The sequence below is a fragment of the Panthera pardus genome, unplaced genomic scaffold, assembly GCF_024362965.1.
Source record: "Panthera pardus isolate Hobbes unplaced genomic scaffold, ASM2436296v1 HiC_scaffold_20, whole genome shotgun sequence".
Classification (NCBI taxonomy): Eukaryota; Metazoa; Chordata; class Mammalia; order Carnivora; family Felidae; genus Panthera; species Panthera pardus.
The window spans coordinates 45,439,111-45,510,403 of record NW_026526766.1 but is presented as its reverse complement, the minus strand read 5'-3'; the positions used below and the strand labels follow the sequence as shown (position 1 = coordinate 45,510,403).

Sequence of the window (71,293 nt, the reverse complement as noted above, 5' to 3'; positions counted from 1 at the left end):
GGAAGGCAATACCAAGGAGGCGCTAGGTCCCGGGCCAAATCTTTTATAACCTTGGGTGCCAGTCTGAGAGTGTATTCAGCTAGGGAAATCCTTTGTGCTGAAGATGATTATAATTTCTGTGTATTATGCTAATAAAAGTGTTTCTGGGAATTCGTAAAAACTGTTGGGAGATTTCCAGACCTGCAAAAGTTAAGGATGTGGTGAGGTCCAAGCCTATCTCTCTAAAGAGGAAAAGGAAACTCATCTAAGATCTGGGGTAAAACCGGAGTAAAGAGAGACTGAACGAGGTGATATGTCCCTCCCACTTTGATGGTCTTTCCTACTTTCCACCTACAATCATTTGTGACCATTCCATAACTAAATATATGCCTGGAATTTGATGTTGGAGTATGCTTTCTCTGGCTCAGTTGCCTTGGGCAGCAGAGTGCTTTAGATGGATAACTTTTGCCTAGTTTACTCTGAATTTTATTAAATCCTGGGGCTTTGGTCCCACTTCCTCCCCTTTTTATTTGTATACAGTTGGGATCCTCTTTGTTGTGTTATTACATTCAGTGCTGTCCAGGTAGACTGATGTTTAAACACACACACACACACACACACACACACACACACACACACACAAATTATGTAAGGAAACCTGACATCCAGCCCACAAAAGAGATTGATTCTTGTTTTTCTGTATTCCCACCATTCTAAACCAATTATTAGAATGAAGAGACTTCAGGGGGCACCTGAGTGGCTTAGTTGGTTAAGCGTCCGACTTCGGCTCAGGTCATGATCTCTCAGTTCACGAGTTTGAGCTCCACATCGGGCCTGTGCTGAGAGCCTGGAGGCTGCTTCAGATTCTATGTTTCCCTCTCTCTCTCTCTCTGGCCCTGCTTGCATTCTGTCTCTCAAAAATAAATAAACGTTTTTAAAAAATTAGAATGGAGAGACATCAGGGACGGGAACTCTCAGGAAATATTAGCTCAACAATCTATGAGAACTGGCAGGTCAGAGAGTGAAGTAGAGTGGAGATTTGGGATTTTATCCAAAAGTCACAGACCATACACTTAGGTGTTGTAGAAGATCCAGGGTAAAATCCCAAAGACTTTGACTCAGGGCCATGGAAGAGCTCACTAAGAGAGTTCAGGCCACCCAAAAGGCATAGTCTCTCAACACTGTTCCTCAGCTACCTTCCCATCCCAAGGGTCTCTGGACAAGCTCTCCCTTGGGTTAGATGCATAGAGAATAATGCTGAGCCTCAGATACACTAATCAGATACTGGATTTGTCCTCAGGAAGTGACACACTATAAGACAGAGCAGATGTGTCTGAACATCTGAGAATCTGTGCCCCTTTTCAGGAGAGGTCACTGTCTGAAATATCAGTAAAGGACCACATGCACGAACACTTCTTTATTTGAATATGACAAATATCAGTAGAAAGTATTTGTATCTACCTTAAAAATGAATAATATGGAAGCAGCAGAGATCTCAATCAAACCAATGTAGAAAGTCACACATTTCATTAATAATGTTTGTTGCCTCTTTAGAATGAAAAGGGCAATAGGGCGCCTGGGTGGCCAGTTGGTTAAGCGTCGGACTCTTGATTTCGGCTCAAGTCATGATTTCATGGCTGTGAGACTGAGCCCTGCATCAGGCCCCACGTCAGCCCTGTGTGGAGCCTACTTGGGATTCTCTCTCTTTCCGTCTCTCTCTGCCCCTCCCCTGCTTGTGCTCTCTCTCTCTCTCTCTCTCTCTCTCCCTTAAAATAAAAACATTTAAAAAAACAAGAAGGGAAAACAATAGGTTCTGACCTCATGTTTTTTGGTCCTCTAGCAGCAAAGCAGAGGCAGGAAGCAAAGAGCAGAGGCTTTAAAGCACACAGCTCTGCCCCTGGAACCTAGGCTCTCCCCAGTTTAATCTTACTTCTCTTTTGCATAAAGTCCCTGGTCCATAAGTGCTAACAATGTCGCCACCCACAGCTGGTCCTTTTTGAAAAGCAGGAATGCTCAGAGGAGAGACTTACAGCAAGACATCAGAACTTGGGGCACTTGGAATCCAGAGGTGCCTCCGCGGGCAAGCTGGGCCCTGCGTCTTACCCACTGGTAGAGTGTGTGAGATGGAGAAGGAGAGCTATTGTTTTGACAGCAAAATTTTGGGGTGACAACTTTGGACAAATGAACTTCCCTAAGCTTCAGACTCCGTTATGTAAGAGAGTCCCCGGTCCATAAACCTCACAGGGGTTTTTATGACCTCCTGGGACAATGTGTGTGAAAGCACTTTAAAATGACAAAGCCCTATACGCGTGTGGACCTTGTTATTATTGTCATTGAATCTTTGACCCTGAATCCTCATTCCTGGGTATTAATCTCGAGTCTGTTCTCAATGGAACATCCTGCTTAGCCACCTACCTACTCTTTGCTCCTACTTTCACTTGAGGCACCCAGGTTCCTACCTTCTCAGTTCAGAGAACTCACCCAAAAGGCACGAATGTGGCGCTAGACCTACTTTTTCTTCAGAAAAGATGATTCATCTCTTCCATTGTTATGCGCATCCCTCTTGCTAGCTTCTCTGTAGAATTCCAGAGTCCCAGGGCAGCATGGAGTTGGCATGAGATAGAACCATAGGGAACAGAATCTGAGAGGCAGCCTTGGGGTAAGGGATAAAAAGAGTATCATAAAGTCAGGGATGTGAAGGAATGTGACCTCCCAAGGCCTGCCTGGCAGGCTGTCCCCATTCTCCTCCCGGTGTACCTTTCTACCTCTTAGGTTTTATGACACCACCATAAGCTCCCTTACGAGGACTGCCTTCTATGCCATGGCTCTGAGAAACAGACAAAGTGCGACTTGGCGAATCACTCACAGAATGAAATATCAAGAGGCCCAGGGGAGAAGCTAGACTAGAAGGATCCCGGATGTCTTCCCAGGACACAATGTGGGCCAAAAGATGAGGCAAGTCAACAAGACTGTGAGGACCCACAGTATTGTGAGAGCCCCATCCTGGGAAGCCCCATATCCATACACAAGGAGACAAGTGGCTCCCTTACTGTCACTAGTGTTACCAGAATGCCTCACGGAGGCTTTCTTTCCTTCATCCAGGCCATTGACAGAGCCAAGAAGCCCCTGTTGGGCAGTTATGTGGGCATCAGAGGTGGGGCCCACTCCTCAAAGTTCTTGAGTAAAAACCAACCACTTTAATGTGGCGAAGACCCAACCCTGACTTTTTCTTCCCCATCTACCCATGTTTCAAGAGCTTACTCTACAGCCATGCCTGCAATGCCCTCTGGAGAACACCCTCAAGCAGGTCAGGGAGAAGAGGCAACCACAAAAGATTCAGCCCCTGGCCTGCAGAGCTCTGTTGCCCCTCCCTCACCTGTGGACAAGGGAAGGCCAGATGGCCATGAGGGGCCCCTTCTATTATGCTCACAGGCTTGCAGGGCTCCCTCAGACCAAGGAGCATAGCAAACAGGACAAAAACATCATTAACAGCCAAAGAGAGGACTCTAGGAGACCCTCACCGGGAGAAGATGAAACAGAGGATGCAGGAATGGAGACCACCCACCTCCAGAAGAGGAGACGGGAGATTAGTGGAGGCTCTTAGGCACAAGAAGCCCAAGTTCATGCACAGGCTCCACTAAAGAATAACAGCAAAAAGAGAAGGAGGGATTTCTTTGCACTTTCAGATACTTCCAAGAGGGAAGGAACAAAAACATCTCACTTTCATGCTCCCTAGGGAGCCTATGTCCCCGTTTTGATGAGAGCAACAGCATTCTGGGCCAAGGATGGCAGGTCCATCCTGCAGGCGACCTTGACACCTGCCTTAGGCTCTATCTCCGTGTGGGCATGTGGGTGTGTGCAGGGGGTATTTCCTCTCATCAGCTAGGAAGTCCTCCCCCTTCTACTCCCAAGAAAATGTCTCTCAAAGAAATGTTTCCAGGGGCACCTGGGTGGCTCAGCTGGTTAAGCATCTGACTTCGGCTCAGGTCATGATCTCTCGATTTGGGAGTTCGAGCCCTGGGTTGGGCTCTGTGCTGACAGTTCAGAGCCTGGAGCCTGCTTTGGATTCTGTGTCTTCCCTCCCCCCACCCCCCTCTGCCCCTCCCGTGCTCATGCTCTGTCTCTCTCTGTCTCTCGATAATAAATAAAATTAACAAATTTTTAGAAAGGTTTCCATAAAATTAGAAAAATTTCATTGTTTCTCACACTACCCAGGTGCCTCTGAAACAAAATTTTAATTCAACAATGAGTTCTCCCCACTGAGTGGGGACCGTAAGAAGGAGAAGTCATCCCTGTGGAGAATCTACATGGTGCCTGGGTTGATGACATTGGCATAGGGCCAAGGGATCATACAGCCTTCAATGATGAGATAGTTCATGGTACAGTCACATAGCATCGGCAAAAACATGAGGCAGATGGTGAGGAAAAATTTGGAGGGTGAGTGTGTGTGAAAGATGAAAAGTGAGTGAAGATGGGAAAAAATCTAGCTAGTGGGAAGGAATGAGAATATTTCCATCATTACTTATTGAGACAACTCTCACTCCTCAGCCAAACGCACCCACACACAACTTGACCCAGGTTCCTCCCACGGACACTGCAGAACACATTAGTGCCCTCTCATCACTGGTTTACAGGCGGGGCATGTCTCTGAACACAAAGACCACATCTGACAAATCCCTTTTTGGGTAAGTGTCATCCTTACCGTCATTGTGTATGACATTGTGCGGGATCTTGTCCTTGGTGCAGAGTTGGCCTCTCAGTGTTGGGCCATCATCCTCTGTGATCTTTGTGTGCTTGGTGGAGTCATGGGATAGCTCCCTCAGGTATCTCTCAGGCAACATAAGTAAGTCCTGCGGTTCGTGGCAAGAGCAGTTTTTCTGGCCTCACCTTGGATCACTGCTCAGCCCATTGATGTCAACATGGTCAAGTGATCGAAATCATTCTCTGTATTCCTCTACATCCATGTGGTTAGGGTCAACACCGTTAAAGGTCTGAGTGGAGTCACTGCTGAAAAAGAAGAACCGTAAAATAGTCACCAAGGAGGAGAGTCATCATAAAATTAAGTAGAAAAAAGAGCCACTGGAGCCACCTGTTGTGCCGTTGCCACCTGGAGGAGACAAGAGGATGGGGTCAATGTAGCTCATCCTGACTACTCCAGTCTCTTGGCTCCCATATCCAGGCCTCGAGAAGCAGCCCTTATCTCCTCCAGGCAGGTGCGCACTTACACAGCAATGAAAGCCTGGGAAGATTAACGTCTGTTTTTTTGTTACATAATTAATAATACTGAATTTAATTTTAAAAATTTGATTCTCCTAACGTGGATTTCAGACAGGATGAGTAACCACATAGGTAGAAAACCCAGGGCTAGAGAACTCCGGGAGGAGGTGACCCTCAGGAATGACCCTTCTTATGCTCCCAAGGGCAAACACTAATCCAAGGAGAGGTAGTGGCTTCACGTGCTGAAGGACTGGCTGTGGGTCCCATAACAAGTCATATCTGGCTCCCAGATCTGTACTTTTCTCCAGAAACACACATGGGGTTGGGTAATCAGACAAGCTGTGCGCTCAAAAAGGGCTACTAATAGATCTTCCAAAATTGGGTGGGGGTGGAGTGGGGGAGGGGACGGATCCCTTGAACTAGCTCTGCTTCTGTGTTCCCCCTTCTCTTTCCCAAACTCTTGCCCACATTGTCTGTGTGGCAATTTCTCAGTTGCTTTTAAGTTTAAACAGTGTGTCGATGTGAGTGTCATGTAAATGTCTTATACCTGAGAGTCTTTCTCTAACAAAGAGGCCATGAAGTAAAACTTATTGGTTGCAATACATACACTTTGCAAATAAATACTGCTAACTGTCCACCAAAAAAGGACTATATTAGTTTATATTCAAGACCGCATCGGGCTGCCTAGGTGGCTCAGTCAGTTGAGTGTCTGACTCAGGTCACGGTCCCCGGGTTGTGGAATCAAGCCCCACTTCAGAGTCTGCTTCAGATTCTTTCTCTCTCTCCCTCTGCCCCTCTCCCTCACTTGTACTCTCTCTCACTCAAAAATAATAAATAAATAAGTAAATAAGTAAATAAATAAATAAAATAAGCAGTTTTTTTAAGAGTGTATAAATTATTAGGTTCCCACACGTTGACAAACACAGGATCTTATATTTTTCTTTCTTTTTTGTTTTTCAGTTTTTGCCAATCTGACAGGTGACAAATAGCGTCTGCTAGCAACCATGAGTTGTCCTTTTCCGCACGGTTAGTAGTTACTAGCAGTCACAGTGCAGTCAGGAAAACAAAGTTTACTCCAACTTTCCAGTCCATGTTCTGTGATTGGTATGGAGTAACTTCAAAAGAAAAATCTGCTGGCAAAGCAGAAATATAGCCGAAGGAACTGGAGCCCCAGCATCACAAAGCAGAGCTGAGAAGAACAGATTTGGAGCTGACTTCGGCTTTAAGAGCCCCGTATTTCCATATTCATTGGCAACCCAGGCAGGGTTTCCTACGCACAGACAATGCATCCATTGCTTTTGTGTTGTCTTTTTCTTCATTATTTAAAGAAATTCATTATTCATTTTTCATAAAAACTCTTTAGACACACACACTGTGTAGCAGACATATACACAGACACACACACACACACACACAGTCTGTAAGGTCTTCAGTTAGATCCCGGATGTGTGGCTCCACCTTTCTGGCTGCGCATTCCTAGGTTCATTGGTGACATCTAAAGGTGTGGTTTTCCTGTGTTCAGTACCTTGAATTCTTTTCAGTTTAAACTTATGAACTACAGGGGCGCCTGGGTGGCTCAGTCGGTTGAGCGTCCGACTTCAGCTCAGGTCACCATCTCGCGGTCCGTGAGTTCGAGCCCCGCGTCGGGCTCTGGGCTGATGGCTCGAAGCCTGGAGCCTGCTTCTGATTCTGTGCCTCCCTCTCTCTCTCTGCCCCTCCCCCGTTCATGCTCTGTCTCTCTCTCTGTCTCAAAAATAAATAAACGTTAAAAAAAAAATTAAAAAAAAAAAAAACAACTTATGAACTAGGTCCTGACCCAATCTAGCTTTCAGGACTTTACACCTTTTTGAGGATGTATTCTAAAGTTTCCAATCACATATCCAATAGACTATTTGATAGGTGGTATCTAATGAGAGCTTCAAATTTATGTTATTCCAAATTGAAATCTCCTTTTAAAAACCTGGAAAACAGGGCACCTGGGTGGCTCAGTCGGTTAAGCGTCAGACTTTGCTCAGGTCATGATCTCACAGTTTGTGAGTTTGAGCTCCGCATCGGGCTCTGTGATGACAGCTCAGAGCCTGGAGCCTGCTTGGGATTCTGTGTCCCCCTCTCTCTCTGCTCCCGCCCTGCTCATTCACTGTCTCTCTCTCTCTCTCTCTCCTTTATAATTAAATAAACAATAAAAAAAAACAATAGCTGGAAACCAAACGAAAGCAAACACATGTAACCTTTTCTTATTTCTTCCCCTTCAATTAATGGCAATTCCGTATTTCCAGGTCCTCAGGTTAAAATACAAGAAATCATTCTCAACTCCTCTTTCTTGCACATCATGTATTGAATTTGATTGTAATTGAGGTTTTATACAATTGAAGTTTTTCATCCACGAACTTGTTAAAGCTCTGCATTTTGAGCACAAGACTTCTAAAATCTACTGAAATAGCTATGGTGTGAACCTCCTTGAATTATTAGATAAACTCTACTGGATTATGATTTATTATTAACATGGCTTTTGATTTATTTTACTAATATTTTACTTGGTTTGCATCCATAGTTTTTATTTATTTATTTATTTATTTATTATCAAGAGTTGGATGCTCAACTGACTGAGCCACCCAGGCACCCCTTAAATCTCAGTTTCTTATTTAATCCTTTAAAAAGTACTTGAATCACAGGGCATCTGGGTGACTCAGTTGGTTAAGCATCCAACTTCAGCTCAGATCATGGTCTCATGGTTTGTGGGTTCGAGCCCTGCATAGGGTTCTGTGCTGATAGCCCAGAGCCTGGAGCCTGCTTCAGATTCTGTGTCTTCCTCTCTCTGCCCCTCCTCTGCTCCATGCTCTGTCTCTGTTCAAAAATAAATAAACATTTAAAAAAAAAAAGTACTTGAATTAGGATTTTATTTTTCTCAAAAAAGAAAGTGGATGAGTCTTTGCTTTTTCCCATGATCTGTTAAAAATAATTTTAATATATTCACTGGAGTTTTCTGATAAATTTCCTACTTTACCACTTCTTTATGATAATTCTCTGAACACTTTGTTCATCCTGAATTAGATGCTGAAAGTGACCATCCATAGGAAAGAGCAGGAAGGCCCAAAATTCTTGTGAAAAGTTTTCTCTAAACACGTTTTCAGGTTACTTATGTAAATTTTACCTTTATATCCACCTATATTCCTCTGTCTCCCTCACTTATCAAGACACTTATAGGGATGCCACTCAAATATTTTGCAAATAAAACAGAATAAATGACATGTCAATATGTAATTCTAAGCCAAACCTTGATACTTGACTACTTGAAATATGTCAAAAGATCTCATCTATAGCAAGCACGTTTATTCACCACCATGGATTGAGGTTTGGTTGAGATTTGAGCATGTAGTTTCCAGTTAAACACACTGGAAATAAGGTGTGTTCCCTGTCCTAAAAAAGTATGATACTCTAAAAAAAATTTTTTTTAATCAGTATGTCGAAGCACTGTGCAAAAACTATTGTTATTGAGCTATATCCTGCAGTCATGAGCCAGGGTGTATTTATGAAAACTGACCCCCCAAATCCTACCAAGTGTTTATACATTTCATTTAATTTATTTCAACTTTTATCATTCTAATGATTTCCGGTGGTCCTGCACTTTTCAAGATCAAAGTCTTGCCCTTTACTCTTATCTCCCCCTTAGCCCACACTGGTCGTTATAATTGAGGGTCACTGACATGCTTGTGGTTAATTGACGCCTTGGGGCAAAAGCGCTTCTACAGTTCCTACTCCCACCCAGTATTCTGCACAGTGTTAGACATTTTGTAGGTCCTCAGGGTTGTTAGTAAAAGTGACGACTGTAAAAAACTTAAAATAGTTGTGCCAGTAAGAAAGTTCAAAAACTTCTGTCCTATATTCCATTTTTTCCCCATGGGTTACTCTGGTCTTCTCAGGTGACTTATAAATTTGATAACAAGGCATTTTCTTAATCTTTCCCTCAATTTGCAGCATGATTGGGCAATTATTTTCATTGTCCTGTTGTATAGTTTTTGCAGCTTCAAAACAGGAATAATGAGAATACCATATTCCATTCAAAGTACCGTTCCGTGAAAAGACAACAACTCACAAAGTTACCAAAATTGAATAAATGGCAGAAAGCATCAGGGACATGTTTTTGTTGTTGTTGTCATTTTAAATTTACATTCAAGTTAGTTAGCATATGGTGCAAGAGTGATTTCAGGAGTAGACTCCAATGATTCATCTCCTATGTATAACACCCAGTGCTCATCCCAAAAACTGTCCATCCCCCCACCAACACCACTCCAGCAGCCCTGTTTGTTCTCTGTACTTAAGAGTCTCTTACGTTTTGTCCCCCTCCCTGTTTTTATATCATTTTTGCTTCCCTTCCCTTATGTTCATCTGTTTTGTCTCTTAAAGTGCTCATATGAGTAAAGTCATGTGATATTTGTCTTTCACTTAGCATAATACCCTCCAGTTCCATCCACGAAGTTGCAAATGGTCAGATTTCATTCTTTTTGATTGCTGAGTAATATTGCATTCTATATATATACATATATATATGTATACATATATATACACATATATACATATATATATGTGTGTGTGTATATATATACCACATCTTCTTTATCCATTCATCAGTCAATAGACATTTGGGCTCTTTCCATACTTTGGCTACTGTCAATAGCACTGCTATAAACATTGGGGTGCATGTGCAACTTTGAAAAAGCACCCCTGGGGCACCTGGGTGGCTCAGTCGGTTAAGCGTCTGACTTCGGCTCAGGTCATGATCTCACGGTTCAGTTCGTGAGCTCGAGCCCTGCATCAGGCTCTGTACTGATAGCTCAGAGCCTGGGGCCTGCTTCCGATTCTGTGTCTCCCTCTCTCTCTGCCCCTCCCTGCTCATGCTCTGTCTCTCTCTCAAAAATAAACATTAAAAAAATGTTTTATTAAAAAAATAAAAAATAAAAAAAAAAAAAAGAAAAACCACCCCTTTGGATAAATACCTAGTAGTGCAATTGCTGGGTTGTAAGGTAGTTCTATTTTCAATTTTTTGAGGAACCTCCATACTGTTTTCCAGAGTGACTGCACCAGCTTGCATTCCCACCAGCAGGGCAAAAGCGTTCCTCTTTCTTCGCATCTTTACCAATATCTGTTGTTGCCTGAGTTGTTAATGTTGGCCATTCTGACAGGTGTGAGGTGGTATCTCATTGTGGTTTTGACTTGTGTTTCCCTGATGATGAGTGATGTGGAGCAGTTTTTCATGTGTCTGTTGGCTCTCTTGATGTCTTCTTTGGAGAAGTGTCTATTCATGTCTTTTGCCCCTTTCTTCACCGGATTATTTCTGTTTGGGGTATTAAGTTTGATAAGTTCTTTATAGATTTTGGATACTAACCCTTTATCTGTCATTTGCAAATATCTTCTCCCATTCTGTTGCTTGCCTTTTAGTTTTACTGATTATTTCCTTCACTGTGCAAAAGCTTTTTATTTTGATGAGGTCCCAAGAGTTCATTTTTGCTTTTGTTTCCCTTGCCTCCAGAGACATGTCGAATAAGAAGTTGCTGCGGCCAAGGTGAAAGAGGTTTTTGGCTCCTTTCTCCGCTAGGATTTTGATGGCTTCCTGTCTTACATTTATGTCTTTCATTCATTTTGAGTTTATTCTTATGTAAGGTGTAAGAAAGTGGTCCAGGTTCATTCTTCTGCAAGTTGCTGTCCAATTCTCCCAACACCATTTGCTGAAAAGACTGTCTTTATGCCATTGGTTATTCTTTCCTGCTTTGTCAAAAACTGTGCGGCCAACTATGGCCATACATTTGTGGGTCCATTTCTGGGTTCTCTACTCTGTTCCACTGATCTATGTGTCTGTTTTTGTGCCAGTACCATACTGTCTTGATGATTACAGCTTTGTAATACCTCTTGAAGTCCGGCATTGTGTTGCCTCCAGCTTTGGTTTTCTTTTTCAGGACAAACATCAGGAACATATTAAACATAGCTATGATAGTTGTTTCTGTCACAGGTATATAGGAAGGTATAAAAGCCATTATTTCATGTCCCCCCAAAGGTGATTATGTTACATTTGTCCCTCACTCAGATCATAAATTTATTATGCAATAACTCTTTTTCCTTCACATCTGAATGATAGTTTTGCTGGCTAGAGTTCTTCGTTGGAAGTTTTTGTCTTTCAACAGTTTGAATATACTGTGCGACCCCCTTCTAGCCTGGAAACTTTCTGCTGAAAAATACTTAAAATTTAACAATCTTTTTTTCACCACTATAACATGGTAGCAAAAATTAACCTTTCAAATGGAATGAAATCATCTGTACATAGGCACACATCTTCCCTTTCCCTGACCTCGCGTCCTTCTCCCCAGAAACAATCCTGGATCTGCACACATACCCCACGAAGCACGATCTCGGTTCTGCCCCGCATCCCGAGGAGACGCGCCCTTTTGTAAACCGCTCTGGCTGAAACAACTGCTCGACAAAGGAGAGGATCCACGCGGGGGCCGATCGGGAACATGAAAGGCTCGATGCGAAGTGCAGCACAGCTTCCCCTGGACGGTTAGGCCGGACAAGGGAGGGTCTGTTCACTGGACTGGAATCCCCACGTGTTCCCGAACCTCGAGCCATCTTGGTGGGTGGGGGGGTGGGGGGGGGGCGGGCTGATACTGCTGACGGTGGGCGGTGCCAATTGGAAGGTTGTGGTGAGTTCACGCGCCCCCTTCTGGCCGTTGGGGCGCACCTAGGGGGCCTTGAGTGAGGGGTGTCTCCGTGGCCCAGGAGAAGCATGAATTTCTGACTCCCTGGTTTCTCTGCCGATGGCAGTCCTTTTGCTCTGCTCCATTTCTCACACTTCACCTGTTAGGATGTATCATCTTATATTTTTCCTATCATTTCCCCTATTCGCCTAAATTGGTAGCATATGTATTTGTTCTTTTGATCCGTAAGAGTCAGTAGTTCAGTCATTTCTACGCAGGAGTCACTGAAATGTTTGTAATCAGTCACTCTCTGGTGCAGGGGCTGTGACTCATATGGGCTTGTGTCTCACGCATCTACCAAATTTATGGTGAGAATTAACTAAGCAATCTCTATGAGCCACATCTGGGGTGCATTAAATATGGTCATTTTATAATTATTAATAGAATTATTACTTTTGTTGGGCTTATGTTAGGCTCTGAGAAATGATTGCCAATTTATCATTTAATTCTGATTATGCAAAACAAGACACCTTTTTATTTGGTCAGTGCATGAACGTATTTGCAGGCGGAAGACAATTTAAGGAACAGAAAGAACATGTGATCAGGGAGGTATGAGACGATAAAGGAACATCTATGTGTAGGCCTTCCAGAAAGTAAGTGATGGTTCAACGCATGCAGTTTGCACAGGTGTCTAATGTCGTGGATAAGGGGGTGGCGTTCAGAATGTCAGGTTTTTAAAACGGGATTTACCATTGACTTATTACATTGTTTTATTTATCTAACTCTTAGCAGGCACTTCTTGGAAATAATATCAACAACTATGTTGAAAGGATTAAATGAATCGCTTACAAGAGGTAACGTAATTTGCAGATTTGGTTGTCATCAGCAGCACCATCCTTCTGGATAAGACTGAAAGAAAGAAATCTGTGGAATTTGGCAGGTCCTTGGCGATCGTGATCAGAGAGCAGCACGTAACATTTAATGAGTCAACAATTAGGATTAATGTGCCAAAAGAAAACGAAGTCAGCATCAAAGAATGTGTGCTTTGTTCCAAATAAATGTGGAAATTAAAAACTATTCTAGTAAAACTTTGCCATCACCACAATATTTGAGGATCTTGTTATGCCCTGAATGTTTGTACCCAAATTCATGTTGAAACCCTACCCCTCGGTGTAATGGTGTTAGGAAGTGGAGTCTTTGGAAGATGATTGGGACGGGATGAAGCTGCAGGGAGGAGCCCTCATGAAAGGGATTAATGCCTTTATAGAGTCACAAGAGAGATTGCTTCCCCTGACTGCTCTCCACCAGGTGAGGATACAAAGAGAAAGGCCGTCTATAGCCCAGAAAAGGGCTCCCACTGCAAGTCAACCACACTGGCCCCCTGACATTAGACTTCCAGCCTCCAGAATCATGTCAAACAAATTGCTGTTGTTTACAAGACGCAGTCCATGGTGCTTTCTTATTAGCACCAGAATGAAGGCACATGGCATCATTCATTTAGCCCTTCTGATACACTAGTTGAGATCGTGCCTAAATATTTCAAGTTCAAATCATATAGGACAGAGAGAAAATGTCATGTGTACTTATTTTCAACCTCTTTCTTTTTCTTTAATTTTTTAAAAAATGTTTATTTTTGAGAGAGAGAGAGAGATACAGAGAGCAAGCTGGGGAGTGCAGACAGAGAGGGAGACACAGCATCTGAAGCAGGTTCTAGGCTCTGAGCTGTCTGCACAGAGCCCGACGCAGGGCTCGAACTCATGAACCACAAGTTCATGACCTGAGCTGAAGTTGGATGTTTAACTGACTGAGCCACCCAGGGCCCCTCAACCCCTGTTTCTTTCTTTCTTTCTTTCTTTCTTTCTTTCTTTCTTTCTTTCTTTCTTTCTTTCTTTCTTTTTCTTTCTTCTTCTTCTTCTTCTTTTTCTTCTTTTTTAAAGACCTGATATCTGTGCTCACAGGAAGAAAAACAGTGCTGAATCCGAGAAAGAAGAGAATGATGGCCCGTCTAAAAGGTGTGAGTAATAATGAGGAAGGAAACACCAAGGAGTAGGATGAGGCTACAAGAAAGAAGATGCTGGTGTTTGGTTTCTCCCAGGGAATCATCACAAATACATTTTAAAAATAATTTTCATTCTTCAGGTTTTGAAAAAAATGTTGGAGGCCATGCCAATTGTTCCCTAACCATGACCTGGAGTAAACATTTCCATCAACCATTCTTTTCATCACTATCCAGTAAGAAAGAGGGCGGTGAAATTAGCCACTTGCTTGATTTCATGTACCAGTGAATTTCAGTATCTCCAGTGTTGAAATATTTTCCTCAATTCCCGAGTTTTCCTGTCATTTTTTAAAATGAAGAATACTTACTTGATTCTAGGGACAAAATTATTTTTATTTATTTTCCTATTATCCTTGAATAGACCAGAAAGAGGATATTATTTATTTTAAATTTAGATTTTTAACATCCTCAGCACTGATGAACATGCTTGCCTGAAACTGATCTGCTTGAGAAATGGAAGTTTGGTCCATCTGCATTCGCATGTCCCTACTCACATTTCCAGCTTCCCTCACTTGATGAGAGAGCATCCCTCTCTCGATTGGGATCCATTGGGATGGACATATCAGAAGTTTATTGGGAAATAAATCTTCCATTGCCAACGTAGTATTTTAGATTGATGACATCTTCTTACACAATAAGGAGAATGCATAAATGAAAACAAAAAAAAGGAAGTAGAAGTGGAGAGGATGTTCAGAAAATGAAATTGTCCGCGTTCCCTATTTAAGAGCCATGCTTCGAGGCCGTCCTCAGAGAACCTCGGCCCCGAGGTCCCCCAGCCGCCCAGCTCAGCCCGCCCAGCAGCCCCCTCGGCTTCCCCATGGCTCTCCTGCGCCCTCTGCTGACCGCCCTGGCGCTGCTCACCTGCCGCCCTGGAGGCTCTCTGGGCTGTGCCCTGCCTGGGAGCCACGCGCAGGTTAGCAGGGACAACTTGGTGCTCCTGGGCCAGATGCGGAGACTGTCCCCTTTCTTGTGCCTGCGGGCCAGAAAAGACTTCCGCTTCCCCCGGGAGATGCTGGAGGGCGGCCAGCTCCGGGAGGCCCAGGCCGCCGCCGCCGTCCTGCGGGAGCTGCTCCAGCAGACCTTCAACCTGTTGCACACGGAGCGCTCCTCGGCGGCCTGGAGCCCCGCGCCGCTGCACGGACTCCGCTCTGGCCTCCACCGGCAGCTGGAAGCCCTGGACGCCTGCCTGGTGCAGGCCACGGGCGAGGGAGAGCGCGCCCCGGGGATGCACGGCCCTGCCCTGGCCATCAAGAGGTACTTCCAGGACATCCGCGTCTACCTGGAGGACCAGGGATACAGTGAGTGCGCCTGGGAAATTGTCAGACTGGAAATCATGAGAGCCTTGTCCTCCTCGGCGACCTTGCAAGACAGCTTGGCCATCAAGGATGGAGACCTGGGGTCACCTTGAAGTGATTCTCACTGCCTAACGTGCCACATCACCCTGCACTATGCCTGCTCACTTCAAGAGACACTCACTGCAGCCTTCATTACAGAATTTATTGACTTTAATTCCACAAATATTTTGTGAGTAGTATTAAGCAAGAATATGTAAAAAAAAAAAAAAAAAATCCGGCTTCAGGATCATCAGTCCTTAAGAGATGATTGCCCTGATGTTATTTATTTATTGTTTATTATTTATTTATTTATTTATTCATTCATTCTTTTGACTAATTTATATTTATATTTCCCTATAAAGGTTTTTGTCTTTACATTGTGTTAAAATTTATAAAACGTATTCACCTTTTCATTTTATTAAATATGCATTTTGTCTTAATAAATTCTTATCAAAGACAACTTGTTGAGTCTCTTTATTCTTAAAACCTAAGTCCAGGGTGCCGGGTGATTCAGTCAGTTGGGTGCCCAACTTTCACTTGGGTCGTGATCTCACAGTTCATGAGTTTGAGCCCAGAGTCGGGTTACTGATAAAGGCCCTACTCACTTTTCCACCTTCCCCCGCTTGATGAGAGAGCATCGCTCTCCCTCATCCCAAGCCTCACCATGGTGCCCTTCCCCTGGGTGCAAAACCTCTGTGACCCCAAACAGAGGGACAGTTCCAGAAGGCTTAGCTTTGGACAGATTTCCTTGGCGCACAGCAGAGAAGGCTCTAGTAAGATGCTTATACTTTATCAGTGACCTCTCCTCTCTCCTGACAGTATTTTCTTTTCCACATATAAAAAGTGAGCATCAGATGTGCCTCATTTTCATCTTCTTCATCCCAGCCCTACAACCACCTGTAGGTATTATCTTGCTTCTGTCATTCTGTTCATACCCAGACTATTTGAAGTTCTCTGCGGTGTCTGTTCCCAGTTCGTGGTCAGGTCGTCCTGCCCTCACTGTAACGTGGATTCAGCCTCCCTGTTCTCCTGAAACTGCTCGGCCCAGGTTTACACTAAACCACATCTTACTGAGGTCAGAGATTGCTGTCAGCCAGCCCTGGCTGCCATTTCCAAACATCTGAGCCCTTTGGCCACGCCTCCACTTTCAAGTCTGACCTCCATGTGGCTTCTGTGTCTCTACTGTCTTCTGCTTTTCTGCTCCTGCCCCGCTCTTTCCTTTGTTGACTATTTTCTCTCATCTTGGGGCAATCTGGGTGTTTCTCAAAATTCCATGCTGGGTGCCACACTCCTTCCTCTCTGCACATACAGACCCAACCTCCCAAATAGTTCCGAGTGTCATCTCTAAGATATGACTTCCAGGTGTGTGTCTTTGCCCAGAATCGTATCACGAGCATTAGTCATCATCTCCAAACTCTTATTTCTGTCTGCGCTCCTACAATATCTCCACTGATCATGTTCAGAATCGACCATCATGCATTTATTTGGCGAACTCCTACAGATCCTTGGATGCCAGCTTGGCAGATGCTTCTTGTAGAGTTTGTGCCCCTTTCATGCTCCTTTGTGCTCCCAGTGTCCTGTCCTTTCCCTGTCCTGGCCACAGAATGACGTTACTTGAAAGCTCAATGACCCAGAACCACCAGACTGGAAGCTCTGTGACAGCAGGCGGTGTGTCCACTATTTCGTCGTATCGGGCACCCACCGCAGCGCCCACGGATAGAAGATGTATTCACTACTTCGTTGTTGAAAGTGAAATTCCAAGATTCTGTAATATCTTTCACTTTGGTGTCTAGTTCATGCAATCGCTGAAATGGAATCAACAATCATCAGACATGATTTCTCCAAGAAACTTTTAAGTCCGGTGGACCAGCTCCAGCTGCTATAATCTGTCAGAGTGTCCACTTCACCTCCTTCATCATTGTAGAAAGGATTCCTACGTAATTACTTACTCCTTATGGTTAGCCTTCTCTGCCACAGTGTTCCACTAAAGAAAATAATATTTTTGTTTTATTTCCCAACACATTCACCAACACAAGTGAATTACTGGGATACTTCAAAATATTTCTTTATGAGTCCTTGAAAGGAGTCAAACTGTTTATGTTCCCCTTGGATTTAAAGACACCTTAAGCATTTAAGCACACTTGGATCTCATTATGAGTAAGACACAACGTTGAAGCTAGATTTCATATCCCTGAAGCAAATGAACACAGACGACAAAACCGGTCTTACAATAATATGACAAGTACATTTTGTAAATACAACACTTGCTGTGGATAAATGCATAAATTATAATTCTTAAACATGTAAAAATGTAGTGTCTATCCATTCCAAAGTAGAGTCCCCGTATTATTGAAAAAATGAAACTGTCAAAAATGACTGAGCACAGTTCACAGGTGAAGGCAAAAAAAACGTCTTTGAATTGGGTGACTATTCACAAGTGGAAGCCACTTAGGCGTTGATGAGACTCAACTGTGGATGGTTGGCAAGACCCCATTTCCTGCGAAGCAAGGGATCCTGAGACCATGCTGTCACTCCTGGGATTCTGCCCCTATTCACCACTTGAGTACCTGTAAGCCATGTTCTTCCCCCAAGGGAGTGGACTGCTAAAAGGTCGGATTTTGCTTATACTACTTTGTGACAGCATCCTTAAGCCAGCTCCCTCCCCACCGGCCAGGCCCAGGGCAACAGCTCTCCCAGTAAAGCCTCCTCCTCTCCTCCCTTCCAAAGGTGGTCCCTTTTCTATATGGAGTCTTGCAGTTTTTGTCATTCAGACCTCCGGTTGATATCTTTGGTGTTCAGAATGATGTAATAACTATCTAGCTGTGTTTGAGGGACTAGACAAGCTAAGGGTCACCCTCTGCCATCTTAACTCCCAAGCTCAGTTGTGGAAGGTTGAGTCCGAGTCTCCTCTCCAACTTGCCGGGTTTTCTGATGAGCTTATTAATACAGAGAAAGCACTTCTTGATTTCCGCTTCTGAATTTCCAGTCTGACAACATCCCGGGCAGGGCAGCTATGTACTGTCTTGCCAGAGAAGACTGATTCTTTGCAACTAGCTCCCCACAGGCAGGCTGGCGTCCTCGTTGCTCGGGAGGGTCTTTTCCTTCCCCATCTCCTGCGCCAAACTGGTCACCGGGTCGTCCACCTTCTCATCGAGTCCAGTGAGCACTTTCAGCGGTTCGTGCCGGATCGTCGTGAAGTTGGATCATCATCTCCTGAAGACAGAGATGGCCTGCGCTCTTTGGAACTGGCTGCCATGCACCTGCTTCTGGGAAAACCTGAAAATGTTCTCGGTCCTTCAGGCACGACAGCAAGGACGATCCTCCCCGCATACTGCAGAACTATGACGGTCTCCAGCGTGGGCAGGCCACGGTTCTGGGCCAGGTCGCCGCAGGGGGTGCTGACAGAGCTGGAGAGCATCGTCTCCAGTGTCATCATGAAGAGGCTGGCAGGCCCCAGGTGGGCGTGATGACGCACAAGTCCACCCCGGGGAGACTTTACCCAGCTACTCTGAACACCTTCTTGCACATGAGGTTCTTCATTAGGCCGGGACTGCCGCCTCGGTTCTTCTCCCGATCTTCTTTCCACTTTTTGTCAGGGCTTCAGACAACGTCATGACCTCAACACTTCCTTTGTATTGTGACGCTGCAGATCAAACACACTCATGGAAATAATAGAAGTCTCAGTCCAATAGGATACGTTCACCTAAATGAGACCCCAGGTTGAGGTAAAAACCCGACTCTCCGTCCATGTCTCTTTTTCAATTCTAAAAAGAACGCTCAGTGGTTTGATCCAGGTACCATTCTTCCACTTCTTCCAATGCACTCGAAGACAACATGCCCCAACCCTCTGCATTTCCCTCGTAAGGGGCTCTCCATTAAGTTTGAATTCTCCCCTATTTCTTTACAGGAGACATGGCTCATATATTCTGACACAGTCTGAAGATAATAGAGGCATAAAGGTGAACTTCAAAGGTTAACTTACAGAGTTCTCTGCATCCTGTCCCCCAGAAGGTGCTGCCTGCACAACACGCGGAAGGCAGTGTGTGGCCATGTGGACTCACAGAAGGCAAGACAGGGATGGTGACTGCCCTCCAGGGAACAAGGAAGGCAGACATTAAAGACATGGTTCAGATTAATGAGGCAGCAGTACAGTCAGTGCAGCTAAGGGCAAGTACTAAGAGCTGAGGAAGAGGAGGGACTGGAGAGCGGCAGAAAACCCCACTTTTGAAGACACCTGTGGCTGCGGAGGATAAATGACACCGGATTTTCATCTCCTCCTCCAAAAGAAGTGGAGACAACATTAGTAGTGGTCACACAGGAAAGTGTAAAGATTAAATGAGATAAAGTTTGCAAACTTTAGGCTGATCATAGATGAGAGTCCACCTGACCGCAGTAAATGGTAGCTGCCTGCAGGGCTAGTAGGACGTCCAATGCTGGGTAGAGTCCACACTCAGCCAAACCAGCTCAAGCTTTCAGTGAAGCTCCCCTAACACCCTCAGGGGTGTGCATGGGGAGCCCCTCCCCCCACCCAGGACCCTCCTGGAGAGGGCAGTGTCTGCAGGACTGTGAAGGACCAGAGCCCAAGTTTCCCCTCTGGGGTCAGTACCTGGAGCATAAAGGAGAGAGATCTCACAGCGCAAAGAAGGTCTTTGCGGGGAACCAGCCTCTTGAAAGTTGTCTGACAGAAATGGCTGCTCTGTGAATCGTATAAAGCGGTCAGAGCTCCTTCCCTCAGGCTCACTCACCTTCAGACCACTTCCGGTGATAGTTCTGAAGGCACAGTGGAGAAGACACAATTTGTAGAAACGAGGACACCAGTTTTAAAAATTATGAAGGAGAGGGTGATGAGAAATGGGACATTCCTAGATGTTCAGCCATTGACTTTCACAGCCCTAATTCAAAAGCTATTTCCTGGGTTAGTATTTGGGTAAAGTAAGTGAGTACTTCCTTCAAGTACTAAATTTAAAGAGGCACCAAATCTAAGTAATCAAGATAAATACCTTAATGCAATACTTTAAAATGTAAGCTAACGCAAAACATCCATGAGGTACAAAATATCAACATGTTAAATACAGAGGAGAACTGACCTTGCACGTGCAACTTCCTGAGTCTTCAAAGGAGCCACGGTGCATATGAAATTCTGGCAAATTCCATTCAGTCTATGAATTTCTTGCCAAAGAAAATAAAAAGATCTCACCTGCCAAATGTGCTGAATGCTTGTGCACAACACCACCCTTCCTCTTTAACCATAGAGTCAAGTTGGAATACTGGGAGAGAAGTTTCATTAACCAGGAGTTAAATAAAAATGATATGAAGTTTGTCAGGGAGACACAAGAAATGGTCAAACGTACACTTCTACCAACTGTAAGAAGAAGTAATCTCCACTATATTATTGAGTTTGTTTCCATCAATGGTGGAGGAGTAAAGTTATATTCAATTGTGGTTTTCATTCAATCCCACTGCAAAAAGTTCACGAAAACAGCGGTTGAATATCTTAATATGAGAATGTTTAATATCTTAGGTCTGATATTTTAATGTAATATTCACTATCAAATACGTCATGGTGACCCAGTTGACGACGGTGCTGTGCGAGATTCTCAATTCCTCCTTTGCAAAGTGCCATCTGTTGACACCTGCGCACCAGCTTCCCGCTGGCCAATGTTGCTAGAAGTCAGCAGAACGCTAGTGGGCGCCACACTTCCTCACAAAGAGCATCCAGATGCTGGGGGCGCGCGGCTGGCTCCCACGACTGTATCACGCTTTGGTCCAGGAGCGTCCTATCGCCCCATCGCCCCATCGCCCCGTCGCCCCATCGCCCCATCGCCGCATCGCCCCATCGCCCCATCGCCCCACCGTCCCACCGTCCCACCGCCCCATCGCCTATCGTCCCATCGTCCCATCGCACCATCGTCCCATCGCCTCACCGTCCCATCGCCCCATCGCGCATTGCCCCATCGTGCATCGCCACATCGTCCCATCGTCCCATCGCCCCATCGCCCATCGTCCCATAGTCCCAATGCCCCATCGCCCATCATCCCATCGTCCCATCGCCCCATCGCGCATTGCCCCATCGTGCATCGCCACATCGTCCCATCGTCCCATCGCCCCATCGCCCCACCGTCCCATCGACCCATCGTCCCATCGCCCATCATCCCATCGTCCCATCGCCCCATCGTCGCATAGCCCCATCGCCCCATCGCCCCACCGCCCCATCGCCTATTTTCCCATCGTCCCATCATCCCATCGCCCCATCACCCCATCGCCCCATCGTCCCATCTTCCCATCGCCCATCGTCCCATCGCCCCATCGCCCATTTTCCCACCGTCCCACCGCCCCATCGCCTATCGTCCCATCGTCCCATCGCACCATCGTCCCATCGCCTCACCGTCCCATCGCCCCATCGCGCATTGCCCCATCGTGCATCGCCACATCGTCCCATCATCCCATCGTCCCATCGCCCCATCGTCGCATAGCCCCATCGCCCCATCGCCCCACCGCCCCATCGCCTATTTTCCCATCGTCCCATCATCCCATCGCCCCATCGTCCCATCGCCCCATCTCCCATCGTCCCATCGACCCATCTTCCCATCGCCCCATCGCCCATTTTCCCATCGTCCCATCGCACCATCGTCCCATCTTCCCATCGCCCAACATCCCAACGTCCCAATGCCCCATCGCCCCATCGTACCATCGCCCCATCGCCACATCGTCCCACCGTCCCACCGTCCCACCGCCCCATCGCCCATTGTCCCATCGTCGCATCGCCCCATCGTCGAATAGCCCCATCGTCGAATACCCCATCGTCGAATAGCCCCATCGTCGCATCGCCCCATCGTCGAATAGCCCCATCGTCGAATAGCCCCATCGTCGAATAGCCCCATCGTCGAATACCCCATCGTCCCATCGCCCCACCGTCCCAATGCCCCATCGCCCCATCGCCCCATCGCCCCAATGTCCCATCATCCCATCGTCCCATCGTCCCATTCCCCCATCGTCCCATCGCCCCATCGCCCATTGTCCCATCCTCGCATCGCCCCATCGTCGAATAGCCCCATCGTCGAATAGCCCCATCGTCGAATAGCCCCATCGTCCCATCGCCCCACCGTCCCATCGCCCCATCGCCCATTGCCCCATCGTTGCATCGCCCCATCGTCCCATCGTCCCACCGCCCCATCGCCCATTGTCGCATCGTCGCATCGCCCCATCGTCGCACAGCCGCATCTTCCCATCGCCCCATCGTCCCATCGCCTCACCGTCCCATCGCCCCATCGCCCATTGCCCAATCGTTGCATCGCCCCATCGTCCCATCGTCCCATCGCCTCACCGTCCCATCGCCCCATCGCGCATTGCCCCATCGTCGCATCGCCCCATCGTCGAATAGCCCTATCGTCGAATAGCCCCATCGTCGAATAGCCCCATCGTCCCATCGCCCCACCGTCCCAATGCCCCATCGCCCCATCGCCCCATCGCCCCATTGTCCCACCGTCCCATCGTCCCATCGTCCCATTCCCCCATCGTCCCATTGTCCCATCGTCGCATCGCCCCATCGGCGAATAGCCCCATCGTCGAATAGCCCCATCGTCGAATAGCCCCATCGTCCCATCGCCCCACCGTCCCATCGCCCCATCGCCCATTGCCCCATCGTTGCATCGCCCCATCGTCCCATCGCCCCATCGTCCCATCGTCCCACCGCCCCATCGCCCATTGTCGCATCGTCGCATCGCCCCATCGTCGCATAGCCGCATCTTCCCATCGCCCCATCGTCCCATCGCCTCACCGTCCCATCGCCCCATCGCCCATTGCCCCATCGTTGCATCGCCCCATCGTCCCATCGTCCCATCGCCTCACCGTCCCATCGCCCCATCGCGCATTGCCCCATCGTCGCATCGCCCCATCGTCAAATAGCCCCATAGTCGAATAGCCCCATCGTCGAATAGCCTCATCGTCCCATCGCCCCACCGTCCCATCGCCCCATCGCCCCATCGCCTCATCGCCCCATCGCCCCATCGTCCCATCATCCCATCGTCCCATCGTCCCATTCCCCCATCGTCCCATCGCCCCATCGCCCATTGTCCCATCGTCGCATCGCCCCATCGTCGAATAGCCCCATCGTCGAATAGCCCCATCGTCGAATAGCCCCATCGTCCCATCGCCCCACCGTCCCATCGCCCCATCGCCCATTGCCCCATCGTTGCATCGCCCCATCGTCCCATCGTCCCATTCCCCCATCGTCGCATCGCCCCATCGTCGCATCGCCCCATCGTCGAATAGCCCCATCGTCGAATAGCCCCATCGTCGAATAGCCCCATCGTCCCATCGCCCCACCGTCCCATCGCCCCATCGCCCATTGCCCCATCGTTGCATCGCCCCATCGTCCCGTCGTCCCATCGCCTCACCGTCCCATCGCCCCATCGCGCATTGCCCCATCGTCGCATCGCCCCATCGTCAAATAGCCCCATAGTCGAATAGCCCCATCGTCGAATAGCCTCATCGTCCCATCGCCCCACCGTCCCATCGCCCCATCGCCCCATCGCCTCATCGCCCCATCGCCCCATCGTCCCATCATCCCATCGTCCCATCGTCCCATTCCCCCATAGTCCCATCGCCCCATCGCCCATTGTCCCATCGTCGCATCGCCCCATCGTCGAATAGCCCCATCGTCGAATAGCCCCATCGTCCCATCGCCCCACCGTCCCATCGCCCCATCGCCCATTGCCCCATCGTTGCATCGCCCCATCGTCCCATCGTCCCATTCCCCCATCGTCGCATCGCCCCATCGTCGCATCGCCCCATCGTCGAATAGCCCCATCGTGGAATAGCCCCATCGTCGAATAGCCCCATCGTCCCATCGCCCCACCGTCCCATCGCCCCATCGCCCATTGCCCCATCGTTGCATCGCCCCATCGTCCCATCGTCCCATTCCCCCATCGTCCCATCGCCCCATCGCGCATTGCCCCATCGTCGCATCGCCCCATCGTCGAATAGCCCCATAGTCGAATAGCCCCATCGTCCCATCGCCCCACCGTCCCAATGCCCCATCGCCCCATCGCCCCATCGCCCCATCGCCCCATCGTCCCATCGCCCCATCGTCCCATCGTCCCATCGCCCCATCGTCCCATCGCCCCATCGTCGCATCGCCCCATCGTCGCATCGCCCCATCGTCGAATAGCCCCATCGTCGAATAGCCCCATCGTCGAATAGCCCCATCGTCGAATAGCCCCATCGTCCCATCGCCCCACCGTCCCAATGCCCCATCGCCCCATCGCCCCATCGCCCCATCGCCCCATCGTCCCATCATCCCATCGTCCCATCGTCCCATTCCCCCATCGTCCCATCGCCCCATCGCCCATTGTCCCATCGTCGCATCGCCCCATCGTCGAATAGCCCCATCGTCGAATAGCCCCATCGTCGAATAGCCCCATCGTCCCATCGCCCCACCGTCCCAATGCCCCATCGCCCCATCGCCCCATCGCCCCATCGCCCCATCGTCCCATCATCCCATCGTCCCATCGTCCCATTCCCCCATCGTCCCATCGCCCCATCGCCCATTGTCCCATCGTCGCATAGCCCCATCGTCGAATAGCCCCATCGTCGAATAGCCCCATCGTCGAATAGCCCCATCGTCGAATAACCCCATCGTCCCATCGCCCCACCGTCCCATCGCCCCATCGCCCATTGCCCCATCGTCCCATCGCCCCATCGCCCCATCATCGCATCGTCCCATCGCCCCATCGTCCCATCGCCCCATCGTCCCATCGCCCCATCGCCCATTGTCCCATCGTCGCATTGCCCCATCGTCCCATCGTCTCAACGTCCCACAGTCCCGTCGTCCCTTGATTCCGACGCCTGATCACCCCGTCGTCCCATCGCGCTAACGTCCCACTGTCCGCTCATCCCGTCGCTCCATCGCCCCCTCCTCCCACCCTCCCATCTTCCTGCCTTCGGGCCCTGCCCTCCGTACCCTCTTACCCCCCAATCCTGTCCGAGCCGGTCTCGGCCGCGGCCTCGGGCGCACACGCTACCCTAGGCTGACAGCGCGATTCAACGCGCTCACGCGGGTTCGGAGCCTCCGGTTCGTTTAGGAAACGATTGTTGGAAAAAATGGCCCGGCTGCACTTTCGGCGCAAAAGGAGCGTTCTGGACACAGGGAGCCCAGAAAACTCAAGGTCCACGCCTCCCTCCCCGTGGAGGATGTTCCTGGAGGAGGAAGCACAGAGGAGGTGCCCGCCAGGCGTGAAGGGCGGGGAGAAGCAGGGCTCTGCGGGGATATAAAGGCAGCACACAGTTGGCGCCGAGAGCGCCTCAGCCCTCGCTTTGCCCTGGCGCTCTTGGAACGGCTCAGCCTGGAGTCCCCCGAAGCTGCCCAGAAGCTGCCCCGACGCTCCGCTTTCGGTTTCAAAGTCACAGCTTCTTTGCCCCAAAGCCACTTCCGAAAAGGACGGCCGCGGGCCACCTGCCGGCCGCCTGGAAAACCACCGAAATCGTCAATGGCCCAGTAGCTGGATCGCCAGAGGACTCTCCCTCCATCATTTGCTACATTTCAAAGCTGTGTTGTGAGAGGTGGGCTTCCCTTACCTAGAAGAGGCCACGGTGCTTACGTTGGAGCCTTAGCGTGAACTGGGCTCTAAAACTAAATGCGAGTAGTTTATATTTGATCATTTAGTTCTACTCAAGTTATTCAACTCATTTATAATTATGTCAATTGCTGAAAAGAAATCGATGTTGAGAATATCTTGATGAATATCTAGCTGCTAGTGAAATGAAAAATTGTTTTTTGATACGAAGCAAAATTAAAAGTTAAGACCTAAAAATACATGTTAAGACAATACTGTAATTTTTCATTTGTTTTTAGAAGTTCTTGAAAACGTTTTAAGTATATCATTACATGTATATTATTATTGTCTTTGTATAATTTTCAATTTGAATATGTAACTTAATACATTACTATTTATATACGTAAATATGTTAAAATTTGCTCTGCAAACTTAGCTATAGAGATACATAAAATGTTAATAACTTTAAATTTACTTTTAGCTTAAAATTTTTATCAATTTTAACCCTGCCTTGGATAAAAAAGGAAGTTTGGCACTCTCTTTTTCTATGTATAAAGGATAGATACAGAGAGAGTACATAAATAGATATAGAGTATAACTGTGTCATTAAAATTTCATTAGGGGTTCAATTAGCAAAAAAAATCTAAAAGGGCTCAGGGGTCAGGGGAAGGGGACAATAATTAAAAAAAATGGTTGAGAAGCACTGCTCTAAACCCATTTGGAGAATGCAAAATGACAAACAGAAAACAAAAATAGGAAGTAAGAGGAGATTCGGAAAATGGAAACTCACGTGTTCCCATTTAGGAGGTGCGCACAAGGGAAGATGTTCAGAGAACCTAGAGCCACGGGTCACAGAGTCGCCCACCCCAGCCAGGCCGACAGCATCTGCAAGATCCCCGATGGCGCTGCCCTCTTCCTTCTTGGTGGCCCTGGTGGCGCTGGGCTGCAACTCCGTCTGCTCTCTGGGCTGTGACCTGCCTCACACCCACGGCCTGCTGAACAGGAGGGCCTTGACGCTCCTGGGACAAATGAGGAGACTCCCTGCCAGCTCCTGCCAGAAGGACAGAAATGACTTCGCCTTCCCCCAGGACGTGTTTGGTGGAGACCAGTCCCACAAGGCCCAAGCCCTCTCTGTGGTGCACGTGACGAACCAGAAGATCTTCCACTTCTTCTGCACAGAGGCGTCCTCGTCTGCTGCTTGGAACACCACCCTCCTGGAGGAATTCTGCACGGGACTTGATCGGCAGCTGACCAGCCTGGAAGCCTGTGTCATGCAGGAGGTGGGGGAGGGAGAGGCTCCCCTCACCAACGAGGACTCCATCCTGAGGAACTACTTCCAAAGACTCTCCCTCTACCTGCAAGAGAAGAAATACAGCCCTTGTGCCTGGGAGATCGTCAGAGCAGAAATCATGAGGTCCTTGTATTATTCATCAATAGCCTTGCAGAAAAGATTAAGGAGCGAGAAATGAGACCCGTTCAACATGGAAATGACTAAAGTGTGACGAATCATATCACACTTTCCACGTGTTCTGCCATGTCAAAGAGTCATTTCTGCTGTGATTGTGACATGAATGGCATCAATCTGTCAGTATTTTCAGGAGTCTTAAGTACATCATGTCAACTCTACAAGCACTAGTCACTTTCCGATGACCTTGCTGATCTATTTAACAATTTATTTATTTACTTAACTATTTATAAGATTTAAATTATATTTGAATAATAATGATGTACTTTCACTTTGTGGTTAAGAGAAAAATATATTCTTTATATTTATTCAACTTATTATTTTCTTTATTAAATATTTTCTATAGAAAAATTCTTGTCTTTGTTTATCATTTAAAAAAGAAATAACTTTGATGAAAGAATGGATTGTGCAATTCACTTATTCATTACATTATTCACGTTATACATTAAAAATAGACTTTCTCTAAGCCAGTCTGTATGCGGCTGTCAGGATAGGGGTGGACATAACAAATCCAGTTCTGCTTTTGCACCAGTGAGTTTTGTGGAGAAAGCAACCTAAAGACAATAATCACACTGAATTTATATCGGTTATATTAAACGGTAGGATGAGGAGAAGGGGAAAAATGGAGTTCTCTCCGCAGAATCTGCAGGAAAGCATGCCAGGAAACAGAAACAAAAGCCGTAGATATCTCCTATAATTGACTGGTAGACTTCCAAGTGCGAATATTCTTTGGAAAATGGATATTTGAGTCTGCAATTTACAAGCAACTCCATTAACTGAAAGCCTTAAAACAGAAGCGGTCACACGGGAGGAGGAGAGCATGAGCAAAGAACTTCAGATTGATTCCTCGAAACTTCAGATGGTAAAGGGAGAAAAGAGCCACAACAGAAACAGAGACGGAATGGCCATGAGGTAGTAGGGTAAGAGAGAATATCGGTAAAAGTCTATTTCAAGGACTGAAATGGCTTCAAAGAATTGCATCATTGTAAAATGTGGATGTCAAGTGCCCACCGCACTGGGATGAAGGGGGCATTGAAGCTTTGGTGAGAGCTGGTTTGGAAGAACTCACAGAAACCATATTGGAGGGTGGGAGGGAATGAGTGAATAAGAGAAGAGAAGTTCAGCTATAAGGAGCAAATAGTTGTGAGAGATGTGCCTGCTGCAATGCAACAGGAGAATAGAATGGGAATTGGGAATTACGTGAATTTTTTTTTTTTTCCTGCAGAGTTCTCCGTTTTGCGCTATGTGTGTCTCTGGATAGATACATGGATTGGATGTATTGGCAAATCATGTTCATATGCTTAACGTTGTGTTTATTTTAAAGCATGGCACCTTTCATTCCTTACCATGATAATCTATTATCATTTTGATGCGTACTATGCGGAAGGTCAGGAAGCTGTTCTGTGGACGGAAACCTTCCAGTATGTGGGGAAGCAGATGGAACTGACCTTAGCGAGGGCTGGGTGGAATTCACAAGCAGGCACCACAGTGAGCAGGTGGAAGGTGGTAGCAGAAGCCAAGGGCTCCTGCTGGCTTCCTCTCACCTGGGAGCCACCCTAGCGTTTCCACGGCCATCACCACGGTCAGATTTGCCTTTGATTTCCTGGTGCCTCGGTGCATCCCAATGCCGTGACAGCTTTCTAGGAAAGCTGAGTGGAGAAAGAAAAAGATGCTGTATCAAAACTGATGGGAAATAATGGTATAGGCCCTTCCCGTTTTCACTCTTGCTTCCCTCTTTTGGTACTGACCTCAAGATGAAGGAGAAAGGAATTCAGAAGAGAAGTCCACCCGTGCCTATAAAATTACTAAATTAAAAAGAACATATACAATGTAGAAAACTCCAAGCTAGTAAAGAAAGGGGTTAGTTTTCTCTAGTATGTGGCCTCCCTGCCCCACATCTTCGCTGTGAGATGGATCACGATGAACCAAATAGCTCAGGAGAAAAGAACTGACTCACTAACCCCGGAACCCTTATTAGTTACTTCAGTGCAAGCCTCCAGCAGCAGGAAAATCAACACTGAGTCCCCTGCGGCCTCAGAAACTGAGAGCATGAGAAGGACTCCACAGGTTAATAAACTGAACTCCACATAGAAATCAACATTTAGCAAAATAAAATTCCTGTTGCTATTTAAGGTTACAAAAAAAAAAAAAAAAGGATAGTTTACCCACACCAGTGCCCCCTACACACATGAAGTGCATAACGTTTGTGTCCTCTGGAAGCTATGGAAAAATCTGACTCTTGAGCACCTGACAGAAAGAGAAGGAATTGGTCACAGAAACAAGCTTGGGTCGCAGACAGTTGATTATTTGGGGGACAAAAGCAGTCACCCTCCAATAAAATATTGCTCAAAGCTGGAAGTATGATGAGCTGACCCCTGGCGGCCAGTTACAGAGAAAGAGAGAGTGAGCGAGGGGAGCCAGGTGTCACACACAGGGCTATGGGCACGCTGACCCAAAGGGACCAGGCATCTTGACTGATGCGCAAAAAATAAAAATCACAACAACAGAGCTCAGGATCGGAGGTAAAAGTATGTCCTGAGCAAGGAGAACACCACCTACCTACTTTTGATCGTAACACAAAAGATTTCCGTCATTTGAAAGCTTTGGATCCCTTTACGCTGAAACATTTGAAGTACTGGGGCAAATTAAACTTCAATGAAATAGTGAAATGAGTAATTCATAGGGTTAATGTTTTCTAATCTAATCTACTCTAATCTAAGGCTTACATAAAGGAAGGAAAAAAACTTGAGAAGAATAAAACGTATACAGGAACATTCAGAAAATGAAAACGGTTTTGTATTAAAAGACATGTGAAAAAGAACTTGAGATGAACTAGGGCCCAAGATGCCCCCCTCGCTCGTCACCCAGGCCACCAGACCCCTCAGGTGCCCAGCACGCACCCCCTCTGCGGGCCTCCTGCTGGATCCCTGTGGCCGCATCTCCTTTCTGGGCTCTGACCTGCCTCCCGGCCACGGGCGGCTTCACAGGAAGACCTACTGCTTCTGACACAGATCAGGAGGATGTCCCCGTTCTCCTGACTGAGGGGCATCCCCCCCGGGGAGAGGGTGGGTGGCTGCCGGTTGCAGGAGGCCCAGGCCACCTCTGTCCTCAGGAGCTGCTCCGGCAGACCTTCTAAGTTCCTCACAAAGTGCCATCTGCTGCCTGGAACCCGATTCTGCTGGACAAACTGCCCGGGGCTCCAGGGACAGCCGGAACCTGGGACACCTGCCTCAAATGCACACACCCGGACACTCCTGCAAGAACCTTTCACTAGAGGACAAAAGTTCCATCCGGGACTTCATCTCAGTCTAAAGAGAAGCAATGGAGTGATTGTGCCTCTAGAAAGATGCCTGAGTGCAAATCACGTGATCGTTGTCTGCATATTCAAATTCGTAACAATTAGTAAGGAGGAAGGAAGGAGACCCCAAAATGATTCTCTTTAATACATGAAGTCACATTCCCAGGTATTTAGTCATTTCACTGACTTTATTTCTGCTCTCGTCTTAGAATGTATCGAGTTAAATTGTTCAAAAATGTGCTCCAATGTTCTTCTCCAGTGATTATCTCTCGGGCCTCTTTCCTTGGGAGACACTTACCTCTAACGATGGGACATACGTATTCATGTATTGGCGGACGTTCTGGTTCCCATCCAACATGTAATCAGCTGGGCTCGTCGTCAGCCTTGACCTTCCATCAACTACAACACAAGTGCCAAACAAGCTGAAAAGCAACAACTCTTCTTAGACCCATCAGAGAATTGGGGTTCGAGGTGCCAGCTGCCGCCCTTAGCTCTGCAGAAAGAGGGGGATGCAGACAGAGACCCTGGATGACTGGGAGCAGAAATGCAAGAGTTTAAAGCACAGCTGAAGCTCGTATTGGTAGAAACACTGAAGCTGAAATGGAAGAATTACTGGCAGTTCCATATGGATGAGCTTGAGATCGAAAAACTGCAAGATATCCTGTCTTTGGGGGCCACAGGCTTTTGTGAGTGTTACCTTCGGGAGAAACCTTCACCAGGTTCTCACTGTGAAGATGAGAAAACAAACTCCTGGTGCTTCCAGCAGAGGAAAGGAAAGAGAAATCACTGGCTGGGAATCCTCTCAGTCTTCTGTTCCCCTCAACAAAGGCCTGCTCTCCAGGGAAATGATTTTCCTAGAGCCTCCCCCCACCCCCACTGGGGGAAGGGAAGTCCAGCCCTCTCTCCTCTTCCACTCGGGGGACAGGGAGGACAAAACTGCAAGCCCCTCTAACTTTCCTGTGTCCCCTTAGCAGGGTGGTCACGTTAGAACATTTAGAAGCACTTAGCGGAGTATTTTCCACTGAATGAAGGCTTACCATCATGTTCTTATTTATTCGTAGAGGTCTATAAGAGCATAAGTAACTTCTCCTAGCCCTCTCTCTGTAACTGACTGCAAAATGCTGATAGTCTAAAGAAACAGAATTGGGATCAAGTGGCTCATCAATGCAATTATATACCTACTAATATACTATGTGCACATAGATACTATGTATATACACGTGCACTATGTATTCTGACACTAGCACGTTCCCCTTTCCTCCCGCTTCTCCAGATCTCATTCTTCACCTGCATCTCACAGTGTTTCCTTCTGCCCCAGTGTAGAAACCCCCAGTGAGCTCTGCTCTCCTCAGTCTCTCCTCCTGAACCTGCCCTGCCCATTCACACAGCTGCTTCCTTTTCCGCTGTGGTTTCTGGCCATGTGCAAAAGTCACTAACTGAAATCAAGAGTTGTGTGAAAGTTCTAGGTTTTTGGAAACTCTCATAGGAGAGTTCTTGTTCTCTTCTTTTTCTTCTCGTGACTATTTTTGGCCATGACGGAATGCTCCTCCTGCAATGATGTAACTAGCTTAGGGAAAAAGGAAAGAGAAAGCAGCATCATTTTAGTCAGGGGTCTGTTAAAATATTTACGAAGGAAGAGTGCCACCTACTGGCCAAGATGGACAAAGACAATGACCGGGTCTGGAGACGTGGCTTGTGGTCTACAGAAGTCTGTTCCCAGGCAGGAGTCTTTTCTACAGAGAAAAATGGCTCTTTCCTGGAAAGAACGGACTCCAATAACATAATAAGCCAATTTCCTTACCTTGGATGTAGTTTTTCAAAAACAGAAGTGTTTTTTTGTTTGTTTGTTTGTTTGTTTTTTTAGGGGGAGAGGCAGAGAGAGACTGGGGACAGAGGATCTGAAGCAGGCTCTGTGCTGACAGCAGAAAGTCTGATGTAGGGCTTGAACTCATGAATCGTGAGATCATGACCTGAGCTGAACCAACTGAGCCCCCAAGAGCCGTTAGCTTCACAGCAAAATTGAGTGCGAGGTATCGAGACTTCACATACTCCCCGGTTCTGTATATGAATAGTCTCCCCCATTATCAGCATTGCCACACCAGGTGGAATAGTTGTTACAATTGCTTCCAACGGTATAACAGCAAGTTCCTAGGGTTGTCAACCAGCCTGAAATATTGCAGTGGTCTGTGGCACTGCAAAGCTCAACATTGGGCCAGTCTAACAAAACATTATTCCTTAATATTTATTTTCTCTCATTGGATTTTCTTGGGTATCATACGAGAAGCACGGACATTGGATTTGTGGAATATACACAAAACATCTGCAAGATCAGTGTGACAAACCTGGGGCTAAGCCGTCTCTGTGATTGGAAGAGTTTCTCTCCATTGTTTCTTGGATCTCAAAGTCATTCTGGGAGAGGTGGCCTTTGCTTATTTGTGAGCTGCTATTGGCTGTCTTGTGCATGTTGCTTTTGTCTGAGCCTCGTGTGATATGGGCTTTTGGAATTAAATACAAATATATTATATTTTATGATTTAATTCTACAAAATTCACTCAACACATCAGCAATTATCTAGTGGGAAACAGAAAAATATTGTGACAATATCTTCGAGAGTATCTAGCAGCAGGTTAAGTTAAAAATTATTTTGTCAGGGCGCCTGGGTGGCTCAGTCGGTTAAGCGTCTGACTCTTAATCTCAGCTTAGCTCATGATCTCACGGTTTATGAGTTTGAGTCCCATGTCGGGCTCTGTGCTGATGGCGCGGAGCCTGCTTTGGATTCTGTCTCTCCTTCTCTCTGCCCCTCTTCTGCTTGTGCTCTCTCTCAAGTAAATAAATAAACTGAAAAAAATTATTTTGTCATGAGGCAACATTAAAATTCAGTACACTGGAAATAAATCAGGGAATAATTTAAGTGAATAATTAAAATTTTTTCTTGCTTTAAGCAATTTGGAATGATTTTAAATATTTAAGTACATTGAAATGGTTATGTCTTTATAGAAATTTTAATTTACTTATGTACTTTATATAAAATTTATATAAGTAAATAAGTTATAAGTCACAAATTAAATTTAGGTCTGGAATAGAACAGAGACTCCAGAATCGGACCCACAAATGTATGGCCAGCTAATCTTTGACAAAGCAGGGAAGAATATCCAATGGAAAAAAGACAGTCTCTAACAAATGGTGCTGGGAGAACTGGACAGCAACATGCAGAAGAATGAAACTAGACCACTTTCTTATACCATTCACAAAAATAAACTCAAAATGGATGAAGGACCTGACTGTGAGACAGGAAACTATCAAAACCCTAGAGGAGAAAGCAAGAAAAAACCTCTCTGACCTCAGCCGCAGCAACTTCTTACTTGACACATCCCCAGAGGATAGGGAATTAAGATAAAAATGAACTATTGGGACCACATGAAGATAAAAAGCTTCTGCACTGTAAAGGAAACAATCAACCAAACTAAAAGGCAACCAACGGAATGGGAAAAGATATTTGCAAATGACATAACAGATAAAGGGCTAGTATCCAAAATCTATAACGAACTCACCAAACTCCACACCCAAACTCCACACCAAACTCCACTCCAAAAACAAATAATCCAGTGAAGAAATGGGCAGAAAACATGAATAGACACTTCTCTAAGGAAGACAACCAGATGGCCAACAGGCACATGAAAAGATGATCAACGTCGCTCCTCATCAGGGAAATACAAATCAAAACCACACTCAGATATCACCTCAGGCCAGTGAGAGTGGCCAAAATGAACAAACCAGGAGCCTATAGATGCTGGAGAGGATGTGGTGAAATGGGAACCTTCTTGCACTGTTGGTGGGAGTGCAAACTGGGGCAGCCACTCTGGAAAACAGTGTGGAGGTTCCTCAAAAAATTAAAAATAGATCTACCCTATGACCCAGCAATAGCACTGCTAGGAATTTACCCAAGGGATACAAGAGTGCTGATGCATAACGGCACTTGTACCCCAATGTTTACAGCAGCACTGTCAATAATAGCCAGATTATGGAAAGAGCTTAACTGCCATCAACTGATGAATGGATAAAGTTTTGGTTTATATACACAATGGAACACTACTTGGTAATGAGAAAGAATGAAATATGGCCTTTTGTGGCAACGTGGATTTAACTGGAAAGTGTTATGCTAAGTGAAATTAGTCATACAGAGAAAGACAGATATCATGTGTTTTCACTCTTATGTGGATCCTGAGAAACTTAACAGGAGACCATGGGGGAGGGGAAGGGGAAAAAACAAGTTAGAGAGGGAGGGAGGCAAACCATAAGAGACTCTTAAAAACTGAGAATAAACTGTGGGTTGATGGGGGGTGGGAGGGAGGGAAGGGTGGGTGATGGGTATCGAGGAGGGCACCATTTGGGATGAGCACTGGGTGTTGTATGGAAACCAATTTGACAATAAATTTCATATTAAAAATATAAATAAATAAATAAGCAAACATTAAAAAAGTCAAATTTAGGTCCATACTTAAGCATCAATGGCTTTAAATTTTAACTTTTAAAAATTTTTAGTAATTCTTAACCCTGCATTGGATAGAGTAAACTTTATATTTCCTTTTTTATGATTTTTTATGTATAAAGTACAGTTAAATATACAGTACATAATTACACATAATGTGTATCTGTGTTATTAAATTTTCTTAGAAGGTTCAATTAGATAAATATGTACAAAAACTCTGGAGGCAGGAGGTAATGATGAAAAAAAAAAATGGTTGTGGAACCCATGCTCTAAACCCAAGTAGAAGGTGCATAAAGGAAAGCAAAAACAGAAGTAGAAAGTAAGGACAACGTTCAGAAAGTGAAAACTGCTATGTTCCCTACTTAAGCCACACGCACAAGGGAAGATGTTCAGAGAACCTAGAGCCACGGGTCACAGAGTCGCCCACCCCAGCCAGGCCGACAGCATCTGCAAGATCCCCGATGGCGCTGCCCTCTTCCTTCTTGGTGGCCCTGGTGGTGCTGGGCTGCAACTCCGTCTGCTCTCTGGGCTGTGACCTGCCTCAGACCCACGGCCTGCCGAACAGGTGGGCCTTGACGCTCCTGGGACAAATGAGGAGACTCCCTGCCAGCTCCTGCCAGAAGGACAGAAATGACTTCGCCTTCCCCCAGGACGTGTTTGGTGGAGACCAGTCCCACAAGGCCCAAGCCCTCTCTGTGGTGCACGTGACGAACCAGAAGATCTTCCACTTCTTCTGCACAGAGGCGTCCTCGTCTGCTGCTTGGAACACCACCCTCCTGGAGGAATTCTGCACGGGACTTGATCGGCAGCTGACCAGCCTGGAAGCCTGTGTCATGCAGGAGGTGGGGGAGGGAGAGGCTCCCCTCACCAACGAGGACTCCATCCTGAGGAACTACTTCCAAAGACTCTCCCTCTACCTGCAAGAGAAGAAATACAGCCCTTGTGCCTGGGAGATCGTCAGAGCAGAAATCATGAGGTCCTTGTATTATTCATCAATAGCCTTGCAGAAAAGATTAAGGAGCGAGAAATGAGACCCGTTCAACATGGAAATGACTAAAGTGTGACGAATCATATCACACTTTCCACGTGTTCTGCCATGTCAAAGAGTCATTTCTGCTGTGATTGTGACATGAATGGCATCAATCTGTCAGTATTTTCAGGAGTCTTAAGTACATCATGTCAACTCTACAAGCACTAGTCACTTTCCGATGACCTTGCTGATCTATTTAACAATTTATTTATTTACTTAACTATTTATAAGATTTAAATTATATTTGAATAATAATGATGTACTTTCACTTTGTGGTTAAGAGAAAATATATTCTTTATATTTATTCAACTTATTATTTTCTTTATTAAATATTTTCTATAGAAAAATTCTTGTCTTTGTTTATCATTTAAAAAAGAAACAACTCTGATGAAAGAATGGATTGTGCAATTCACTTATTCATTACATTATTCACGTTATACATTAAAAATAGACTTTCTCTAAGCCAGTCTGTATGCGGCTGTCAGGATAGGGGTGGACATAACAAATCCAGTTCTGCTTTTGCACCAGTGAGTTTTGTGGAGAAAGCAACCTAAAGACAATAATCACACTGAATTTATATCGGTTATATTAAACGGTAGGATGAGGAGAAGGGGAAAAATGGAGTTCTCTCCGCAGAATCTGCAGGAAAGCATGCCAGGAAACAGAAACAAAAGCCGTAGATATCTCCTATAATTGACTGGTAGACTTCCAAGTGCGAATATTCTTTGGAAAATGGATATTTGAGTCTGCAATTTACAAGCAACTCCATTAACTGAAAGCCTTAAAACAGAAGCGGTCACACGGGAGGAGGAGAGCATGAGCAAAGAACTTCAGATTGATTCCTCGAAACTTCAGATGGTAAAGGGAGAAAAGAGCCACAACAGAAACAGAGACGGAATGGCCATGAGGTAGTAGGGTAAGAGAGAATATCGGTAAAAGTCTATTTCAAGGACTGAAATGGCTTCAAAGAATTGCATCATTGTAAAATGTGGATGTCAAGTGCCCACCGCACTGGGATGAAGGGGGCATTGAAGCTTTGGTGAGAGCTGGTTTGGAAGAACTCACAGAAACCATATTGGAGGGTGGGAGGGAATGAGTGAATAAGAGAAGAGAAGTTCAGCTATAAGGAGCAAATAGTTGTGAGAGATGTGCCTGCTGCAATGCAACAGGAGAATAGAATGGGAATTGGGAATTACGTGAATTTTTTTTTTTTTTCCTGCAGAGTTCTCCGTTTTGCGCTATGTGTGTCTCTGGATAGATACATGGATTGGATGTATTGGCAAATCATGTTCATATGCTTAACGTTGTGTTTATTTTAAAGCATGGCACCTTTCATTCCTTACCATGATAATCTATTATCATTTTGATGCGTACTATGCGGAAGGTCAGGAAGCTGTTCTGTGGACGGAAACCTTCCAGTATGTGGGGAAGCAGATGGAACTGACCTTAGCGAGGGCTGGGTGGAATTCACAAGCAGGCACCACAGTGAGCAGGTGGAAGGTGGTAGCAGAAGCCAAGGGCTCCTGCTGGCTTCCTCTCACCTGGGAGCCACCCTAGCGTTTCCACGGCCATCACCACGGTCAGATTTGCCTTTGATTTCCTGGTGCCTCGGTGCATCCCAATGCCGTGACAGCTTTCTAGGAAAGCTGAGTGGAGAAAGAAAAAGATGCTGTATCAAAACTGATGGGAAATAATGGTATAGGCCCTTCCCGTTTTCACTCTTGCTTCCCTCTTTTGGTACTGACCTCAAGATGAAGGAGAAAGGAATTCAGAAGAGAAGTCCACCCGTGCCTATAAAATTACTAAATTAAAAAGAACATATACAATGTAGAAAACTCCAAGCTAGTAAAGAAAGGGGTTAGTTTTCTCTAGTATGTGGCCTCCCTGCCCCACATCTTCGCTGTGAGATGGATCACGATGAACCAAATAGCCCAGGAGAAAAGAACTGACTCACTAACCCCGGAACCCTTATTAGTTACTTCAGTGCAAGCCTCCAGCAGCAGGAAAATCAACACTGAGTCCCCTGCGGCCTCAGAAACTGAGAGCATGAGAAGGACTCCACAGGTTAATAAACTGAACTCCACATAGAAATCAACATTTAGCAAAATAAAATTCCTGTTGCTATTTAAGGTTACAAAAAAAAAAAAAAAAGGATAGTTTACCCACACCAGTGCCCCCTACACACATGAAGTGCATAACGTTTGTGTCCTCTGGAAGCTATGGAAAAATCTGACTCTTGAGCACCTGACAGAAAGAGAAGGAATTGGTCACAGAAACAAGCTTGGGTCGCAGACAGTTGATTATTTGGGGGACAAAAGCAGTCACCCTCCAATAAAATATTGCTCAAAGCTGGAAGTATGATGAGCTGACCCCTGGCGGCCAGTTACAGAGAAAGAGAGAGTGAGCGAGGGGAGCCAGGTGTCACACACAGGGCTATGGGCACGCTGACCCAAAGGGACCAGGCATCTTGACTGATGCGCAAAAAATAAAAATCACAACAACAGAGCTCAGGATCGGAGGTAAAAGTATGTCCTGAGCAAGGAGAACAACACCTACCTACTTTTGATCGTAACACAAAAGATTTCCGTCATTTGAAAGCTTTGGATCCCTTTACGCTGAAACATTTGAAGTACTGGGGCAAATTAAACTTCAATGAAATAGTGAAATGAGTAATTCATAGGGTTAATGTTTTCTAATCTAATCTACTCTAATCTAAGGCTTACATAAAGGAAGGAAAAAAACTTGAGAAGAATAAAACGTATACAGGAACATTCAGAAAATGAAAACGGTTTTGTATTAAAAGACATGTGAAAAAGAACTTGAGATGAACTAGGGCCCAAGATGCCCCCCTCGCTCGTCACCCAGGCCACCAGACCCCTCAGGTGCCCAGCACGCACCCCCTCTGCGGGCCTCCTGCTGGATCCCTGTGGCCGCATCTCCTTTCTGGGCTCTGACCTGCCTCCCGGCCACGGGCGGCTTCACAGGAAGACCTACTGCTTCTGACACAGATCAGGAGGATGTCCCCGTTCTCCTGACTGAGGGGCATCCCCCCCGGGGAGAGGGTGGGTGGCTGCCGGTTGCAGGAGGCCCAGGCCACCTCTGTCCTCAGGAGCTGCTCCGGCAGACCTTCTAAGTTCCTCACAAAGTGCCATCTGCTGCCTGGAACCCGATTCTGCTGGACAAACTGCCCGGGGCTCCAGGGACAGCCGGAACCTGGGACACCTGCCTCAAATGCACACACCCGGACACTCCTGCAAGAACCTTTCACTAGAGGACAAAAGTTCCATCCGGGACTTCATCTCAGTCTAAAGAGAAGCAATGGAGTGATTGTGCCTCTAGAAAGATGCCTGAGTGCAAATCACGTGATCGTTGTCTGCATATTCAAATTCGTAACAATTAGTAAGGAGGAAGGAAGGAGACCCCAAAATGATTCTCTTTAATACATGAAGTCACATTCCCAGGTATTTAGTCATTTCACTGACTTTATTTCTGCTCTCGTCTTAGAATGTATCGAGTTAAATTGTTCAAAAATGTGCTCCAATGTTCTTCTCCAGTGATTATCTCTCGGGCCTCTTTCCTTGGGAGACACTTACCTCTAACGATGGGACATACGTATTCATGTATTGGCGGACGTTCTGGTTCCCATCCAACATGTAATCAGCTGGGCTCGTCGTCAGCCTTGACCTTCCATCAACTACAACACAAGTGCCAAACAAGCTGAAAAGCAACAACTCTTCTTAGACCCATCAGAGAATTGGGGTTCGAGGTGCCAGCTGCCGCCCTTAGCTCTGCAGAAAGAGGGGGATGCAGACAGAGACCCTGGATGACTGGGAGCAGAAATGCAAGAGTTTAAAGCACAGCTGAAGCTCGTATTGGTAGAAACACTGAAGCTGAAATGGAAGAATTACTGGCAGTTCCATATGGATGAGCTTGAGATCGAAAAACTGCAAGATATCCTGTCTTTGGGGGCCACAGGCTTTTGTGAGTGTTACCTTCGGGAGAAACCTTCACCAGGTTCTCACTGTGAAGATGAGAAAACAAACTCCTGGTGCTTCCAGCAGAGGAAAGGAAAGAGAAATCACTGGCTGGGAATCCTCTCAGTCTTCTGTTCCCCTCAACAAAGGCCTGCTCTCCAGGGAAATGATTTTCCTAGAGCCTCCCCCCACCCCCACTGGGGGAAGGGAAGTCCAGCCCTCTCTCCTCTTCCACTCGGGGGACAGGGAGGACAAAACTGCAAGCCCCTCTAACTTTCCTGTGTCCCCTTAGCAGGGTGGTCACGTTAGAACATTTAGAAGCACTTAGCGGAGTATTTTCCACTGAATGAAGGCTTACCATCATGTTCTTATTTATTCGTAGAGGTCTATAAGAGCATAAGTAACTTCTCCTAGCCCTCTCTCTGTAACTGACTGCAAAATGCTGATAGTCTAAAGAAACAGAATTGGGATCAAGTGGCTCATCAATGCAATTATATACCTACTAATATACTATGTGCACATAGATACTATGTATATACACGTGCACTATGTATTCTGACACTAGCACGTTCCCCTTTCCTCCCGCTTCTCCAGATCTCATTCTTCACCTGCATCTCACAGTGTTTCCTTCTGCCCCAGTGTAGAAACCCCCAGTGAGCTCTGCTCTCCTCAGTCTCTCCTCCTGAACCTGCCCTGCCCATTCACACAGCTGCTTCCTTTTCCGCTGTGGTTTCTGGCCATGTGCAAAAGTCACTAACTGAAATCAAGAGTTGTGTGAAAGTTCTAGGTTTTTGGAAACTCTCATAGGAGAGTTCTTGTTCTCTTCTTTTTCTTCTCGTGACTATTTTTGGCCATGACGGAATGCTCCTCCTGCAATGATGTAACTAGCTTAGGGAAAAAGGAAAGAGAAAGCAGCATCATTTTAGTCAGGGGTCTGTTAAAATATTTACGAAGGAAGAGTGCCACCTACCGGCCAAGATGGACAAAGACAATGACCGGGTCTGGAGACGTGGCTTGTGGTCTACAGAAGTCTGTTCCCAGGCAGGAGTCTTTTCTACAGAGAAAAATGGCTCTTTCCTGGAAAGAACGGACTCCAATAACATAATAAGCCAATTTCCTTACCTTGGATACAGTTTTGAAAAAGCACAAGTGTTCTCTTTCTTTTTTTTTTTTTTTTTTTTTTTTTTTTTTGAGAGAGAGAGTGAGCACATAAGGGAGGGGCAGAGAGAGACTGGGGACAGAGGATCTGAAGCAGGCTCTGTACTGACAGCAGAGAGTCTGATGTGGGGCTTGAACTCATGAATCGTGAGATCATGACCTGAGCTGAACCAACTGAGCCCCCAAGAGCTGTTAGCTTCACAGCAAAATTGAGTGCGAGGTATCGAGACTTCACATACTCCCCGGTTCTGTATATGAATAGTCTCCCCCATTATCAGCATTGCCACCCCAGGTGGAATAGTTGTTACAATTGCTTCCAAGGGTATAACAGTAAGTTCCTAGGGTTGTGAACCAGCCTGGAATATTGCAGTGGTCTGTGGCACTGCAAAGCTCAACATTGGGCCAGTCTAACAAAACATTATTCCTTAATATTTATTTTCTCTCATTGGATTTTCTTGGGTATCATACGAGAAGCACGGACATTGGATTTGTGGAATATACACAAAACATCTGCAAGATCAGTGTGACAAACCTGGGGCTAAGCCGTCTCTGTGATTGGAAGAGTTTCTCTCCATTGTTTCTTGGATCTCAAAGTCATTCTGGGAGAGGTGGCCTTTGCTTATTTGTGAGCTGCTATGGGCTGTCTTGTGCATGTTGCTTTTGTCTGAGCCTCGTGTGAAATGGGCTTTGGGAATTAAATACAAATATATTATATTTTATGATTTAATTCTACAAAACTCACTCAACACATCAGCAATTATCTAGTGGGAAACAGAAAAATATTGTGACAATATCTTCGAGAGTATCTAGCAGCAGGTTAAGTTAAAAATTATTTTGTCAGGGCGCCTGGGTGGCTCAGTCGGTTAAGCGTCTGACTCTTAATCTCAGCTTAGCTCATGATCTCACGGTTTATGAGTTTGAGTCCCATGTCGGGCTCTGTGCTGATGGCGCGGAGCCTGCTTTGGATTCTGTCTCTCCTTCTCTCTGCCCCTCTTCTGCTTGTGCTCTCTCTCAAGTAAATAAATAAACTGAAAAAAATTATTTTGTCATGAGGCAACATTAAAATTCAGTACACTGAAAATAAATCAGGGAATAATTTAAGTGAATAATTAAAATTTTTTCTTGCTTTAAGCAATTTGGAATGATTTTAAATATTTAAGTACATTGAAATAGTTATGTCTTTATAGAAATTTTAATTTACTTATGTACTTTATATAAAATTTATATAAGTAAATAAGTTATAAGTCACAAATTAAATTTAGGTCTGGAATAGAATAGAGACTCCAGAATCGGACCCACAAATGTATGGCCAGCTAATCTTTGACAAAGCAGGGAAGAATATCCAATGGAAAAAAGACAGTCTCTAACAAATGGTGCTGGGAGAACTGGACAGCAACATGCAGAAGAATGAAACTAGACCACTTTCTTATACCATTCACAAAAATAAACTCAAAATGGATGAAGGACCTGAATGTGAGACAGGAAACCATCAAAACCCTGAGGAGAAAGCAAGAAAAAACCTCTCTGACCTCAGCCGCAGCAACTTCTTACTTGACACATCACCAAAGGCAAGAGAATTAAAAGCAAAAAATGAACTATTGGGACCTCATGAAGAGAAAAAGCTTCAGCACTGCAAAGGAAACAATCACCAAAACTAAAAGGCAACCAACGGAATGGGAAAAGATTTTTGCAAATGACATATCGGACAAAGGGCTAGTATCCAAAATCTATAACGAACTCACCAAACTCCACACCCAAAAAACAAATAATCCAGTGAAGAAATGGGCAGAAACACGAATAGACACTTCTCTAAGGAAGACATCCTGATGGCCAACAGGCACATGAAAAGATGCTCAGCGTCGCTCCTCATCAGGGAAATACAAATCAAAACCACACTGAGATGTCACCTCACGCCAGCAGAGTGGCTAAAATGAACAAACCAGGAGCCTATAGATGCTGGCGAGGATGTGGAGAAACGGGAACCCTCTTACACTGTTGGTGGGAATGCAAACTGGTGCAGCCACTCTGGAAAACAGTTGGAGGTTCCTCAAAAAATTAAAAATAGATCTACCCTATGACCCAGCAATAGCACTGCCAGGAATTTACCCAAGGGATACAGGAGTACTGATGCATAGGGGCACTTGTACCCCAATGTTTATAGCAGCACTTTCAACAATAGCCAGATTATGGAAAGAGCCTAAATGTCCATCAACTGATGAATGGATAAAGTTTTGGTTTATATACACAATGGAATACTACTTGGCAATGAGAAAGAATGAAATCTGGCCATTTGTAGCAACGTGGATGGAACTGGAGAGTATTATGGTAAGTGAAATAAGTCATACAGAGAAAGACAGATATCATGTGTTTTCACCCTTATGTGGATCATGAGAAACTTAACAGAAGACCATAGGGGAAGGGAAGGGGAAAAAAAAAGTTAGAGAGGGAGGGAGGCAAACCATAAGAGACTCTTAAAAACTGAGAATAAACTGTGGGTTGATGGGGGGTGGGAGGGAGGGAAGGGTGGGTGATGGGTATCGAGGAGGGCGCCATTTGGGATGAGCACTGGGTGTTGTATGGAAACCAATTTGACAATAAATTTCATATTAAAAATATAAATAAATAAATAAGCAAACATTAAAAAAATCAAATTTAGGTCCATACTTAAGCATCAATGGCATTAAATTTTAACTTTTAAAAATTTTTAGTAATTCTTAACCCTGCATTGGATAAATAGAGTAAACTTTATATTTCCTTTTTTATGATTTTTTATGTATAAAGTACAGTTAAATATACAGTACATAATTACACATAATGTGTATCTGTGTTATTAAATTTTCTTAGAAGGTTCAATTAGATAAATATGTACAAAAACTCTGGAGGCAGGAGGTAATGATGAAAAAAAAAAATGGTTGTGGAACCCATGCTCTAAACCCAAGTAGAAGGTGCATAAAGGAAAGCAAAAACAGAAGTAGAAAGTAAGGACAACGTTCAGAAAGTGAAAACTGCTATGTTCCCTACTTAAGCCACACACACAAGGGAAGATGTTCAGAGAACCTAGAGCCACGGGTCACAGAGTCGCCCACCCCAGCCAGGCCGACAGCATCTGCAAGATCCCCGATGGCGCTGCCCTCTTCCTTCTTGGTGGCCCTGGTGGCGCTGGGCTGCAACTCCGTCTGCTCTCTGGGCTGTGACCTGCCTCACACCCACGGCCTGCTGAACAGGAGGGCCTTGACGCTCCTGGGACAAATGAGGAGACTCCCTGCCAGCTCCTGCCAGAAGGACAGAAATGACTTCGCCTTCCCCCAGGACGTGTTTGGTGGAGACCAGTCCCACAAGGCCCAAGCCCTCTCTGTGGTGCACGTGACGAACCAGAAGATCTTCCACTTCTTCTGCACAGAGGCGTCCTCGTCTGCTGCTTGGAACACCACCCTCCTGGAGGAATTCTGCACGGGACTTGATCGGCAGCTGACCAGCCTGGAAGCCTGTGTCATGCAGGAGGTGGGGGAGGGAGAGGCTCCCCTCACCAACGAGGACTCCATCCTGAGGAACTACTTCCAAAGACTCTCCCTCTACCTGCAAGAGAAGAAATACAGCCCTTGTGCCTGGGAGGTCGTCAGAGCAGAAATCATGAGATCCTTGTATTCGTCAACAGCCTTGCAGAAAAGGTTAAGGAGCGAGAAATGAGACCTGTTCAACATGGAAATGATTCTCACTGACTAATCATACCACACTTTCCACCTGTTCTGCCATGTCAAGGACTCGTTTCTGCTGTAGTCGTGACATGAAACGAAATAACTTGTCAAATGTTTTAGGAGTAATAAGCGACATCATGTCACCTCTACGAGCACAAGCCACTTACCGATGACCGTGCTAATATCCTTTTATCTATTTAAGTATTTATTTATTTATTTATTTATTTATTTATTCATTTAAATATTTATGAGATTTAAATTTTTTCAAGTAATATGATGTGCACCCTTATGTTTTGGTAATATAATAAAATGTATTCTTTATATTTAATCAGTGTATCATTTTTTTATTTCATTTACTGTAGGAAGTGTTTATAAAGAGTAACATCAGGTCTCATGGTGCAACTTGATGGAAAACCGGATGAGAGGATTCATTTACCCATCAGATTCTATTAAAATCAGAGGTAACAACTGTCTTCCTCTAAGACAAGTTGTTTGTTGCCCTTACGACATGGGATATAACAAATACAGTTCTTGCTGTCTTTACCTTTGATTTTTGTAGGGATAGAAACCTAAAAGCCATCATCATACTTAATATTATAATGAAGCAGGGAGAGAAGTGAATTCTCTCAACTGATGGTAGAATGAAGAATGTCAGGAAATAAAAATAAAAGCTGTCAGTCTCCTCTACATTGACTGATACACATGGAAGTGCCAATGCCCATTGTCAGTGGATAGGCGAGCTTAGATTTTTTTAAAAATGCCATAGGACAGGTCGATACATGGCAACAGGAAGCCAGAAACAGAGGTGGTCATGCAGGACGACAGTGTAGTGTGACCGAAAGACTTACACTTGATTCTAAGGCACAGCAGGGGAGAGAAGAACCACGAAGGATACACAGGTATACTGACCATTCAGTAGAAGGATAACAAGAGAGGATGCTGAGTGTATTTAAGGAAATACACGTGCTTAGAAGAATGTCAGTGGATTCATGGAAGATGTGCGTCTAACTGCCTGCTATGACAGAAAAATGGATACGATCATGAACTTCATGAGAGTTCGTTTGATGGAATTACTAAGCAGCAAACCACACTGGAATTCCTGAAAGCCTCAATAAGAGAAGTTAGCGCCTCTGAAGTGAAAAAGAATACAGCGTGCGGTCTGGAAAATAACGTGGGGCAGTTTTTCTGTGCATCGTTCTGCCTTTTATGCCATATATCTATTTCTCACTGATTTCATGGAATTGATGTGCTGGCAAATCATAATTATGTGTCTAGTATTATATTTATTTTGAACCACAGCTCATTTAATTAGTTACGATTTTTATGCTGTCTTGATTATTATTACTTTGTACATCAGCAAGCTGCTCATCTTTAAGAACCGACTGGGCGGGAATAGATAATTAATTCAATCCTTCACCAAAATATCTATTACCACTGAGAAAATAATACTCCCTAGAATTACTGGTTTTATTAATTAAGTTACTTCACTGATCATTATGACACTGGCTTGCTGTGGCAGCCTTATAGCACGTTTCACTTTCTAGGGGAGTTTGACACGATAAGAAATCTTTCACGTTACTCACGGGTAATTTCTGCTAATTTTTTAAAAAAATTTTTTAACGTTTATTTAGTTTTGAGACAGAGAGAGAGAGAGAGAGAGAGCATGAACGGGGGAGGGGCAGAGAGAGAGGGAGACACAGAATCGGAAGCAGGCTCCAGGCTCTGAGCCATCAGCCCAGAGCCCAACGCGGGGCTCGAACTCACGGACCGTGAGATCGTGACCTGAGCTGAAGTCGGACACTTAACCGACTGAGCCACCCAGACGCCCCCCCCTTTTTTTTTTTTTTAATTTTTCTAACGTTTATTTAGTTTTGAGACAGAGAGAGACAGAGCATGAATGGGGGAGGGGCAGAGAGAGAGGGAGACACAGAATCGGAAGCAGGTCTGCTAATTTTTTGAATATCACCATCTTTGGTGGGTCCCCAAATAACACAATTATTACATAAAGACTGACAGTCTTTTGGGGCACCTGGGTGCTCAATTAAGTGTCCAACTTTTGTTTTCAGCTGAAGTCATGATCTCAAGACTCCTTAGATGGGCCAGGTGTCGGGCTCCAGGCTGACAGCAGAGAGCCTGCTTGAGATTCTCTCTCTTCTCTCTGCCCCTCCCCCACCCGTGCTCATATTCTCTCTCTCTCAAAATAAATAAGTAAACTTAAAAAAAAAAAAAAGACTAGCAGACTTTCTGCACATGAGAGTGCGAAGCTGGGTTAGGCATCGTCTTCATATTTAAGGCAACAAAAAATTGTTTAAAATCAGCTGTAACCGCAACATGAATAATGGAAATCCATGGAGCAAATGTGAGTTGTGTATAATTCAGGAACAAAAACAGAGCTAAGAATTATAACAGAATATTGTGAATACTAACTAAAGTCATGCACTTGAATGGCACCAAGCAACGCATCTTCCATAGAGTAATGACCAAAAGTGTGGTTCATATTTTCTTCTTTTTCTTCAGAAGGCTCTATGTGAGAATAGTGTTTGTCTCTTTCAACAAAATTCTTAGCAACTGTGTGTCCTACCTTTCACTAACTGACCTTCAAAGGAGGCAGCATAAGAAAACAGCATTTTGTGGTGAATTCTGGAGAAGGCTGACTGAGTCACTCCTTATTTCAAACAAGTGTCTTATTTATATTCAATTAGGAAATAGTGGCTTGTATTAATATCTGAGAGTTGAGAATAAGTATCTAGATGGATGTACAGGGGCACCTGGGTGGCTCAGTCAGTTGAGCATCTGACTTTGGCTCTGGTCATGATCTCGCAGTTCGTGAGTTCGAGCCCCACATCCAGCTCTGTGCTGACAGCTCAGAGCCTGGAGCCTGCTTCGGATTCTCTGGAGCTTGTTTCAGATTCTGTGTCTCCCTCTCTCTCTCTGCCCCTTCCCTACTCGTGCTCTCTCTCTCAGAAATTAAAAAAAAAAAAATTAAAAAAAACTTAGATGGAAGTACAGAAAAACATGATGTTTCTTTAATATTGTGGCACCTGCACCTCTCCCCTCAGCATTCCAGGACACATTCCCCTGTCCTAATCGTTTCTAGTTTCCTCCCTGTCCCAGAAGGAAGTCCCCACACACCCTGTCACTCACTCCCTTCAACTGTCAGCCTATTCACACAGCAGCTTTCTGGTCTGTTGTGGTCTCAGCTTAAACGTTTCCCTGAAGAGCAGCATGTCACAAGTAGAAACTAAAAATCAAATGAAATCTCTAAGTTTTGCAGAAACATCTTCAAGAAAGGCTTTTTATTTACTACCGTCAAATGTGATGTATTAGCACTTGTGGCGAAAAAGACAGAAAGGAGGATCCGGTTGAAGGGTGGGCTACCGAAGCTCCTCTCAGAGAAGACCACCCCCTGGTGGCCACGTGCAGCAAGGGCAGAGACCAAGACTGGAGGGCTGGCTTGGGATCCCTGCAGAAATCCCGCCACTTCTTGAGGATGTCCCCTCAAGCTGCAAAAAGCTACCAGCTGGCAACAACAGATTCTAACGCTGTCTATGACAAGGACTAAGTATTGCCCTGAAACTCTCTATAGCCATCTTCAGTTTCAATCCCAGAGGTATTAAGTGCTAAATACTGGAAAGTGTTGGAGAACCGAGTCTCAGGGTGGGAGGCACGGGCGGGCGAAGGGAGTGATCACCATCCGCCAGCTCTCTCCTTTGAGCCTCAGGCCAAAGCAGCTATTTTCCTGATTTGGGGGAATTCAGTGTGGCCTTCACTCTTCCCTCTGCCAGAGCTCCCGGCCCCCAGTTTGCTGCACCGATTGTGTTAACCAGCCCTTTGCTTTTTTGCCAGCAGAGAAGTCACTTCCCTTTTTTCATTTTCATGACATTCAGACCTATATTTTCTTTTGCCCAACACAATTGTTGTGTTTTGCTTTCTAGGAGAGTTGAAATGAGAAACAAAAAAACAAAAACCTGATATCTTGGAAATATAGAGAAAACCGGTGCAGCCCCTCATTCTTTTACTTGCCTTTGTATTAACCTGCGGATGATATAAAACATGATGCAGGAAGAGCAAGACAGACTATGTCCAGTAAACCACTGCGTAAAAACTAAGTCATTAAAATTCTTTTTGTTGCTGTTTTTTAAATTTAAAATGAAATAACACAAGTAAGTAAAGGAGAGAAGGCTGTTTCTCCCTGACATAATAGCCGGGGCCTCACCCCCTGCATTCTGACCCTCAGACAGATGAACAGACTAAGAAGCCAAAGAGAAATACCCAGACTGAATGAACAATGGAGAGTTGCTAGTTTCTGTGCTGGAAGCTTCCACTGAGAGGCATCATCAGTGAGTCCCCCGAGCCCAGCTCAGAAATGTTGAGTCTAACTAGTGCTCAATAGTTGAAGTAAAAGATTGAACAATAAAAGCTGTGGTGGCAAAATGACAAATATTTGCTTACTGAAGGTGAAATGATTACAGTTGGGCTATTCCCCTACTTTTGCCTCAAAAGTTGAGACAAATTTTGCCCTAAGCATCTGAGGGCTATTGACACTTTGATACCTGCTCAGGAGAGGAGGAGGTCAGTGCTGAGAGCTAGGGTCCCTCACAAAAACACTCCAGGGACAAGGCCAAGGATCTAGGGGCATTAACTCTTTTGCTAACAAAGAACCTAGCCTCTCCACAGCAGAGGAATTCTAATGTCCTCAGGACAAGGTGAGCCTGCCCTCGGGGAGTGAGTCCAGGAGAGGTTGGGTTGAGGACACTCAGTCACTCCAGAGGAACATGTTAGTAGGGGTGATAACAACCTTGCGCGTGAGGGTTTGCTGAGAAAATAAAATGATCTGGGATTAGAATCTTCACAGCTACATGTCCCAGACCAGAACCGGGCTTCCTGCTGGGGACACTGGCACAGTCTGAGGAGCACTGTAGACAGGTTACGAAATGGCAGAAGGATAGTGTCTGTATTATTAGTCTTGACCCTGAGGCCCCAGTGAAGCATAACTGCATGGACCTGCATCAATTATTTCTAGAATGAAGAGAAACATCCAAGAAACTCATTCACTTATCACCACAAGCCTCTAATGTGAATACAACAGTAATTAAAACCCAGTCCTAAGTAAAGTACTAAGTACTAAGTACTTATTTAGTAAATAAGTTCTAAAGAGCTTATTTACCATACATCGTCTGGTCAGAACCTAGCAAGATACAAAAACCCATAGGAATGAAGGAGTCTGTCTCTGTATGAAGTAAAGAGGGTAAAAACCTAGTCCACGATCAAGGCCAAAGTTTATTTCTAACACAAAGAGCAATGTTCATATATGAAAATATATATGTGAGCAGGTGTGTGTATGAGTACCTACATGCCTACATCACTCCAGTCTTTAGGACAAAGACGTTTCTCATTTGGTTGATAAGTGTCCATTGGGGTGGACATATCAGAAGTTTATTGGGAAATAAAGCTTCCATTGCCAACGTAGTATTTTAGATTGATGACATCTTCTTAGACAATAAGGAGAATGCATAAATGAAAACAAAAAAAAGGAAGTAGAAGTGGAGAGGATGTTCAGAAAATGAAATTGTCCGCGTTCCCTATTTAAGAGCCATGCTTCGAGGCCGTCCTCAGAGAACCTCCGCCCCGGGGTCACCCAGCCAGGTCCCCCAGCCGCCCAGCTCAGCCCGGCCAGCAGCCCCCTCGGCTTCCCCATGGCTCTCCTGCGCCCTCTGCTGACCGCCCTGGCGCTGCTCACCTGCCGCCCTGGAGGCTCTCTGGGCTGTGCCCTGCCTGGGAGCCACGCGCAGGTTAGCAGGGACAACTTGGTGCTCCTGGGCCAGATGCGGAGACTGTCCCCTTTCTTGTGCCTGCGGGCCAGAAAAGACTTCCGCTTCCCCCGGGAGATGCTGGAGGGCGGCCAGCTCCGGGAGGCCCAGGCCGCCGCCGCCGTCCTGCGGGAGCTGCTCCAGCAGACCTTCAACCTGTTGCACACGGAGCGCTCCTCGGCGGCCTGGAGCCCCGCGCCGCTGCACGGACTCCGCTCTGGCCTCCACCGGCAGCTGGAAGCCCTGGACGCCTGCCTGGTGCAGGCCACGGGCGAGGGAGAGCGCGCCCCGGGGATGCACGGCCCTGCCCTGGCCATCAAGAGGTACTTCCAGGACATCCGCGTCTACCTGGAGGACCAGGGATACAGTGACTGCGCCTGGGAAGTTGTCAGACTGGAAATCATGAGAGCCTTGTCCTCCTCGGCGACCTTGCAAGACAGCTTGGCCATCAAGGATGGAGACCTGGGGTCACCTTGAAGTGATTCTCAATGACTCACGTGCCACATCACCCTGCACTATGCCTGCTCACTTCAAGAGACTCTCACTGCAGCCTTCATTACAGAATTTATTGACTTTAATTCCACAAATATTTTGTGAGTAGTATTAAGCAAGAATATGTAAAAAAAAAAAAAAAATCCGGCTTCAGGATCATCAGTCCTTAAGAGATGATTGCCCTGATGTTATTTATTTATTGTTTATTATTTATTTATTTATTTATTTATTTATTCATTCATTCACTCTTTTGACTAATTTATATTTATATTTCCATATAAAGGTTTTTGTCTTTACATTGTGTTAAAATGTATAAAACGTATTCACCTTTTCATTTTATTAAATATGCATTTTGTCTTAATAAATTCTTATCAAAGACAACTTGTTGAGTCTCTTTATTCTTAAAACCTAAGTCCAGGGTGCCGGGTGATTCAGTCAGTTGGGTGCCCAACTTTCACTTGGGTCGTGATCTCACAGTTCATGAGTTTGAGCCCAGAGTCGGGTTACTGATAAAGGCCCTACTCACTTTTCCACCTTCCCCCGCTTGATGAGAGAGCATCGCTCTCCCTCATCCCAAGCCTCACCATGGTGCCCTTCCCCTGGGTGCAAAACCTCTGTGACCCCAAACAGAGGGACAGTTCCAGAAGGCTTAGCTTTGGACAGATTTCCTTGGCGCACAGCAGAGAAGGCTCTAGTAAGATGCTTATACTTTATCAGTGACCTCTCCTCTCTCCTGACAGTATTTTCCTTTCCACATAAAAAAAGTGAGCATCAGATGTGCCTCATTTTCATCTTCTTCATCCCAGCCCTACAACCACCTGTAGGTATTTTTTTTTTAATTTTTTTTTCAACGTTTTTAATTTATTTTTGGGACAGAGAGAGACAGAGCACGAACGGGGGAGGGGCAGAGAGAGAGGGAGACACAGAATCTGAAACAGGCTCCAGGCTCCGAGCCATCAGCCCAGAGCCTGACGCGGGGCTCGAACTCACGGACCGTGAGATCGTGACCTGGCTGAAGTCGGACGCTTAACCGACTGCGCCACCCAGGCGCCCCCACCTGTAGGTATTATCTTGCTTCTGTCATTCTGTTCATACCCAGACTATTTGAAGTTCTCTGTGGTGTCTGTTCCCAGTTCGCGGTCAGGTCGTCCTGCCCTCACTGTAACGTGGCTTCAGCCTCCCTGTTCTCCTGAAACTGCTCGGCCCAGGTTTACACTAAACCACATCTTACTGAGGTCAGAGATTGCTGTCAGCCAGCCCTGGCTGCCATTTCCAAACATCTGAGCCCTTTGGCCACGCCTCCACTTTCAAGTCTGACCTCCATGTGGCTTCTGTGTCTCTACTGTCTTCTGCTTTTCTGCTCCTGCTCCATTCTTTCCTTTGTTGACTATTTTCTCTAATCTTGGGGCAATCTGGGTGTTCCTCAAAATTCTATGCTGGGTGCCACACTCCTTCCTCTCTGCACATACAGACCCAACCTCCCAAATAGTTCCGAGTGTCATCTCTAAGATATGACTTCCAGGTGTGTGTCTTTGCCCAGAATCGTATCACGAGCATTAGTCATCATCTCCAAACTCTTATTTCTGTCTGCGCTCCTACAATATCTCCACTGATCATGTTCAGAATTGACCATCATGCATTTATTTGGCGAACTCCTACAGATCCTTGGATGCCAGCTTGGCAGATGCTTCTTGTAGAGTTTGTGCCCCTTTCATGCTCCTTTGTGCTCCCAGCGTCCTGTCCTTTCCCTGTCCTGGCCACAGAATGACGTTACTTGAAAGCTCAATGACCCAGAACCACCAGACTGGAAGCTCTGTGACAGCAGGCGGTGTGTCTACTATTTCGTCGTATCGGGCACCCACCGCAGCGCCCACGGATAGAAGATGTATTCACTACTTCGTTGTTGAAAGTGAAATTCCAAGATTCTGTAATATCTTTCACTTTGGTGTCTAGTTCATGCAATCGCTGAAATGGAATCAACAATCATCAGACATGATTTCTCCAAGAAACTTTTAAGTCCAGTGGACCAGCTCCAGCTGCTCCAATCTGTCAGAGTGTCTGCTGCATCTCCTTCGTTGTTCTAGAAAGGACTCCTACATAATTACTTATCCCTTCAGGTTGGGGGAAGAGGAGAGACTACAAGGCAGTAGAAAACCCCATTTTTTAAAGAAATCTGTGGCGTCAGCACATAAATGACACCAGATTGTCATTTCTTCCTTTAAAAAATGGTGACAATATTAGTAGTGGTCACACAGGAAATTATAAGGATTAAATGAAATAAAGTTTGCAAATTTTAGACTGAATCATAGTAGATGAGAGTCCACCTGACCGCAGTAAATGGTCGCTGCCTGCAGGGCTAGTAGGACATGCAATACCGGGTAGAGTCCACACTCAGCCAAACCAGCTCAAGCTTTCAGTGCAGCTCCCTTAACACCCTCAGGGGTGTGCATGGGGAGCTCCTCCCCCCACCGAGAACACTCCAGGAGAGGGCAGTGTCTGCAGGACTGGGAAGGAGCAGAGCCCAAGTTTCCCCTCTGGGGTCAGTACCTGGAACACAAAGGAGATCTCACAGCGCAAGGAAAGTCTTTGCAGGGAACCAGCATCTTGAAAGTTGTCTGCCAGAAATGGCCGTTCTATGAATAGTATAAGAGTGGTCAGAGCTCCTTCCCTCAGGCTCACTCATATTCAGACATTCTGGTGATATATTTTTTTAATTTTTTAAATTTTAATTTTTAATAATTACATCCAAATTAGTAAGCATATGGTGCAACAATGATTTCAGGAGTAGATTCCTTAGTGCCCCTTACCCATTTAGCCCATCCCCCCTCCCACAACCCCCCCAGTAACCCTCAGTTTGTTCCCATATTTATGGGTCTCTTCTGTTTTGTCCCCTCCCGATTTTTGTCTTTCTCTGACTCACTAATTTCACTTAGCATAATAGCCTCCAGTTCCAACCACGTAGTTGCAAATGGCAAGATTTCATTCTTTTTCAATGCCGAGTAATACTCCATTGTATGTATGTATATATATATATATATATATATATATATATATATATATATGTATATATATATATACACATGACATCTTCTCTATCCATTCATCCATCAATGGACATTTGGGCTCTTTCCATACTTTGGCTATTGTTGATAGTGCTGCTATAAACATGGGGGTGCATGTGCCCTTTCAAAACAGTATACCTGTATCCCTTGCATAAATCCCTAGTCGTGCAATTGCTGGGTCGTAGGGTAGTTCTATTTTTAGTTTTTTGACAAACCTCCATACTGTTTTCCAGAGTGGCTGCACCAGCTTGCATTCCCACCAACAATGCAAAAGAGATCCTCTTTCTCTGCATCCTCGCCAACATCTGTCGTTGCCTGAGTTGTTAATGTTAGCCATTCTGACGGGTGTGAGGTGGTATCTCATTGTGGTTTTGATTTGTATTTCCCTGATGATGAGTGACGTTGAGCATTTTCTCATGTGTTCGTTGGCCATCTGGATGTCTTCCTTGGAGAAGTGTCTATTCAAGTCTTTTGCCCATTTCTTCACTGGATTATTTGTTTTTTGGGCATTGAGTTTGATAAGTTCTTTATAGATTTTGGATACTAACCCTTTATCTGTCATTTGCAAATATCTTCTCCCATTCTGTCAGTTGCCTTTTAGTTTTGCTGATTGTTTCCTTCGCTGTGCACTAGCTTTTATTTTGATGAGGTCCCAGTAATTCATTTTTGCTTTTGTTTCCCTTGCCTCCAGAGACGTGTTGAGTAAGAAGTTGCTGCGGCCAAGATTACAGAGGTTTTTGCGTGCTTTCTCCTCGAGGATTTTGATGGCTTCCTGTCTTACATTTAGGTCTTTCATCCATTTTGAGTTTATTTTTGTGTATGGTGTAAGAAAGTGGTCCAGGTTCATTCTTCTGCATGTTGTTGTCCAGTTTTCCCAGCACCACTTGTTAAGAGACTGTCTTTATATCATTGGGTATTCTTTCCTTCTTTGTCAAAGATTAGTTGTCCATACGTTTGTGGATCCATTTCTGTTCCACTGATCCCAGTGTCTGTTCTTGTGCCATACCATACTATCAGGATGATTACAGCTTTGTAGTATAGCTTGAAGTCTGGGATTGTGATGCCTCCTGCTTTGGTTTTCTTTTTCAAGATCGCTTTGGCTATTCAGGGTCTTTTCTTGTTCCATACACATTTTAGGATTATTTGTTCTAGCTCTGTGAAGAATGCTGGTGTTACTTTGATAGGGATTGCATTGAATATGTAGATTGCTTTGGGTAGTATTGACATTTTAACAATATTTTAACAATATTTGTTCTTCCTATCCAGGAGCATGGAATCTTTACCCATTTTTTTTTGTCTTCTTCAATTTCTTTCATAAGCTTTCTATAGTTTTCAGTGTATAGATTTTTCACCTCTTTGGTTAGATTTATTCCTAGGTATTTTATGTGGTTTTTTTTTGTGCAACTATAAATGGGATCAATTCCTTGATTTCTCTTTCAGTCACTTCATTGTTGGTATATAGGAATGCAACTGATTTCTGTGCATTGATTTTATATCCTGCAACTTTGCTGAATTCATGAATCAGTTCTAGCAGTTTTTTGGTGGAATCTTTGGGGTTTTCCATATAGGGTATCATGTCATCTGCGAAGAGTGAAAGTTTGACCTCCTCCAGGCCAATTCGGATGCCTTTGTGTTGTCTGATGGCTGAGGCTAAAACTTCCCAATACTGTGTTGAATAACAGTGGCAAGAGTGGACATCCCTGTCCTGTTCCTGACCTCAGGGGGAAAGCTCTCAGTTTTTCCCCATTGAGGACGATATTAGCATTGGGTCTTTCGTATATGGCTTTTATGATCTCGAGGTATGATCCTTCTACCCCTACTTTGTTGAGGGTTTTTATCAAGAAAGGATGCTTTATTTTGTCAAATGCTTTCTCTGCATCTATTGAGAGGATCATATGGTTCTTGTCCTTTCTTTTATTGAAGTGATGAATCACATTGATTGTTTTGCAGATATCGAACCAGCCCTGCATCTCAGGTATAAATCCCACTTGGTCATGGTGAATAATTTTTTAATGTATTGTTGGAGCCGGTTGGCTAATATCTTGTTGAGGATTTTTGCACCCATGTTCATCAGGGAAATTGGTCTATAGTTCTCCTTTTTAGTGGGTCTCTGTCTGGTTTTGGAATCAAGGTAATGCTGGCTTCATAGAAAGAGTTTGGAAGTTTTCCTTCCATTTCTATTTTTTGGAACAGTTTCAAGAGAATAGGTGTTAACTCTTCTTTAAATGTTTGGTAGAATTCCCCTGGAAAGCCATCTGGCCCTGGACTCTTTTTTTTTTTTTTTTTTTTTGTCAGATTTTTGATTACTAATTCTATTTCTTTACTGGTTATGGGTCTGTTCAAATTTTCTATTTCTTCCTGTTTCAGTTTTGGTAGTGTATATGTTTCTAGGAATTTGTCCATTTCTTCCAGATTACCCATTTTATTGGCATACAATTGCTCATAATATTCTCTTACTATTGTTTTTATTTCTGCTGTGTTGGTTGTGATCTCTCCTCTTTCACTCTGGATTTTGTTTGTTTGGGTCCTTTCCTTTTTCTTTTTGATCAAACAGGCTAGTGGTTTGTCAATTTTGTTAATTCTTTCAAAGAACCAGCTTCTGGTTTCCTTGATCTGTTCTACTGGTTTTTTGGTTTCGATAGCATTGATTTCTGCTCTAATATTTATTATTTCCTGTCTTCTGCTGGTTTGGGGTTTTATTTGCTCTTCTTTTTCCAGCTCTTTAAGGTGTTAAGTTTAGGTTGTGAATCTGTGATCTCTCTTCCTTTTTTAGAAAGTCCTAGATTGCTATACACTTTCCTCTTATGACTGCCTTTGTTGCATCCCAGAGGTTTTGGGTTGTGGTGTTATCATTTTCTTTGGCTTCCATATACTTTTTAATTTCCTCTTTAACTGCTTGTTTAGCCCATTCATTCTTTAATAGTATGTTCTTTAGTCTCCAAGTATTTGTTACCTTTCCGAATTTTTTCTTGTGGTTGATTTCAAGTTTCATATGCATGGTATGATCTCGATCGTTTTGTATTTGTTGAGGGCTGATTTGTGTTCCAGTATGTGGTCTATTCTGAAGAATGTTCCATGTGCACTGGAGAAGAATGTATATTCCGCTGCTTTAGGATGAAATGTTCTGAATATATCTGTTAAGTTCATCTGGTCCAGTATGTCATTTAAAGCCATTGTTTCCTTGTTGATTTTTTGATTAGATGATCTGTCCATTGCTGTGAGTGGGGTGTTGAAGTCTCCTACTATTATGGTATTACTATCAATGAGTTTCTTTATATTTGTGATTAATTGATTTATATATTTGGGTGCCACATTTGGTGCATAAATGTTTAAAATTGTTAGGTCTTCTTGATGGATAGACCCCTTGATTATGATATAATGCCCTTGTTCATCTCTTGATATAGTCTTTATTTTAAAGTCTAGATTGTCTGATGTAAATATGGCTACTCCAGCTTTCTTTTGTTGACCATTAGCATGATAGATGGTTCTCCATCCCCTTACTTTCAATCAGAAGGTGTCTTTAGGTCTAAGTGGGTCTCTTGTAAACAACATATAGATGGATCTTGTTTTCTTATCCATTCTGTTACCCTATGTCCTTTGATTGGAGCATTGAGTCCATTGATGTTTAGAGTGAGTACTGAAAGATATGAATTTATTGGCATTATGATGCTTGTAGAGTTGGAGTTTCTGGTGATGTTCTCTGGTCCTTTCTAATCTTTGTTGTTTTTGATATATATATATATATATAGGTGTATATATATATATATATATAGGTGTATATATATATATATATATATATAGGTGTATATATATATATATCTATATGTCTTTTGGTGTGTACATATATATCTATATATCTTTGGATATATATATATATATATATATATATATATATATATATATATATATTTCATCTTTTTTCCCCTCAGTGAGTCCCCCTTAAAATTTCTTGCAGGGCTGGTTTAGTGGTCACAAACTCCTTTAATTTTTGTTTGTCTGGGAAACTTTTTCCCTCTCCTTCTATTTTGAATGACAGCCTTGCTGGATAAAAAATTCTTGGCTGCATATTTTTCTGTTTCAGCACACTGAATATATCTTGCCACTCCTTTCTGGCCTGCCAAGTTTCTGTGAATAGGGCTGCTGCAAACCTGATCTGTCTTCCTTGTATGTTAGGGACTTTTTCTCTCTTGCTGTTTCACGATTCTCTCCTTGCCTGAGTATTTTGTGAATTTGACTATGATATGCCTTGTTGATGGTCAGTTTTTGTTGAATCTAATCTGAGTCCTCTGTGCTTCCTAGATTTTGATGTCTATGTGTTTCCCCAGGTTAGGAAAGTTTTCTGCTATGATTTGCTCACATAATCCTTCTACCCCTATTTCTCTTCCTCCTCTGGGACCCCTATGATTTTGATGTTGTTCCTTTTTAATGAGTCACTGGTTTCTCTAATTCTTAAATTGTGCTCTTTTGCTTTAATCTCCCTCGTTTTTTCAGTGTCAGTATTCTCTATAAGTTTGTCCTCTATATCACTGATTCTCTGTTCTGCCTCATCCATCCTTGCTGCCGTGGCATCCATCCGTGATTGCAGCTCAGTTATACCATTTTTAATTTCATTCCAGCTATTTTGTTACTTCTTTTATAGAAGGGATTCTAATCTATTTTCGACTCCAGCTAGTATTCTTATTATTGTGATTCTAAATTCTGGTTCAGACATCTTGCTTGTATCTGTGTTGGTTAAATCCCTGGCTGTTGTTTCTTTGTGCTCTTTCTTTTGGGGTGAATTCCTTCATTTTGTCATTTTGAAGGGAGAAAAGAAATTAATGAGGTAGAAAAATTGAAATTAAAAAAATTAAAATTAAAAAAATAGTTAATTTAAAAATTAAAAACATACACACACACAAATCGAATAGATGATACTAGATCCTAGGTGTGTTTTGGTCTGGGTGTTGAAAGTGGTTTGACAGATTAGAGAAAAAAAGGGGGGGGGAGAAAAAGAAAAAAAAAAGAAATCGTTTGAGAATTGAAAAAAATGAATACACTGAAGTAGACTAAAATGAGATGAGGGGGGTAAAATAGAATTTGAAAAAATATACACAAAAGTAAAGAATACAGTAGAAAAAAATTAAAGAAAAATATTTTTAATAAAAATTAAATATTATATGATTTTTCTTCTTATGTATTCAAGAAAAAAGAAAAGAAATGAAAAAGAGAAAAAAGATAATAAAAGAAAAAAGAAAAAAGAAAAAAGGAAATCGTTTGAATATTTGAAAAAGTGGATACACTGTAGTAGACTAAAATAAAATGATGGAAGTAAAATAGAATTTGAATAAATTTACATAAAAGCAAAAAATATATTAAAAAATTAAATTTAAATATTTTTAATAGAAATTGAAAGTAAAAATGAAGTTTTTCTCTTTCTGCATTCAAGAAAAAGAAAAGAAACAAAACAGAGAAAAAAAGAGAAAGAAAGAAAAAAAGGAAATTGAAAATTTGAAAAGGTGAATACACTGAAGAAGACTAAAATAAAATGATGGAAGTAAAATAGAATTTGAAAAAATTTACACAGAAGTAAAAAATATAATAATAAAAATCAAAGAAAAATATTTTTAATAAAAATTGAAAACAAAAATGAATTTTTTCTCTTTCTGTATTCAAGAAAAAGAAGTGTAAAAGAGAAAAAGAAAAAAAAAGAAAAGTGAATAAATCAACCTGCTAACAGATTGAAGTAGGACTGAAATTACTTCGTTTTCCCCTAGAAGTCAGTCTGTGTAGTGCTTTACAGTCCATAAAGCAAGCCGGCCGTGAGACTTGTGTTCTTGAAGAGCAAAGTTGGCCCAGTTGGGTGGGGATCAGTGTAACAGCTCCGCTCTCCACTAGATGGCGCGGCTAGCCTACTGGGGTGGATTATTGCCACGCTCATAGGTGCGTATGCGCATGCGCGGGACTGGTGAAAATGGAACGACCCAGCTATCCAGTGTGTCCTCCCTGATTAGCGATCGCGCACTTGTTCTCTGCCTTCAGCTCTCGTCCACTCCCCACTTTTTCACTGTCTGTGACCAGGCCCCAGGCAGTACCTCTCTCCCGAGTTTTGTCTCAGATGGGGCTGTTTTCCCTGGCGCCTTACTTGTGAAGGACTGCAGCTTTGACCTGTTCCGCCCCTCTGCAGGAGGGTCTCATCGACCAATGGCTGAATGTCGGCTGCACCCAGGAACGCTTGCTGGACCCTGCTGCTGCCGGTGCCCTGAGACTACGGCCAGGTGCCAGCCTATCCCAGAAAAAGTTCGCGAGATAGTGTAGCAGCAGGGTTTCAGGGATTATGGAAAATCACAACACACATCTGGCACCAGGCTTCACCCTAAACGACCTGTTCTAGCACCAGCGAATGTGGCCGTTTTCTGCGGTCTGCTGGGACCAAGTGGCTTCAACAGTCTCTACCAAATGTCCTTCCAGCAGTGGAACCGCTTTTCTCCGTGTGGCCCGAGAACCTCCCGGACCCCACTCTGTTCCTGGGGATTCACCCTTCTCACCAGAGCACTGCCAGGTATCGAGCTGCAGAGTTTCAGACTCTGCATTCCCCCTATTTATAGAGTCTTAATGGAATTTAAACCCTCTCCTGTCTCCTTTCTCCCTTTTTAGTTTGGTCCTTGCAGTTGTTTCCAATTTTCCACTTTCTCTCCAGCTGCTTTTGGGGAGGGGTGCTTTTCCCGTATTCTCCCCCCTTCCCCAGTCTCGGTCCTCTCTCCGCCCCCAAAAGTGGTTCCCTACCCTTCGCAGCTTCTCGCTCCCCAAATTCACCTCTCTGCGCCGCGTACCTGCTGAATTCTGTGGTTCAGGTTGTGCAGATTGTTGTGTTAATCCTCAGATCAGTTTTCTAGGTGTGTAGGATGGTTTAGTGTTGGTCTGGCTGTATCTCATGGACACAAGACACACAAAAAACTTCCATGCTGTTCCACCATCTTGGCTCCTCCCCGTCTTGTGATATTTTTGGAGGCACAGTGGAGAAGACAAAATTCGAAGAAACCAGGAAAACAGTTTTAGAAATTATGAAAGAGAGGGTGATGAGAAATAGGACACTCAAAGATTTTTACCCATTGACTCTCACAACCCTAATTCAAAACCTATCTCTTGGGTTAGTATTAGGATAAAGTAAGTGAGTACTTCCCTCAAGCACAGAATTAAAGAAGGTACCAAATGTAAAGAATCCATATAAATAATATCTAAATCAATGTTAAACCATGTATACTAATGCAAAACCTTCATGAAGTACAAACACCAAAAATTTAAATAAAGGCAAGAAATCAGCCTGCACTTGAAAGTTCCTGAGAGTCTTCAAAGGAAGAAGCAGGATGCATAGGAAATTTGGGCAAATTCCATCCAGTCTTTCAAATTCTTACAAAGAAAATGAAAAAATTGACCCGCTAAATGCCCTTAATGCTTGCAGATAACTCTTTAACCATAGAGTCAAGATGAGGTCCTATGAAAGACGCTTCACTAACCAAACGTTAAATACAAATTATTTAACACTGTCATGGGGACACAAAAGATCATCAAACATACAGTTCTGCCAACTGGAAGAAGTAAAGGAGTAACCTTCACTGTATTATTGAGTTTGTGTCCATCAGCAGTAGCAAACTAAGGTTATGTCCAAGTGTTGTTTTAATGTAAATAAAATATAGCTTCAATCCTATTGAAAAGGTTCCCTAAAATATTGTTTGAGTATTTTTATTGTGAAGAAGTTTTGATATTTATGTGTGACATTTTGATTTATTATGCACTGTCAACTATTTCATGGTGACCAAGTAGATGACAGTGCTGAGTGAGTTTCGCTATTACTCTTTTGCAAAGTGCAATCATATTCCCTCCTTCCCATGGGCAAACGGTGCTAGTAGTCAGCCGAGGGCTAGTGGGCACAAGACTCCCTCACAGAGAGGATCCAGAGGATATGGACTCCAGACTTGCTGTGTCCACCAGGTCCTCACTGTGGCCCAGGCGAATGCTGTCATCCCTTCCACCCTCCGCTGTAGCCCAATCGTCCCACCCTCCTGTCTCCTATCCTCCCATTGCTTCATTGTCCCATTGCCCTATGGTCTTTAGTCCTGTCGTCCTGTCGCCCCTTCGCCCCAAGGATGCACCTCTCCGTTGCCCCAGCACCCTTTGGCCCCATCTCACATTGTCCCACCCCCCCATCACTCGTGTGCTTTCCTCCCGTTGTCCCAGCACCTCATCACCCTCCCATCATCCCATCCCCCAGTCGCCCCATCCTCCCACTGTCCTGTCATCTCTCGCCCCCACCAGTGCCCCATCATTTCAGTGGCCCATCATCCCATTGCCCTATCATCCCATCCTCCATTCATCCTGTCCTCCAGTTACCCTATCTTCCCAACGTTCCTTCATCTCACCCCTCCACCAGCACCCCATAGTTGCAGTGGCCCATGGACCCATCAGTGCATCCCTTCCATTGTTCTGTCATCCCGTTGCCCAATCGTGCCATCATGCCGTGGTCCCTCTGTCTTTTTGCCCATGTCCCACAGTCCGATCACCCCATTGCTAAATGTGCACCTACATGTGTAGCTGTATGTTTCCCATCTTGCTATTATTTTCTTTGTTCCTATGGCTCTCTGTGTCTTTCTTTCTTAATTTCCTGCCTCCTTGGATGAATCAACGGTTTTTCAATGGTTCCATTTTATCTCCATCATGGACTCTGAGTTATTCTTTTTAATTTTAGTTTCCTTTATACTCTTTACCATATATTATTTCAAATTATCACACTCGACCCTTTCTGTAGCTTTCCCTATATTGTTGTAAGACCCTTAAACTAGCATGCTTCATTTGTCATCATCCCACCTGTGGCTCTGTGTGTATGGCCCCTGTGACTTACCTCTTACCGCTATATGTGTTTTAAATGGCTGGACACAATTTTCTTATTTTGTATTAGACAATTCAATACTTACTATTCTGTATACCTCAAAATTTCCATCTAGTATGATTTTCTCCTTTGCTTCAAGAGTATCTTTTAACCATTCTTACAGTACAAGTCTTACCATGAATTCTCTCAGCTCCTATATTTCTGGAAAAGTCTTTATTTACCTTTAATTTGAAGGATTTTTTTTTGGCTGAATTGAAAAGTGCAAGTTAAAAAGTTTTATTCCCTCAGCCTTTATATATGCCATTTAACTGATACTGACTTTGCATAATTTCTGTTGAGAAATCCAAAGGTAGTTTTCTTTTCTTTCATCAAATGTAATCTCTTCTGATATGTAACCACTTTAATATTTTTGCTTTACCAGTTTTTCTCAGCAATTTTATGATGATGTGCTTTGCGCTGGTTGTGCTTGTGTGTGTGTGTGTGTGTGTGTGTGTGTGTGCGCGCGCGCACGCACTGCTTAGAGTTTATTGAGGTTCTTGGAGCCAAGGTTGGTGTTTTCATCTAATTCACAAAATTTCCTGCCATCATCTTTTCCAGTGTTTAGTGGGCCTTTCTCACTCTTATGGCCCTGGAAGAATCTGAGACCCTCATTTCGTTCCATGCTCCTGTTGGACACATTCTACTCTTGTGCATTTAAGGATCCTGATCTTTACATCTCTACCTCATTTATCCTTCTCTAAAGTGCATGTGGGTTTTCATTTATGTCTTCCATTTCTATCCTTTAGGAAGCCTTCAGGAAGAAAGGCATGTTTCTTGTTGAACTCAAGGAGATGTTGTTCTTTGCCTCGACATCACAGACAGTTTTCCAGTTGTTTCTCCTAAGAGCACATATTCAGACCTTCTTGATACATCGTGACTGAAACCGTACTCCGTTCCTTTTTCAAATCGAATCTTACACCAATTATGTATTCCATCATGATTTCATTTTCCTCTCTCATATAATAAGAGAGTTGACATTGATCTCTGTCTGGATTGGCAGGTAATCATTGTGGAACCATTTCCGGACAGTTGATCCCACCAGTTGAACATCAGATATATACTTTATCCTAAACTTAACTGTCACTGATAACACAACCATTTTGGATATCATGTGTTTTACCAGTCTCGTCCCCAGTTTTCTTCCTTGTTACATTGCATTTTCTGTACTTATGAATACCTCTTACTTTTTCATAGACAATGTTATGTCTGGACTTCTCTACTGTTCCTTTGTTTTTGATTAAATGAAGATTTGATGTTTAGGGAGAGCAATGATTTCAGAAAAATCATAACTTCTTAGACATCATTAAGTAATGAATTTGCAATGGATATGATAGCCAGGGATGCTTCTGTCATAAGATGAAAACATGAAAGGTAATCAGAAAATTTCTGTTCTCCAATATCTAACAAGCAAAGTTAAAAAGCAAGAGCATCATCAGTAAAAGCCAGAATCAAGAAAGGGTATAATTTGGGGATTCAAATGTATGAGAATTTCATAGTAAGAATTGTTAGTGAGATTTATGCCTGTGATAAAGGATTATGTACTGCATGTAGATTTTACCCAGGAATTTAGATGTTTGATCTTGAATAATTCACTTAACCCCTCTGGATCTCAGTTTCCCCATAATAAAGTAGGTTGGAAATGTTCCTAGAATTGTATTAAATAATCTAGAATATTTCAAAGTACTTAACAGAGTGTCTTCCACTGAGTGAGGACTTAACAGGTGCTGACAAGTTTCTTATTTTTTCATAGGCGTCTACAAGAGGATAGTAAATTGATAGCCTTGTCTCTGTTACTCACTAAAGAATGTTGATAGTCTAAACACACAGAATTGGGAACATGTGAATCTCACTTGTATGTAATTGTATACATGATAATATAATGTACACATTATACATTCTGATACCTAGCACATTCCTTCTTCCACTTTGTTTCCCTGGACCTTATTCTTTCACTCCCATATCATAATATTTCCTTCATCCCAAGAGTAGGAACCACCCCGCCTGCCCACCCCCCACCCCCTCGCTGCAATGAGCTCTGCTCTCTACATTCACTCCTCACTAACCTGTCCTGTCCATTCATAGAGCTGCTTCCTCTTCCGTTGTGGTTTCTGTCTGGCAATTTTACTTCCAAGTACAAAGCCACCAACTGAAACCAATAGCTGTGTGAAAGTTCTAGGTTTTTTTGCAGACTCTCCTAGGAGAGGCCTTGTTTTCTTCTTTTTCTCCTGGTGGCTATTTTTGGACATGAGAAGATGTCCCTGCTACAATGATGTAATGGTGGCAATAGGGGAAAAGGAAAGAGAAAGGATCATTTTACTCTGTGGCCTGTCATGATATTTACAAAGGAAGAATGCCACCTACAGGCCCAAGAAGGACAAAGATAGTGACCAAGTCTGGAGATCTGGCTTGTGTTCTAAGTGCAAATCTGCAGGAGATTTTTCTCAAGAGCAAAAAAGTCTCCTATCTGGAAAGAACTGATTCTAATAGTATAATAGGTCAATTTCTGTAGTTTTTATATATTTTTGAAAAAAACCATACTTTTCTTAGAGAGTTGGTAGCTTCACAGCAAAATTGACTACAAGATAAGGAGATTTTTCACATACTCCCTAGTTCTGTATTTGCATAATCTCCCCTATCATCAACATTCCCTCACCAGATGGAACAGTGGTTACAATTGCTTCCAACCTTGGGGCACCTGGGTGGCTCAGTCAGTTGAGTGTCTGACTTTGGCTCAGGTCATGATCTTGTGGTCTGATCTGTGAGTTTGAGCCTCACATCGGGCTCTCTGCTGACAGCTCAGAGCCTGGAGCCTGCTTCAGATTCTGTCTCCCTCTCTCTCTGCCCCTCCCCCACTTGTACTCTGTTTCTCTCTCTCTCTCTCTCTCTCTCAAAAATAAACATTTAAAAATTTAAAAAAAAACACAAAAAAACAATTGCTTCCAACCGTGTAACTGTTAGCTCTTAAGGTTGTGAACATGTCTTAAATATTTCAATGATCTGTGGCACTCCAAAGCTCAACCTTGGAGCAGTCCAACAAAACCTTATTCCTTAGTATTTATTCTCTCATTGTTTTTCATGAGTATCACACAAGAAGCATTGACGTTGATATCGTGGAAGAGACACAAAATGTCTGCAAGCTCAGTGTGTCAAACGTCGGGATAATGGGGCTCTGTGATTGGAGGAGTCTGTCTCCATTGATTTCTGGGTCTCAAAGTCATCTTGGGAGAGGTGTCCTTTGCTTACCTGTGAGCTGTCGTTGTCTGTCTTGTGGATGTTGCTTGTATCTGAGCCTCAATATTATACAGGCTCTGGGAATTAAATAGAAGTAGATCATATTTTATGATTTAATTCTACAAAACCTACCAAAACTTCAATAATTATATCTAGTACTAAACAGAAAAAAAATATTTTGACAGTGCCTTCAAGAGTATCTAGAGGCAGGTGCAGTTAAAACTTATATTCTCATCAACACAGCATTAAAATCCAGGACACTAAAAACAAATGTCAAGTAAATAAGATATTTTTACAATTGCTGTTAGCAATTTGGAATTATTTTAAATATTTGAATACATTGAAATCATTAATATCTCTTTTTAGAAATTGATAATTTGCATATTTGGTTTACATTTTATAATTAATATAAGTAAATACATTATAAATTACTCATCACATTTAGTAATACATTTAAGCATCAATGGATTTAAAATTTAGCCTGTAGCTTAAAATTTTTAGTCATTATTATCCCTGTACTTATAAAGAATAAAAAGAGTAACTTTACACTCTCTTTTGTATGTACAAAAATCAGATATAAATAGAGTATAAACTATATATAGAGAGTATAAACTATATATATTATATATATAACATATATATAACATATATATTTAACATTATATATAACATATATAACATAACATAACATTATATATATAACATATATATATTATATATATATAATATATATATACATATATGGTATCTGCGTTATTAAGATCTTGGATGGTTCAATTAAAAAAAAAAAAACAAAAAGACTCTGGACACATCACCAATAATGAAAATAATATATATGGTTGGAAACAGTGCTCTAAACCCCTGTAGAAAGTACATAAAGGAAATCAAAAACAGAAGTGGAAAGTAAGGGCAACCTTCAGAAACTGAAAACTACTATGTTCCTTACTTAAGCCATGCGCACAAGGGAAGATGTTCAGAGAACCTAGAGCCACGGGTCACAGAGTCGCCCACCCCAGCCAGGCCGACAGCATCTGCAAGATCCCCGATGGCGCTGCCCTCTTCCTTCTTGGTGGCCCTGGTGGCGCTGGGCTGCAACTCCGTCTGCTCTCTGGGCTGTGACCTGCCTCACACCCACGGCCTGCTGAACAGGAGGGCCTTGACGCTCCTGGGACAAATGAGGAGACTCCCTGCCAGCTCCTGCCAGAAGGACAGAAATGACTTCGCCTTCCCCCAGGACGTGTTTGGTGGAGACCAGTCCCACAAGGCCCAAGCCCTCTCTGTGGTGCACGTGACGAACCAGAAGATCTTCCACTTCTTCTGCACAGAGGCGTCCTCGTCTGCTGCTTGGAACACCACCCTCCTGGAGGAATTCTGCACGGGACTTGATCGGCAGCTGACCAGCCTGGAAGCCTGTGTCATGCAGGAGGTGGGGGAGGGAGAGGCTCCCCTCACCAACGAGGACTCCATCCTGAGGAACTACTTCCAACGACTCTCCCTCTACCTGCAAGAGAAGAAATACAGCCCTTGTGCCTGGGAGATCGTCAGAGCAGAAATCATGAGGTCCTTGTATTATTCATCAATAGCCTTGCAGAAAAGATTAAGGAGCAAGAAATGAGACCTATTCAACATGGAAATGATTCTCACTGACTAATAATACACACTTTCCATGTGTTCTGCCATGTCAAAGACTCTGATTTCTGCTGTAATGGCGACAAGAATGTAGTCAATTTGTCAAATGTTTTCAAGGAGTATTAAGTAACATCATGCCTACTCTACAATCACTAGTTGCTTACAGATAACCATGCTGATGTCTATTTATCTATTTAAATATTTATTTATTTAAATATGTATAATGTATAAATTATTTCAAGTAATACTATGTGTACCTTTATGTTGCAGTAATATAATAAAATGAATTCTTAATATTTAGTAAGCATATCTTTTTTTATTTCACTTTTACTGCAGGAAGTGTTTGTAAAAAGTACCACCAAGCCTAATGGTGCGACTTGATTGAAAAATGGACAACAAAATTCATTTACCCATCAGATTCTATTAAAATCAGAGGTAACAACTGACTTCCTCTAAGGCAAGTTGTTCGTCGCCCTTAGGACATGGGACACAGTAAATACAGTTCCCGCTGTCTTTATCTTCGATTTTCATAGGGACAGAAATCCAAAAACAATAATCCTGCTTAATATTACATTGAAGAAGGGAAAGAAGTGAATTCATTCAACTGATGCTACAGTGAGGAATGTCAGGAATAAAAGTGAAAGCTGTCGGTCTCCTCTACAGTTGACTGATACACATGGAAGTGCCCATGCCCGTTGTAGTGGATAGGTGAGCTTATATTTTACAAAAAACGCCGTGGCTAGAGGTCCATTCTAGTCCTGGGAAGCCAGAAACAGAGGTGGTCATGGGGTGAGACAGTGTAGTGTGACAAAAAGACTTATGTTGATTCTAAGAAAAAGCAGGGGAGAGAAGAGCCACAAAGGATAGGCAGGTATACCGGCCATTTAGTAGAAGGATAACAAGAAAGGATGATGTTGAGTGTGTTTAAGGAAATAAATGGGCTTAGAAAAGCATCAGTGGATTCAAGGAAGATGTGGATCTAACTAGCTGCTATGTCACAAAAATCGATACCACCCATGACTTTCAGGAGAACTGGTTTGGTGGAATTAATAAGTAGAAACCACACTGGAGCATGTGGTAACATAAATAAGAGAAGTTAGTTCCTCTGAAGTGGAGAAGAATATAGTGTGGGTTCTCAGAAAATAATGTGGGTTAGTTTTTCCGTGCAGAGTTTTCCCTTTTGTGCCATATGGTTTTCGTGAGTGATTTCATGGATTTAATGTACCAGTAAATCGTATTAATGCATTTAGTATTATATTTCTTTTGAGTCATGACTTACTGAGTTACTTAAATTGTTTATCCTTTCTTGGTTATTACTACCTTGTGTATCAGCAAGGTGATCAACCTTAAGAATTCACTAGGCAAGAAGAGATAATTAATTTAATCCTTCATCAAAATATCTATTACCACTGATAAAATAATATTTCCTGGAATTATTGGCTTTATTAACTAATTTGCTTACCTTTCGTATTGTGACAGTGGTTTACTACAGCCACTTTATAGCACGTTTCACCTTCTAGGAGAATTTGATATGATAAGACTTCGTTAACGGTACTCACTGGTAATTTCTCCCAGTTTTACGAATATTACAATCTTTGGTGGATCCCAAAATAACACAATTGTCATGGACGTGAAGACTGACAGACTTTTGGGGCACCTGGGGATGCTCGATTAAGCGTCCAACTCTAGTTTTCAATTCAAGTCATGAGCTCAAGGTTTATGAGATGAGCCAGGTGTTGGGCTCTATGCTGACAGCATGGAGCCTGCTTGACATTTTCTCTCTCCCTCTCTCTACCCCTCTCCAACTCATGCTTGTGTGCACGCTCTCTCTCTCTCTCTCTCTCTCTCTCAAACTAAATAAATAAACTTTAAAAAAAAGGACTAACAGACTTTCTTCACATGAGAGTGGGAAGCTGGGTCAGGCATTGTGTTTCTTAGTATTTAAGGCAATGAAAAGAACTGGTTAAAATCAGCTAAAGACACAACATGAATAACAGAAATCCATAGAGAAAATGTGAGTTGTGTATAATTCAGGAGTGAAAAAAAACATTTAACAATTAAACAGAATGTTCTAAATAGTAACTGAACTCAGGCACTTGAAAGGCACCAAGATCACATCTTCCATAGAGTAACAATTGAAAACATGGTTCGTATGTCCTTATTTTTCTTCATACAGTGGCTATAAATGAGAATAGTGTTTGTCTCTTTCTGCAAAATTCTTACTGTGTGTCCTACCTTTCAGTAACTGACCTTCAAAGGAGGCAGCCTAAATAAACAGAAATCTGTCATGAATTCTAGAGAAGGCTGACTGATTCATTCCTCATTTCAAAGAAGTGTCTTATTTATATTTAATGAGGAAAGGTGGCTTGTATTAATATCTGAGTTTCAAGAATAAGTATCTAGATGGGAGTACAGAAGAATATAATGTTTCATTAATATTCTGGCACCTGCCCCACCCCCAGCATTACAGGATACATTCCCCTGTCCTAATCGTTTCTTCCCTGTCCCAGAAGGAAGTCCCCACACACCCTGTCACTCACTCCCTTCAACTGTCAGCCTATTCACACAGCAGCTTTCTGGTCTGTTGTGGTCTCAGCTTAAACGTTTCCCTAAAGAGCAGCATGTCACAAGTAGAAACTAAAAATCAAATGAAATCCCTAAGTTTTGCAGAAACATCTTCAAGAAACGCTTTTTATTTACTACCGTCAAATGTGATGTAATAGCACTTGTGGCGAAAAAGACAGAAAGGAGGATCCGGTTGAAGGGTGGGCTACCGAAGCTCCTCTCAGAGAAGACCACCCCCTGGTGGCCACGTGCAGCAAGGGCAGCGACCAAGACTGGAGGGCTGGCTGGGGATCCCTGCAGAAATCCCGCCACTTCTTGAGGATGTCCCCTCAAGCTGCAAAAAGCTACCAGCTGGCAACAACAGATTCTAACGCTGTCTATGACAAGGACTAAGTATTGCCCTGAAACTCTCTATAGCCATCTTCAGTTTCAATCCCAGAGGTATTAAGTGCTAAATACTGGAAAGTGTTGGAGAACCGAGTCTCAGGGTGGGAGGCACGGGCGGGCGAAGGGAGTGATCACCATCCGCCAGCTCTCTCCTTTGAGCCTCAGGCCAAAGCAGCTATTTTCCTGATTTGGGGGAATTCAGTGTGGCCTTCACTCTTCCCTCTGCCAGAGCTCCCGGCCCCCAGTTTGCTGCACCGATTGTGTTAACCAGCCCTTTGCTT

At 44.1% G+C, this 71,293-nt stretch overlaps 6 protein-coding genes across 6 annotated transcripts; all 6 read left to right on the top strand.

Moving 5' to 3' along the window:
- Positions 1–14,755: 14,755 nt before the first annotated feature.
- LOC109261309 (interferon omega-1-like) lies at positions 14,756–15,489 on the top strand. The gene has a single exon (XM_019439870.2). The coding sequence runs from the start codon at positions 14,756–14,758 to the stop codon at positions 15,344–15,346; it is 591 nt and encodes a 196-aa protein (XP_019295415.2). The 3' UTR covers positions 15,347–15,489.
- An 11,020-nt stretch (positions 15,490–26,509) lies between these two features.
- On the top strand, positions 26,510–27,294 carry LOC128778687 (interferon alpha-like). Its single transcript, XM_053908637.1, has one exon. It carries the CDS (start codon positions 26,515–26,517, stop codon positions 27,292–27,294), a length of 780 nt encoding a protein of 259 aa, XP_053764612.1. The 5' UTR covers positions 26,510–26,514.
- Positions 27,295–35,523: 8,229 nt separating this feature from the next.
- LOC128778686 (interferon alpha-like) lies at positions 35,524–36,108 on the top strand. Its single transcript, XM_053908636.1, has one exon. The coding sequence runs from the start codon at positions 35,539–35,541 to the stop codon at positions 36,106–36,108; it is 570 nt and encodes a 189-aa protein (XP_053764611.1). The 5' UTR covers positions 35,524–35,538.
- Positions 36,109–44,344: 8,236 nt separating this feature from the next.
- LOC109247120 (interferon alpha-like) lies at positions 44,345–44,926 on the top strand. Its single transcript, XM_019415564.2, has one exon. The coding sequence runs from the start codon at positions 44,360–44,362 to the stop codon at positions 44,924–44,926; it is 567 nt and encodes a 188-aa protein (XP_019271109.2). The 5' UTR covers positions 44,345–44,359.
- Positions 44,927–50,630: 5,704 nt separating this feature from the next.
- Positions 50,631–51,366, top strand: LOC109247121 (interferon omega-1-like). The gene has a single exon (XM_019415565.2). It carries the CDS (start codon positions 50,631–50,633, stop codon positions 51,219–51,221), a length of 591 nt encoding a protein of 196 aa, XP_019271110.2. The 3' UTR covers positions 51,222–51,366.
- A 15,934-nt stretch (positions 51,367–67,300) lies between these two features.
- LOC109247123 (interferon alpha-like) lies at positions 67,301–68,167 on the top strand. Its single transcript, XM_019415567.2, has one exon. The coding sequence runs from the start codon at positions 67,477–67,479 to the stop codon at positions 68,044–68,046; it is 570 nt and encodes a 189-aa protein (XP_019271112.2). The 5' UTR covers positions 67,301–67,476; the 3' UTR covers positions 68,047–68,167.
- Positions 68,168–71,293: the final 3,126 nt, after the last annotated feature.

Bases quoted from the DNA above. Each gene is read 5' to 3' on its own strand.
- LOC109247121 (XM_019415565.2), top strand. From the start codon at position 50,631: ATGGCTCTCCTGCGCCCTCTGCTGACCGCCCTGGCGCTGCTCACCTGC.
- LOC109247123 (XM_019415567.2), top strand. From the start codon at position 67,477: ATGGCGCTGCCCTCTTCCTTCTTGGTGGCCCTGGTGGCGCTGGGCTGC.
- LOC128778686 (XM_053908636.1), top strand. From the start codon at position 35,539: ATGGCGCTGCCCTCTTCCTTCTTGGTGGCCCTGGTGGTGCTGGGCTGC.
- LOC109247120 (XM_019415564.2), top strand. From the start codon at position 44,360: ATGGCGCTGCCCTCTTCCTTCTTGGTGGCCCTGGTGGCGCTGGGCTGC.
- LOC109261309 (XM_019439870.2), top strand. From the start codon at position 14,756: ATGGCTCTCCTGCGCCCTCTGCTGACCGCCCTGGCGCTGCTCACCTGC.
- LOC128778687 (XM_053908637.1), top strand. From the start codon at position 26,515: ATGGTTGAGAAGCACTGCTCTAAACCCATTTGGAGAATGCAAAATGAC.